Below are 72,089 nucleotides of genomic sequence, written 5' to 3' on the forward strand. Positions count from 1 at the left end.
TGCATGGGGTCACAAAGAGTTGGACATGACTAAGGGACTGAATTCAAATGACGTCATGACAGAAAGTGAGTCGGACACGACTGAAGCGACTTAGCAGCAGCATGACAGAAAAGAACATGCTGGCTGTCATATACAGAGCCATGTATCTGAACTCAAACTCTCCCTGATGCTCATAGCTCACAGTAACCAGGCAGTTTACCATAATACTCTTGGTGGATCTTTACTGACATGGCAATTGATCCAGATATTTCAGAGAATCCTTGCAAGGAATGATGAATGATCATTTTCATGCTCCATTTTATTCTACTGCATTGGCTGTTGAGTTCCATTTCAGTATGACTTCTAGCATTTAACAGGTAATAATTAAAGCCTTTTGACAGGTTGAAAATCTAGAGTTTGGATATAAATCCCTGATTTCCTTTTTTTTCTTTTTCTTTTTTTTTTAAATTTTATTTTATTTTTAAACTTTACATAATTGTATTAGTTTTGCCAAATATCAAAATGAATCTGCCACAGGTATACATGTGTTCCCCACCCTGAACCCTCCTCCCTCCTCCCTCCCCATACCATCCCTCTGGGTCGTCCCAGTGCACTAGCCCCAAGCATCCAGTATTGTGCATCGAACCTGGACTGGCGACTTGTTTCATACATGATATTTTACATGTTTCAATGCCATTCTCCCAAATCTTCCCACCCTCTCCCTCTCCCACAGAGACCATAAGACTGTTCTATACATCAGTGTCTCTTTTGCTGCCTCGTACACAGGGTTATTGTTACCATCTTTCTAAATTCCATATATATGCGTTAGTATACTATATTGGTGTTTTTCTTTCTGGCTTACTTCACTCTGTATAATAGGCTGCAGTTTCATCCACCTCATTAGAACTGATTCAAATGTATTCTTTTTAATGGCTGAGTAATACTCCATTGTGTATATGTACCACAGCTTTCTTATCCATTCATCTGCTGATAGACATCTAGGTTGCTTCCATGTCCTGGCTAGTATAAACTGTGCTGCGATGAACATTGGGGTACATGTGTCTCTTTCCCTTCTGGTTTCCTCAGTGTGTATGCCCAGCAGTGGGATTGCTGGATCATAAGGCAGTTCTATTTCCAGTTTTTTAAGGAATCTCCACACTGTTCTCCATAGTGGCTGTACTAGTTTGCATTCTCACCAACAGTGTAAGAGGGTTCCCTTTTCTCTACACCCTCTCCAGCATTTATTACTTGCAGAGGAAGGTAAACTTCCTGATTTCCTTTTATTGCTAGCTAACCTGCTCATTTTTTTTTTTTTTTTTTTTTTTTGGCTCAGCATGACTATATTCTTACAAGCATGTAGACGTTAAAGCCGTTTCTGTTCTGAATGGTTCAGTCAGTTCAGTTCAGTTCAGTCACTCAGTCATGTCCGACTCTTTGCCATCCTGTGAATTGCAGCATGCCAGGCTGTCCTGTCCATCAAAACTCCTGGAGTTTACTCAACTCATGTACATCAAGTCGGTGATGCCATCCAACTATCTCATCCTCTGTCGTCTCCTTCTGCTCCTGCCCCTAATCCCTCCCAGCATCAGAGTCTTTTCCAATGAGTCAACTCTTCACATGAGGTGGCCAAAGTACTAGAGTTTCAGCTTTAGCATCATTCCTTCCAAAGAACATGCGGGACTGATCTCCTTCAGAATGGACTAGTTGGATCTCCTTGAAGTCCAGATCAGATCAGATCAGATCAGTCGCTCAGTCGTGTCCAACTCTTTGCGACCCCATGAATCGCAGCATGCCAGGCCTCCCTGTCCATCACCGACTCCCGGAGTTCACTGAGACTCAAGACCATCGAGTCAGCGATGCCATCCAGCCATCTCATCCTCTGTTGTCCCCTTCTCCTCCTGCCCCCAATCCTTCCCAGCATCAGAGTCTTTTCCAATGAGTCAACTCTTCGCATGAGGTGGCCAAAGTACTGGAGTTTCAGCTTTAGCATCATTCCTTCCAAAGAAATCCCAGGGCTGATCGCCTTCAGAATGGACTGCTTGGATCTCCTTGCAGTCCAAGGGACTCTCAAGAGTCTTCTCCAACACCACAGTTCAAAAGCATCAATTCTTCGGTGCTCGGCCTTCTTCACAGTCCAACTCTCACACCCATACATGACCACAGGAAAAACCATAGCCTTGACTAGATGAAACTTTGTTGGCAAAGTAATGTCTCTGCTTTTGAATATTCTATCTAGGTTGGTCATAACTTTCTTTCCAAGGAGTAAGCATCTTTTAATTTCATGGCTGCAGTCACCATCTGCAGTGATTTTGGAGCCCAGAAAAATAAAGTCTGACACTGTTTCCCCATCTATTTCCCATGAAGTGGTGGGACCGGATGCCATGATCTTCGTTTTCTGAATGTTGAGCTTTAAGCCAACTTTTTCACTCTCCACTTTCACTTTCATCAAGAGGCTTTTGAGTTCTTCTTCACTTTCTGCCATAAGGGTGGTGTCATCTCCATATCTGAGGTTATTGATATTTCTCCCGGCAATCTTGATTCCAGTTTTTGTTTCTTCCAGTCCAGCATTTCTCATGATGTACTCTGCATATAAGTTAAATAAACAGGGTGACAATATACAGCCTTGATGAACTCCTTTTCCTATTTGGAACCAGTCTGTTGTTCCATATCCAGTTCTAACTGTTGCTTCCTGACCTACATACAAATTTCTCAAGAGGCAGATCAGGTGGTCTGGTATTCCCATCTCTTTCAGAATTTTCCACAGTTTATTGTGATCCACACAGTCAAAGGCTTTGGCATAGTCAATAAAGCAGACATAGATGTTTTTCTGGAACTCTCTTGCTTTTTTGATGATCCAGCGGATGTTGGCAATTTGATCTCTGGTTCCTCTGCCTTTTCTAAAACCAGCTTGAACATCAGGAAGTTCACAGTTCACATATTGCTGAAGCCTGGCTTGGAGAATTTTGAGCATTACTTTACTAGCGTGTGAGACGAGTGCAATTGTGCAGTAGTTTGAGCATTCTTTAGAATTGGCTTTCCTTGGGATTGGAATGAAAACTGAGCTTTTCCAGTCCTGTGGCCACTGCTGAGTTTTCCAAATTTGCTGGCATATTAAGTGCAGCACTTTCACAGCATCATCTTTCAGGATCTGAAATAGCTCAGCTGGAATTCCATCACCTCGACTAGCTTTGTTCGTAGTGATGCTTTCTAAGGCCCACTTGCAAGGGACTCTCAAGAGTCTTCTCCAAGACCACAGTTCAAAAGCATCAATTCTTCGGCACTCAGCTTTCTTCACAGTCCAACTCTCACATCCATACATGACCACTGGAAAAACCAAAGCCTTGACTAGATGGACATTTGTTGGCAAAGTAATGTCTCTGCTTTTTAATACACTATCTAGTTTGGTCATAACTTTACTTCCACGGAGTAAGTGTCTTTTGATTTCATGGCTGCAATCACCATCTGCAGTGATTTTGGAGCCCCCCAAAAATAAAGTCTGGCACTGTTTCCACTGTTTCCCCATATATTTCACATAAAGTGATGGGACCAGATGCCATGATCTTAGTTTTGTAAATGTTGAGCTTTAAGCCAACTTTTTCACTCTCCTCTTTCACTTTCATCAAGAGGCTTTTGAGTTCCTCTTCACTTTCTGCCATAAGGGTGGTGTCATCCGCATATCTGAGGTTATTGCTATTTCTCCCAGCAATCTTGATTCCAGCTTGTGCTTCTTCCAGCCCAGCGTTTCTCATGATGTACTCTGAATAGAAGTTAAATAAGCAGGGTGACAATATACAGCCTTGACCTATTCCTTTTCCTATTTGGAACCAGTCTGTTGTTCCATATCCAGTTCTAACTGTTGCTTCCTGACCTGCATATAGGTTCTCAAGAGGCAGATCAGGTGGTCTGGTATTCCCATCTCTTTCAGAATTTTCCAGTTTATTATGATCCACACAGTCAAAGGCTTTGGCATAGTCAATAAAGCAGAAATAGATATTTTTCTGGAACTCTCTTGCTTTTTCGATGATCCAGCGGATGTTGGCAATTTGATCTCTGGTTCCTCTGCCTTTTCTATAACCATCTTGAACATCTGGAAGTTCCCAGTTCATGTATCGTTGAAGCCTGGCTTGGAGAATTTTGAGCATTACTTTACTAGCATGTGAGATGAGTGCAATTGTGCGGTAGTTTGAGCATTCTTTGGCATTGCCTTTCTTTGGGATTGGAATGAAAACTGACCTTTTCCAGTCCTGTGGCCACTGCTGAGTTTTCCAAATTTGCTGGCATATTGAGTGCAGCACTCACAGCATCATCTTTCAGGATTTGAAATAGCTCCACTGGAATTCCATCACCTCCACTAGCTTTGTTCGTAGTGATGCTTTCTAAGGCCCACTTGATTTCACATTCCAGTATGTCTGGCTCTAGGTGAATGATCACACCATCATGATTATCTTGGTTGTCAAGATCTTTTCTGAGTGGTTGCTGCTAAGTCACTTCAGTCATGTCCGACTCTGTGTGACTCCATAGACGGCAGCCCACCAGGCTCCCTCCTCCCTGGGATTCTCCAGGCAAGAATGATGGAGTGGGTTGCCATTTCCTTCTGAATGGTTGAAAGTGAAGTGAGGTCACTCAGTCGTGTCTGACTCTTCACGACCCCATGGACTGCAGCCCACCAGGCTCCTCCATCCATGGGATTTTCCGGGAAAGAGTACTGGAGTGGGTTGCCATTGCCTTCTCCAGGGTAGACAGCTAGTCACCAGCAAAGTGGGCTTCAAACCCAGGCCTCAGATCTATCTGCCTTTGGAAACACTAGAGTGATTTTTAGAATTTATACTAACCCCATGTGCTCGTTTTACGGGTCACTCCCCACATACATATGCTGAGGGCCCCCCAGGATGAGAAATGCAGGCCAGCATTAGACCCTTTGGTGGCTTATAAGCATTTGTTTATAAGGAAGCAAAAAAGTTTGCTACTTACAATTCCAAAACAATATAATAATCTTCAGCATCAAAAAAGTCTTTAATCTTGATGATACAAAGATGATTTAGTTTCTCATATCTTGAAGTACTAAACCCCAAACTAATGTTATCAGGTGACAGACCTTTTGGGATATGCTTAGGGTGTGGGGATGGAGACCTCACAAAAGGAAATAATGCCCTTATAAAAGAGGTGGATATAAACTAGTCCCTCTCCTGCCCTGTGATGATACAAGGAGAACTCTGCAGTGTGAGACCTGAAGCAGGCTCTCACCACAACTGGACCATGCTGACTTCCAGTTCTCGGATATCCAGACTCGAGAACTAACTTGCAGCAATACATTTCTGGTGTTTGCAAACTACCCAGTCTGTGCTATTTTGTTGAAGAAGCTTGAACAATAAGATATAATATGTCCTGTTTTATCCTAAGAATACCTCCAGGAGTCTGTAAAATACCTGAAAGGAGAAATCAATTTCCTCAACCCCATTTCCTAGACATTTCGTCTGGGCTGAAACATTACTTGAGCTCAATCATATTCATGTAACATCAATTCACAAGGATGGTAATGATAGGAGAAATAATAATACCAACATCTGTTAATAGATATTATGTGATAACACGATAATTTAAATATTCTTCACAGTTCTACAAGGGAGGATATGATGAGCTAATGTGTGAGAAAATTTTTAAAGATCATTTGCAGAAATATTTTCTTCAAGTTTGCATTTTCAATATTTGGAAGGTGTGGTGAGTGGAAGACCCACTGTCCACTTTTAGTTCAGTGATTCTCAAGTACTTGCAAGGAGCTGCCTGATCACTCTTTTGTTGTCTCCCTCAGGTAATAAGGAAACACTTTGTCTACACTTGTAGATGTTTTCCTCATTGGCCTATGCCTTTGGGACTCAACCTGAATGCTTCCTTCAAATAGTCTATGATGCTCTGAACTCTGACTGACGTCTCTGTCATCTTCCCCAAGCTGAAACTATGATATCAGAGTTTGTCAGAGTGTGTGCAAGCAAGAACATTGGATTTCCCCTTGCACACCCACCCAGAGCTCCATTAAGACAAATAGTGCAAAAATGAAAAAATGGTCTTGTGCACTGAACTTATCTTCTCCTCTCTTAATCATCCAATTATTTCCCAAGTTCCTTGCCATGAGACTCCCATGAGGATAAATCCAGGCCGTGTAATGTGAGAAGTGCTATTACCCCATCTAGTCCTGATCCTTGGAAGCATCCCATGTGATCCACCAGACTTTTCTCTTTGCCTTCAAGGAGAATAGACTCAAGTGTGACAGACAAATTTGGAGTCACAGGTTGATGATGGAAAAAAATCTCAAAACAATGGCACCAATATTCTCAACTCACTCTTTGGAGGAGAGCAAACTAGAAGATTTACCTGATCAAGGCCTGCATTGTGCTCTTTGAAGACAGAAAGAAAAGTGTCCACTAGATTCAAATTCCTGAGACTTTGCTGTTTACATGTTAAAGAAGCTAAGCATTAGGTTAACTGACAAATACCTTTAACAACACACTCTCTTAAAAACTTTTCCATAAAAAAATAAATTTCATAGGTTGAAAATAGCAAATACACTCAAAACACATAAAAAATCTTTTAAATTATGTTATAAAATTATTTATTTAAGAAAAGAGATTGTGATTGGATGACTGAATACTGTTAGGGATGCCCTGTGGGTGAATCGGAGCGCGGTCCCCACCCAAGGACTGGGGTGCTATGCGCCCTTGGAGATGCTCTGGGACTTTCAGGGTATCGTTCAAGGAATTGGCCTTGAAGTAGGGGAGTAAGTATTGAACAGCTAAAAAGTAGGAATATTCAAAAACTTACAGCACTGTATTTTTATGCATTTCAATTTATATTTAATTACATTTGTCTCATTAAATATTTTAAATTTTTTATTTTTGAAATATTTTTAAAAATATTAAATATATATTAAAATATGTAAGTATTGAAATATTCATTTTATGAAAATATTTAAATGTTAGATAATATATTAAAATATGAGTATTAAAATGATTTAATATTTATTAGTATTTTATTAAATTCTTTTTAAGCTATGGTTTATTTATACTGAAACAAGAATTCATTTATTTATTAATTATTTTTTAATTAATTTATTTTTTTATTATACAATATTGTATTAGTTTTGCCATACATCAACATGAATCTGCCACGGGTGTACATGTGTTCCCAATCCTGAACCCCCCTCCCACCTCCCTCCCCATACCATCCCTCTGGGTCCTCCCAGTGCACCAGCCCCAAGCTTCCTGTATCCTGCATTGAACCTGGACTGGCGATTCGTTTCTTATATGATATTATGCATGTTTCAATGCCATTCTCCCAAATCATCCCCCCTCCCTCTCCCACAGAGACCAAAAGTCTGTTCTATACATCTATGTCTCTTTTGTTGTCTCGCATATGGGGTTATCGTTACCATCTTTCTAAATTCCATATATATGCCTTAGTATACAGTATTGGTGTTTTTCTTTCTGGCTTACTTCACTCTGTATAATTGGCTCCAGTTTCATCCACCTCATTAGAAATGATTCAAATGTATTCTTTTTAATGGCTGAGTAATACGCCATTGTGTATATGTACCACAGCTTTCTTATCCATTCATCTGCTGATGGACATCTAGGTTGCTTCCATGTCCTGGCTATTATCAACAGTGCTGTGATGAACATTGGGGTACACGTGTCTCTTTCAATTCTGGTTTCCTCAGTGTGTATGCCCAGCAGTGGGATTGCTGGGTTGTATGGCAGTTATATTTCCAGTTTTTTAAGGAATCTCCACACTGTTCTCCATAGTGGCTGTACTAGTTTGCATTCCCATCAACAGTGTAAGAGGGTTCCCTTTTCTTCACATCCTCTCCAGCATTTATTGCTTGTAGACTTTTGGATCACAGCCATTCTGACTGGCATGAAATGGTACCCATTTTGGTTTTGCATTTCTCTGATAATGAGTGATGTTGAGCATCTTTTCATGTGTTTGTTAGCCAGCCATCTGTATGTCTTCTTTGGAGAAAAGTCTATTTAGTTCTTTGGCCCATTTTTTGATTGGGTCGTTTATTTTTCTGGAATTGAGCTGCAGGAGTTGCTTGTATATTTTGAGATTAGTTGTTTGTCAGCTGCTTCATTTGCTATTATTTTCTCCCATTCTGAAGGCTGTCTTTTCACCTTGCTTATAGTTTATTTTGTTGTGCAGAAGCTTTTAATTTTAATTAGATCCCATTTGTTTATTTTTGCTTTTATTTCCAATATTCTGGGAGGTGGGTCATAGAGGATCCTGCTGTGATTCATGTCGGAGAGTGCTTTGCCTATGCTCTCCTCTAAGAGGTTTATAGTTTCTGGTCTGATGTTTAGATCTTTAATCCATTTTGAGGTTTTTTTTGTGTATGGTGTTAGAAAGTGTTCTAGTTTCATTCTTTTACAAGTGGTTGACCAGTTTTCCCAGCACCACTTGTTAAAGAGATTATCTTTTCTCCATTGTATATTCTTGCCTCCTTTGTCAAAGATAAGGTGTCCATAGGTGCGTGGGTTTATCTCTGGGCTTTCTATTTTGTTCCATTTAGCTATATTTCTGTCTTTGTACCAGTACCATACTGTCTTGATGACTGTGGCTTTGTAGTAGAGCCTGAAGTCAGGCAGGTTGATTCCTCCAGTTCCATTCTTCTTTCTCAAGATTGCTTTGGCTATTCAAGATTTTTTGTATTTCCATACAAACTGTGAAATTATTTGTTCTAGCTCTGTGAAAAATACCATTGGTAGCTTGATAGGGATTGCATTGAATCTATAGATTGCTTTGGGTAGTATACTCATTTTCACTATATTGATTCTTCTGATCCATGAACATGGTATATTTCTCCATCTATTAGTGTCCTCTTTGATTTCTTTCACCAGTGTTTTATGGTTTTCTATATATAGGTCTTTAGTTTCTTTAGGTAGATATATTCCTAAGTATTTTATTCTTTTCGTTGCAATGGTGAATGGAATCGTTTCCTTAATTTCTTTTTCTATTTTCTCATTATTAGTGTAAGGAATGCAAGGGATTTCTGTGTGTTGATTTTATATCTTGCAACTTTACTGTATTCATTGATTAGCTCTAGTAATTTTCTGGTGGAGTCTTTAGGGTCTTCTATGTAGAGGATCATGTCATCTGCAAACAGTGAGAGTTTTACTCCTTATTTTTCAATTGGGATTCCTTTTATTTCTTTTTCTGCTCTGATTGCTGTGGCCAAAACTTCCAAAACTATGTTGAATAGTAGTGGTGAGAGTGGGTACCCTTGTCTTGTTCATGACTTTAAGGGAGATGCTTTCAATTTTTCACCATTGAGGATAGTGTTTGCTGTGGGTTTGTCATATATAGCTTTTATTATGTTGAGGTATGTTCCTTCTATTCCTGCTTTCTGGAGAGTTTTTTTTATCATAAATGGATGTTGAATTTTGTCAAAGGCTTTCTCTGCATCTATTGAGATAATCATATGGCTTTTATTTTTCAGTTTGTTAATGTGACATATTACATTGATTGATTTGCAGATATTGAAGAATCCTTGCATCCCTGGGATAAAGCCCACTTGGTCATGGTGTATGATCTTTTTAATGTGTTGTTGGATTCTGATTGCTAGAATTTTGTTAAGGATTTTTGCATCTATGTTCATCAGTGATATTGGCCTGTAGTTTTCTTTTTTTGTGGCATCTTTGTCAGGTTTTGGTATTAGGGTGATGGTGGCCTCATAGAATGAGTTTGGAAGTTTACCTTCCTCTGCAATTTTCTGGAAGAGTTTGAGTAGGATAGGTGTCAGCTCTTGTCTAAAGTTTTGGTCGAATTCAGCTGTGAAGCCGTCTGGACCTGGGCTTTTGTTTGCTGGAAGATTTCTGATTACGATTTCAATTTGCATGCTTGTGATGCATCTGTTACGATTTTCTATTTCTTCCTGGTTCAGTTTTGGAAAGTTGTACTTTTCTAAGAATTTGTCCATTTCTTCCATGTTGTCCATTTTATTGGCATATAGTTGCTGATAGTAGTCTCTTCTGATCCTTTGTATTTGTGTGTTGTCTGTTGTGATCTCTCCATTTCCATTTCTAATTTTATTGATTTGATTTTTCTCCCTTTGTTTCTTGATAAGTCTGGCTAATGGTTTGTCAATTTTATTTATCCTTTCAAAGAACCAGCTTTTGCCTTTGTTGATTTTTGCTATGGTCTCTTTTGTTTCTTTTGCATTTATTTCTGCCCTAATTTTTAAGATTTCTTTCCTTCTACTAACCCTGGGGTTCTTCATTTCTTACTTTTCTAGTTGCTTTAGGTGTAGAGTTAGGTTATTTATTTGACTTTTTTCTTGTTTCTTGAGGTATGCCTGTATTGCTATGAACTTTCCCCTTAGCACTGCTTTTACAGTGTCCCACAGGTTTTGGGTTGTTGTGTTTTCATTTTCATTGTTTCTATGCCTGTTTTGATTTCTTTTTTGATTTCTTCTGTGATTTGTTGGTTATTCAGCAGCATGTTGTTCAGCCTCCATATGTTGGCATTTTTAACAGTTTTTCTCCTGTAATTGAGATCTAATCTTACTGCGTTGTGGTCAGAAAAGATACTTGGAATGATTTCAGTTTTTTTGAATTTACCAAGGCTAGATTTATGGCCCAGGATGTGATCTATCCTGGAGAAGGTTCCATGTGCGCTTGAGAAAAAGGTGAACTTCATTGTTTTGGGGTGAAATGTCCTATAGATATCAATTAGGTCTAACTGGTCTATTGTATCATTTAAAGTTTGTGTTTCTTTTTTAATTTTCTGTTTAGTTGATCTATCCATAGGTGTGAGTGGGGTATTAAAGTCTCCCACTATTATTGTGTCATTGTTAATTTCCCCTTTCATACTTGTTAGCATTTGTCTTACATATTGTGGTGCTCCAATGTTGGGTGCATATATATTTATAATTGTTATATCTTCTTCTTGGATTGATCCTTTGATCATTATGTTGTGTCCTTCTTTGTCTCTTTTTACAGCCTTTGTTTTAAAGTCAATTTTATCTGATATGAGTATTGCTACTCCTGCTTTCTTTCGGTCCCTATTTGCATGGAAAATCTTTTTCCAGCCCTTCACTTTCAGTCTGTATGTGTCCCCTGTTTTGAGGTGGGTCTCTTGTAGACAACGTATATAGGGGTCTTGTTGTTGTATCCATTCAGCCAGTCTTTGTCTTTTGGTTGGGCCATTCAACCCATTTACATTTAAGGTAATTACTGATAAGTATGATCCCATTGCCATTTACTTTATTGTTTTGGGTTCAAGTTTATACACTGTTTTTGTGTCTCCTGTCTAGAGAATATCCTTTAGTATTTGTTGGAGAGCTGGTTTGATGGTGCTAAATTCTCTCACCTTTTGCTTGTCTGTAAAGCTTTTGATTTCTCCTTCATATTTGAATGAGATCCTTGCTGGGTACAGTAATCTGGGCTGTAGGTTATTTTCTTTCATCACTTTAAGTATGTCTTGCCATTCCCTCCTGGCTTGAAGAGTTTCTATTGAAAGATCAGCTGTTATCCTTATTGGAATCCCCTTGTGTGTTATTTCTTGTTTTTCCCTTGCTGCTTTTAATATTTGTTCTTTGTGTTTGATCTTTGTTAATTTGATTAATATGTGTCTTGGGGTGTTTCGCCTTGGGTTTATCCTGTTTGGGACTCTCTGGGTTTCTTGGGCTTGGGTGATTATTTCCTTCCCCATTTTAGGGAAGTTTTCAACTATTATCTCCTTAAGTATTTTCTCATTGTCTTTCTTTTTGTCTTCTTCTTCTGGGACTCCTATGATTCAAATGCTGTGGCGTTTAATTTTGTCCTGGAGGTCTCTGAGCTTGTCCTCATTTCTTATAATTTGTTTTTCTCTTTTCCTTTCTGATTCATTTATTTCTACCATTCTATCTTCTATTTCACTAATCCTATCTTCTGCCTCCATTATTCTACTATTTGTTGCCTCCAGAGTGTTTTTGATCTCATTTATTGCATTATTCATTATATATTGACTCTTTTTTATTTCTTCTAGGTCCTTGTTAAACCTTTCTTGCATTTTCTCAGTCCTTGCCTCCAGGCTATTTATCTGTGATTCCATTTTTATTTCAAGATTTTGGATCATTTTCACTATCATTATTCAGAATTCTTTATCAGATAGACTCCCTATCTCTTCCTCTTTTGTTTGGTTTGGTGGGCATTTATCCTGTTCCTTTACCTGCTGGGTATTCCTCTGTCTCTTCATCTTGTTTATATTGCTGAGTTTGGGGTGGCCTTTCTGTATTCTGGCAGTTTGTAGAGTTCTCTTTATTATGGAGTTTCCTCACTGTGGGTGGGGTTGTATCGGTGACTTGTCAAGGTTTCTTGGTTAGGGAAGCTTGTGTCGGTGTTCTGGTGGGTGGAACTGGATTTCTTCTCTCTGGAGTGCAATGAAGTGTCTAGTAATGAGTTATGAGATGTCAATGGTTTTGGAGTAACTTTGGGCAGCCTGTATATTGAAGCTCAGGGCTGTGTTCCTGTGTTGCTAGAGAATTCGTGTGGTATGTCTTGCTCTGGAACTTATTGGCCCTTGGGTGGTGCTTGGTTTCAGTGTAGGTATGGAGGCGTTTGATGAGCTCCTATCGCTTAATGTTCCCTGGAGTCAGGTGTTCTATGATGTTCTCAGGATTTGGACTTAAGCCTCCTGTTTCTGGTTTTCAGTCTTATTTTTACAGTAGTCTCAATAATTTTTCTATACAGTACCATTGATAAAACATCTAGGTTAAAGATGAAAAGTTTCTCCACAGTGAGGGATACCCAGAGAGATTCACAGAGTTACATGGAGAAGAGAAGAGGGAGGAGGGAGTTAGAGGTGACCCGAATGAGATGAGGTGGAATCAAAAGAGGAGAGGGCAAGCTAGCCAGTAATCACTTCCTTATGTGCACTCCACAGTCTGGACCACTCAGAGATGTTTATGGAGTTATACAGAGAATAGAAGATGGAGGAAGGAGACAGAGGTGGCCAGGAGGATAAAAGAGGGGAATGAAAAGGAGAGAGACAGATCCAGCCAGTAATCAGTTCCCTAAGTGTCCTCCACCATCTGGAACACACAGAGATTCAGAGAGTTGGGTAGAGGAGAGAAGGGGGAGGGAGGAGACAGAGGCGACCTAGTGGAGAAAAAGGAGAGTCCAAAGCGGGAGAGAGCAGTCAAGCCAGTAATCTTGCTCCCAAGTAAAAATGAGTACTGAAGATTAGGTTCTTAAAGGTACAAAATTGATAACAAATACCAACAAGCAAAGATTAAAATTCTAGAGTAGAGATTGGATTTTCAAAAATACAATATTAAAGAAAAGAAGAAGAAGAAGAAAAACAAAGTCACAAAAGTTATTAAAATATACATATATATGAAGTTTGCTTTAAAAATAGTCTTTTTTTGAAAAGTAATAGTAGGTTATAAAAATGAAAATTAAAGGAGTAATAGAGGACTTACAAATTTTTTAAAAAGTTAAAAAAAGAAAGAAAAAAATAGAAAATAAAAAAGAAAAGAATGATCATAAAAATATATCTAGGACTTTCTCTGGTGGTGTTGTGGGCAGTGTGGGGTCAGTTCATTTTCGGATAGTTCTTTGGTCCTGCTTATATTTCTCAAGACCTATAGGCCCCTTCCTATGTAGTTGGTACTAACTACAGGGTTTTAATCTATTGCACCTGTCACTTCCAAGGCGGTTCCCTCGGTTTTAGCTTCTGTTTGCTGGTCTCTTCAGTGTCTGATTTCCACCGTGACACAAGGGGGCGGTCGGTGGTGGACACTTTTTTAGGCTCACTTGTCCAGTCGCGTTGTGGGGAAGGAGGGACGCTGCAAACAAATAACACTGGCGTGTGCTCACAGTGTCTCAGCCACACTGGGCCTGCCCCCGCTCACGGCACTTGCACCCTCCCTGCCCACACAGCTCAGGCTCTAGGTTGCTCCACCGGGAACCGTCTGAGGCTGGCCCTGGGCTGCATGCACCTCCCAGGTCTAAGCCACTCAAGTTCAGGCACTCGGGTAGTCCTCAGAGGTGCAGACTCTGTTGGGCCTGCGTTTTGTGCCCTTCCTAGCTCCGAGCATGGTATTTGGCGAGTGCGGTCGCTGCGACTTATCGCCTCTCCCGTCCCTGCCGCTCAGTTTTCTGGGTGTACAACTGGCGCACCTTCTCAGGCAGATGACTGTCCAGAACCCCAAGAAGTCTTAGTTAGCAAAGAAGCCTGCTTGCAGTTTGGTAGATAACGTCTCTCTGGGGCTACCATTGCCCACTTCTGGCTATGGCTGCCTGTCACTGGAGGGGGATGGTCTGCAGCCGGCTAGTTCTGTTCTGCCCTTTGTTCTGTGCGCAGGCCTGGCGGTATCTTAGGGCTTTTTGCGTGGTAGCTATCCCACAGTCTGGTTTGCTAGCCCTAATTAGTTCACTCTGATTACCCTCGGGGGCATTCAGCCCCGATCCCTACTCTAAGCAATGCAGCCCGCGTCTTCCTGCCCAGCCCCCGCTTGCTAGTGGCGGGTGCAGGTGTCTGCGCTGATTCTCCACTGGGGGAGTTACCGTTGGGCTACTAATCTGTGGGGTTTAATTATTTACTTACTTTTCTTCCCTATTATGTTGCCCTCTGTGCTTCCAAGGCTCGCCACAGACTCGGCAGTGAGAGTATTTCCTGGTGTTTGGAAACTTCTCTCTTTTTAAGACTCCCGTCCCTGGACAGAGCTCTGTCCCTACCTCTTTTGTCTCTTTTTTTGTCTTTTATATTTTTCCTACCTCCTTTCCAAGATAATGGGCTGCTTTTCTGGGTGCCTGATGTCCTCTGCCAGCATTCAGAAGTTGTTTTGTGGATTTTACTCAGCGTTTAAATGTTCTTTTGATTAATTTGTGGGGGAGAAAGTGGTCTCCAGTCCTATTCCTCTGCCATCTTAGGACCACCCTCCTGAAACAAGAATTTAATATGATTTTACTTTACTGGCTTTAATGGAAGCCCACTCATTAATATATTCAAGCTCACTTCTATATTTGTTTGACAATTTCTTGTGACTGTGACAGTTAAATAATTTTTATTTATCCTGAGTTTCTGAAACACCACTGCCAGCACCCCACCTTGAGTGTAGTGTAGAAAAAAGAATTAGTGCAGATGTCCCTGGCCCAATGATTAAGACTGCACTTTCAATGCAGGAGGTGCAAATTTGATGCCTGGTCTGGGAATTAAGGTCCGCATATGCAGTGCTGTGCAGTCAAAAAGAAAAGAAGAAGATGGAAGAGAGAGAGGGGGAGAGGAACCAAAGGAAGAAGAGGCAGTGTCCTGTACAAAGCATTGAGGGCATTTACCACGTCTGATCTTTTCATTTTCTTTGGGAAGAATTATATAGGTGAAATGAAAATTGCCCAGATTTCATTGGCAATGTGAAGCTTTTCTTTGTAAAACACATATGGTCTTGCAAATGAAAGGGCATTTCCTGTCTTTCTTGAAAATTTTGATGTTTTGTTCAGTGCGTGTATTTTGGTATTTTCATTTTTTTAATATTGAGTCACAGTGTTATTTATCTTGATGGCTTAGACTTGGTGCCTTTTAACATTTCATACTCAAGAGAAGTCCTCGTGTCAAATAGAATGGGAAACAGTGTCTGACTTTATTTTTCTGGGCTTCAAAATCACTGCTGATGGTGATTGCAGCCATGAAATTAAAAGACACTTGCTCCTTGGAAGGAAATTTTTGACCAACCTAGACAGCATATTAAAAAGCAGAGACATTACTTTACCAACAAATGACTGTCTAGTCAAGGCTATGGTTTTTCCAGTAGTCATGTATGGGTGTGAGATTTGGACTATAAAAAAAGCTGAGCACAGAAAAATTGATACCCTTGAACTGTGGTGTTGGAGAAGACTCTTGAGAGTCACTTGGACTACAAGGAGATCCAACCAGTCCATCCTAAAGGAGATCAGTCCTGGGTGTTCATTGGAAGGACTGATGTTGAAGCTGAAACTCCAAAACTTTGGCCTCCTGATGCGGAGAGCTGACTCATTGGAAAAGACCCTCATGCTGGCAAAAATTGAGGGCAGGAGGAGAAGGGGATGACCAGGATGAGATGGTTGGATGGCATCACCGACACAATGGACATGGGTTTGTGTGGACTCTGGGAGTTGGTGATGGACAGGGAGGCCTGCCGTGCTGGGGTTCATGGGGTCACAAAGAGTCGGACATGACAGAGCGACTGAACTGAACTGAACTGAATTGGTTATATTGATATGAAAGACTGTTATCATTAATTAAGTTTCACATTCTCAGCCTAATTTGCAAATTTTGTATTATTTGAAGTAAAGAATGTCCTCTGTGGCTACTAGAAGTCATCTTCATCTTTTAGAAGAGGAACTGAAAGTCTGGAATGGCTACACTCAGGAGCCCCGGATTGTGTGAGAATAGTGCTTCCTGCTGCTCCCAGGTCCTCCTCTTCATCAGCTCTGAGTACTGGCCCTCAGCTGCTCTGAGCACTTGCTGCCTCCTTCCTCCTCATCCTGACTCGATGTCCTCTTCCCTGCTCCCAGGAGGGCAGTCACCATTCGTGCCTGACTGTTCTGGAATGCACATCATCAAGCACATTGTCACATGCGTGTGCGGTCAGCACACTTTGGTGACAGAATAAAGAAACTCTGAATTAACCCATGTTCAGTATTATGCCACTGTTATCTGTAGACCATCAGAAAATGAGAACTATGGTCCAGAAAATCATTGTGGAAGAATTCAAACCTTATCTATCAGACCTTAAAGAGGAAATGCAGAGAGTTGTGGCTAGATTTATTTTGGTGCAATTTAAACTGTCAAAATAGACTATGTAGTCACACACCTCTGAGTTCTATTTTACTAAAGAAGAGAGTTAGATTGAGCTTCAGGTTTTTATTTCAAGCTGAGTTGACTCATATAGATGAATATCTCCTTTTGGATTGAGACTTTACCGTGAGTATATTTCATTTCCAGTGTAATAACACAAAAGAAGTATCGAAGCTGTGACATTGTCTGATGCCCAGGATAGAAGGGAAAAGTTTCTTCCATGAAAACAAAATTGAGAAAAGTGCAGAAAATGACAATTCTGGCTTAGCTTCTGGTTCAAGATGGCAGAGTAGTAGGACATGCACTCATCTCCTGCAAGAGCACTGAATTCTCAAGGAGCTGTTGAAAACCATACAGAGGTGTTTGCACGCGCGATTGCTGTGACTTATCGCCTCCCCGTGCCTTCAGATTGGGAGAAAATAATAGCAAATGAAGCAACTGACAAACAAATAATCTCAAAAATATACAGGCAACTCCTACAGCTCAACTCCAGAAAAATAAATGACCCAATCAAAAAATGGGCCAAAGAACTAAATAGACATTTCTCCAAAGAAGACATACAGATGGCTAACAAACACATGAAAAGATGCTCAACATCACTCATTATCAGAGAAATGCAAATCAAAACCACTATGAGGTACCATTTCACGCCAGTCAGAATGGCTGCGATCCAAAAGTCTACAAGCAATAAATGCTGGAGAGGGTGTGGAGAAAAGGGAACCCTCTTACACTGTTGGTGGGAATGCAAACTAGTACAGCCACTATGGAGAACAGTGTGGAGATTCCTTAAAAAACTGGAAATAGACCTGCCTTATGATCCAGCAATCCCACTGCTGGGCATACACACTGAGGAAACCAGAAGGGAAAGAGACACGAGTACCCCAATGTTCATCGCAGCACTGTTTATACTAGCCAGGACATGGAAGCAACCTAGATGCCCATCAGCAGATGAATGGATAAGAAAGCTGTGGTACATATACACAATGGAGTATTACTCAGCCATTAAAAAGAATACATTTGAATCAGTTCTAATGAGGTGGATGAAACTGCAGCCTATTATACAGAGTGAAGTAAGCCAGAAAGAAAAACACCAATACAGTATACTAATGCATATATATGGAATTTAGAAAGATGGTAACAATAACCCTGTGTACGAGACAGCAAAAGAGACACTGATGTATAGATCAGCCTTATGGACTCTGTGGGAGAGGGAGAGGGTGGGAGATTTGGGAGAATGGCATTGAAACATGTATAAAATCATGTATGAAACGAGTTGCCAGTCCAGGTTCGATGCACGATACTGGATGCTTGAGGCTGGTGCACTGGGACGACCCAGAGGGAGGGTATGGGGAGGGAGAAGGGAGAAGGGTTCAGGATGGGGAACACAGGTATACCTGTGGCAGATTCATTTCGATATTTGGCAAAACTAGTACAATTATGTAAAGTTTAAAAATAAAATAAAATTAAAAAAAAAACAACCATCCAGAGGAGGACTCTGGAGCCCACCCAGAAAAGATACCCCATGTCCAAAGACAAAAAAGGAATTATAATGAGATGGTAGGAGGTACTCAAGCACAATAAAAATAAACTCCATACCTGCCCATTGGGAAACCAACAAACTGGAAAACAATACAACCAAAAACGTTCTCTCACTGTTGTGAAGGATCTAAGACTCACGTCAGGCTTCCAGGTCTGTGAATCCAGCAAAGGGCCTGGGAATCCCCGGGATATCTGACTCTAAAGGCCAGAGATATTTGATTACAAGTCTTCCACAGGACTGTGTGGCAAAGAGACTCCATTCTCAAAGGGGACAAACAAAATCTTGTGAGCACAAAGACCCAGGGGAACTGAGCAGCAGTGACCCCATAGGAGACTGAACCAGACCTACCTGCTAAAGGTGGAGTCTCCCGTGGAGGTGGGTCAGCAGGGGCTTGCCATGGGGGCAAGGGCACTAGCTGCAGCAATCCTGGAAGGTGCCCCGTGGCGTGAGTCCCCTGGGGGTTTCAGAAAATCACACTTCATTCATTAATAATGTTTCTCACTTCTTTAGTATGAGAAAGGTAACAATTGGTTTTGGAACTCTTTGTTGGGTTTTGGTCTTTCAGTAGCAATGCAGAGGCTCCTGGAGGTGATCTTGCCAGCAAGTATGGACAAGGGACTTTACTGAAAAGAGAACTAGGATCCAACCTGGGACAGCGTAGGACTGGAGGGCAGAAGTCCATTTCACAGGGCCTGCTCTTTCCTTCCTGCCTCTACTTGTGTTTGACTTTCTGCATTGATATGAGATCTGTATTGTTTCCCTATTATTCGTCTTTTTTACATCAAAGCATTTTCTACAAATTCATCTTTCTCAAAGAGTTTTATACGAACTCATAGGAGTGCTTTTTAGAGATATGACACCCAGAAATTGGAATTCTTTTCAGTATATGGCAAAGGAAAGTTCTCACACTCAAAGCACTATGAAACCAGCACTGAAGTGGAAGAGAAAATACCTTTAATACACCGTGCAGCTAGAAACCAGCACAGAACAGAGCTCCTGTGTTGGAGGCAGTGAAGTTACTGTGTAAGGGAGTGAATTGCTCAGTAAGGCAGTACTGAGGAGAAGGTGGGAGGCAGAGAAATAGGAGTCAGGAGCAGCCAGTCAACAACGTATGGCATCAACTTTCCAGCAGGAGATGACTGCTTCCCTCAGATATGTCTATCAACCATTCTTTAATGAGTGGGTATAAATTACTTATGCCTAGACATCAAGACTAACCATTTTCTATAATTCATAATTTCCTTTCTACCTTTTTTTCTTTTTGGCACCCTCCACAGCTCATAGGATCTTAGTTCCTCAACCAAGCCTCCCTGGAGGGAAAACTCAGAGTCCTAGAAACTGCGCCACCAGAAAGCTTGAAGAATTCCACCTTTTGGCAGACATTTGCTAGAAAGTGATAGAACTGTTCCACAGTATAAAATGAACAATTACTGTTTTGTGATAGGTAAATATAGACAAAATAAGGATTTAGATTTTCAAAGTAAAAAATCCTCAAGAAGTTTACCTTGATAAGTATTTAATAAATAAAACAAATTACAATTTTAATCAAAGAGAAAAGGGAATATATTTTCTAAATTTTAATACAATGTAAGCATACATATCTTTTATATGAAAATATAAAATATTGAGATAAAATAATACATTAAATAAATAAAATATAAATAAATAACATCAAAGCAGTCATTGCTTATAGACTGATACCCTTGCAGCTGGGTACTTATATATCTACTTGCTTACTAATACTGTATTTCTATGCATTGGCCTAACTAATTCAACAACTTTCGTGGCTAAAGCAGAAATCAGAGTCTTCCGAAATGACTACACTTGAGTGTGCAAGGATGATGTGGCATCTTAGTCTGTGAGAGTCATGTCAAGGTGAGTTCTGGTCTCCATCCGTCATTCTTAACCTTTCTTGCAAGTTGGTTAATGAAGACAAAGATCTCATGATTTCCAGTCTGACTATTTCCCAGGCGCAGTCATTGTATTCCTTCTCTTTCAGGTAGACATGCATGCCCTGGAAGTACCTCTTCACAGCCAGTGTGGGGCCCATCCTTCCCAGAACAGAGTCTTCCTCTCCCATCACCTGCCCCAGGCAGGCGTCCAGGTCGTCCAGCTGCTGATGGAGTCCAGTGCGGAGCTGCTCCAGGAGGGTGGTGTCCCAGGCAGCAGAGGAGTGCTCTGTGTGGAAGAGGTTGAAGGTCTGCTGGAGCATCTCATGGAGCACAGAGATGGCCTGGGCCTCCTGGAGCTGGCCGCCCTCCACCATCTCCTGGGGGAAAGCAAAGTCTTTTCTGTCTTGCAGACAGAAGCGAGGGGAGAATCTCCTCATTTGGCCCAGGAGCCTGAGGTTCTTCCTGCCAACCAGCACGTGATTCTGAGACAGGTCACAGCCCAGGGATCCTCCCGGGCCGTAGCTGACCAGCACCAGGGCCATCAGTAGAGAGAGCACGAAGGCCATGGGGAAGATGAGGCTGCTGCTGGCCTGGCTGAAGCGGCGTCTGGTGGAACCTTGAGCTAGGTTCTCTGATGCCATGCTTTCTAAGCAAGGCCATTAAATAGGGAACACAGTAATTTTCATTTTCTAATCATTTCTATACACTTTTACTTCCTATTTTGGTTTTCTGTTATGTATTCTGAATATGGTCAAAGAAATTGTCATCAATTTAAACTATTAATTTTACCTTTTCCCAGTAACTTCAGACATGCTTATCCAAATGGATATTTATCATCAAATGAGAAGGTCTTTGTCTTATGTTAGAATTTAAGTACATTTGTAATTACACACATATTACTCCCTGTCTCTCATGCATAAATGTTCCTCTCCTCTTTTCCAGGAACACATTTGTAGCCCTCATGTTAGGCTCCATTTTCCCCTCTCACTTTACCTAGGAAGCCAGGCTCCCTCAGCCCTATGGTTTCTATATTTATTTAGGGATTTACCAGATCACTGTGGCAGTTGAGCTCTTTGAAACAAGATGGTTTTTCTTTAGAGTTTGATTTAGAGAAGAGGCTGATTATTATCAGTCCATGAGCTTACCCCACGATTTTCTTCCTTCTAGAACATGTTCCTGCAGGTCCATGTGGCTGTGTTTTAGGGAACCACAAGGTCATGGCCATTACAGACATCACCCTTTCTTTCCACCATTTTCTTGCTGGAGGTCTGTCATCCTCCACTGACTGGGCCAATACCCCCACCAGAATCCTGGTTCTTCTCAGGGAACATGGGTGAGGAGACTCTAAATCCAGGATAATTGTATTTTCCAGCAGCACCTCACTCAGAAGAAAGAGATCACATGGAGCCACCCCCTCTTCTCTGAGTGACAGAGTGCCTTCCTCACCTGCTGGACTCCCTCCCTGAGGACAGGCTCACCATATCCTGTGGCCTCAAAATCTCCTTTCTGTGGAGGGCTTGTTTATTTGTTGGGAAAATAAATTCTCTTCCTGAACCCCATCCTCTCCCCTGGAGTGTTTCTCTGAAGGACCCTAGTTCTCCATGGTGACCTCCGCTTGTCCTGACCCTTTTCCCCAGGTGTCCAAAACATCAGCAGTGCTCAGATGCTGAGAGCAAAAGTGTGTTTGTGTAAGTTGGTGAAGGAATTTCCAACTGCAGTCATTTTGCTTTTAGTAGATAAATAATATCTACTTTACCAAGTATAGTTTTTATTATTCAACTCTTTTACTTAAACTTGTTCAACTCTTGTTCTGCTCAGAGTTTCTGAGCTGGAGGAAGGAGATTCAGTGCTGGTGTTTTCTCTTGTTGGAAGCTTATATCACAGAATCTAGTGAGTTACAGTTATTTGTTCAGGCAGTTGATTCCACCTGGCATCTCTGTTCCTCTGTCTCTGTCTCCTCTGAGAAAGCAGGTCAGTGAGACCCAGCATGCTAGATCAGGAGAAATAGCCTTCTTTCCTTGAGTGTAATTTTTCATTTAAACTTTTTATATTCACTTAGTGACTTATTGGACAAGATTGGTGTCACTGCTCCTTGTCTGGCTGTAATTCATGATGAGGTGAGAACAAGAAACGGAAGAAAAGAAAGCCTGAGGAGCTGCATCACTTTCAAGAGGTTAGATTTTTTTTTCTCTTTGAAATTTCGCTAGAAAGTAAAATTCCACAGTTGTTTTGTGGGCAAGTAGAAAACAAGGGTAAGTCTCAATGTCATGAATATGAAAGAAAGGAAGTGGCTTCCCTGACACAGTGATGTATTCTGGGTTAGCAAACTTCAGTGCAGCATAGCTGGGGCCTAGGCTGTGGCAGAGGGGAAGGATCAGATAGATCAATATGAACAACAGAAAGGCTGGGACATGGCTGTTTCAGACAGAAGCTCAACGAAGGCCAGGTCCTGAGACCGTGGACTGCCCTCAGCTTTGTAAGACCAGCCACCTGATTTTTCTTTCCTTTAATCCATCTGTGGTGTGTGTAAGGGGAGAAGGAAGAAGTCACACACACCAGCTCATCGGAGACAGGTAATCAGAACTCCAGTTGCTAGAACACTAACCCTCTCTCACAGGGTCAAGGAGACCAGCCTTGCTGTGCATCTGTGAAAAATGCACCTGGGCAATGAGAAGTTGCTTTGAAAAAACTAGAATGAAAGGGAATGAAATGATTCCAGTGATTCTGATCTTCATCTGGGTAATAATAATTATGATATTAAAAGTGATAACTGAATTTTATTGATTGTAACCCTAATTTCCCTAATATCCCACCTTGTGATATGATCACATTGATGGGTTGGGTTTCTTTGGTTTTTTAAATAATTTTAAATGCATTTATTTTATGCATTTATTTGGCTGTGCCAGGTCTTGGTTGTGGCATGCTGGCTTTTCCATATTCCTTGCCTCAGATAGGATCTTTACTTGTGGCATGGGAAATCTTGGTTGTGGCCTGTAGGATCTAGTTCCCTGACCAGGAACAAAACATCAAAATTCTAGGAGAGTGGACAATTTTCCAAGAATCTCTTCCTCAGCAAAGAACTTCAAGTGCTGTAGGATTTCTCTCCATTATTTACAAGGCCCTGCTCAAAAGGGAGGAAAGTTGGGCTCCTGGGCTCTTCACAGTCCTGTGGGCATTCCCTCTCCTAGAATGAACACTTAGGGATTCAACAAGCAGACCCTTGCCTGTGTTAAGGAACTTGCACTCAAAGCTTCTCTTGGTTGGACTGAGGGTGGAGTAAAGAGGTTACTACTGGTTATATTGATATGAAAGACTGCTATCATTCACTAAGTTCCACATTCTCAGCCTAATTTGCAAACTTTGAATTGTCTTGATGTTTTAGAAGATGAAATGAACATCTGGTGTTGGCTACACTCAGGAGCCCCTGATTGTGTGAGAGTAGCTTCCTGCTGCTCCCAGTCCCTTCTCTTCATCAGCTCTGAGTACCAGCCCTCAGCTGCTCTGAGCACGTGCTGCCTCCTTCCTCCTCGTCCTTCCTCCAAAGTCTTCTCCCCTGCTCCCAGGAGAGCAGCCATCATCCCCTCCTGACATTCCTGGAATCCAAATCACCAAGCACATTGTCACATATGTGTATGTGGTCAGCACACTTTAATGAGAGAATGAAGAGAATGCTACAAATTAACCCATGTTAGTTAATATGCCACTATTATCTCTAGACCACCAGAAAACAGGAGCTATAGTCCTGTAAATAACTGAAGAATTCAAACCTTATGTATTAGACCATTAAAAAGGAAATGCAGAGAGATGTGGCAATTTAAAAATTGGTGCAGTTTAAAAACTGTCACAAGAGACTATGGAGTCACACCTCTAAATTCTCTTTTAGACTAAAGAAGAGAGATTGAAGAATGCTGTTGGTAGCTTGATAGGGATTGCATTGAATCTATAGATTGCTTTGGGTAGTATACTCATTTTCACTCTATTGATTCTTCCAATCCATGAACATGGTATATTTCTCCATCTGTTAGTGTCCTCTTTGATTTCTTTCACCAGTGTTTTATAGTTTTCTATATATAGGTCTTTATTTTTTTTTAATTTTATTTTTAAACTTAACATAACTGTATTAGATTTGCCAAATATCAAAATGAATCTGCCACAGGTACACATGTGTTCCCCATAGGTCTTTAGATTCTTTAGGTAGATATATTCCTAAGTATTTTATTCTTTCCGTTGCAATGGTGAATGGAATTGTTTCCTTAATTTCTCTTTCTGTTTTCTCATTATTAGTGTATAGGAATGCAAGGGATTTCTGTGTGTTGATTTTATATCCTGCAACTTTACTATAGTCATTGATTAGTTCTAGTAATTTTCTGGTGGAGTCTTTAGGGTTTTCTATGTAGAGGATCATGTCATCTGCAAACAGTGAGAGCTTTACTTCTTCTTTTCCAATTTGGATTCCTTTTATTTCTTTTTCTGTTCTGATTGCTGTGGCCAAAACTTCCAAAACTATGTTGAATAGTAATGGTGAAAGTGGGCACCCTTGTCTTGTTCATGACTTTAGAGGAAATGCTTTCAATTTTTCACCATTGAGGATAATGTTTGCTGTGAGTTTGTCATATATAGCTTTTATTACGTTGAGGTATGTTCCTTCTATTCCTGCTTTCTGGAGAGTTTTGATCATAAATGGATGTTGAATTTTGTCAAAGGCTTTCTCTGCATCTACTGAGATAATCATATGGTTTTTATTTTTCAATTTGTTAATGTGGTGTATTACATTGATTGATTTGCGGATATTGAAGAATCCTTGCATCCCTGGGATAAAGCCCACTTGGTCATGGTGTATGATCTTTTTAATGTGTTGTTGGATTCTGATTGCTAGAATTTTGTTAAGGATTTTTGCATCTATGTTCATCAGTGATATTGGCCTGTAGTTTTCTTTTTTTGTGGGATCTTTGTCAGGTTTTGGTATTAGGGTGATGGTGGCCTCATAGAATGAGTTTGGAAGTTTACCATCCTCTGCAATTTTCTGGAAGAGTTTGAGCAGGATAGGTGTTAGCTCTTCTCTAAATTTTTGGTCGAATTCAGCTGTGAAGCCGTCTGGACCTGGGCTTTTGTTTGCTGGAAGATTTTTGATTACAGTTTCAATTTCCGTGCTTGTGATGGGTCCGTTAAGATTTTCTATTTCTTCCTGGTCGAGTTTTGGAAAGTTGTACTTTTCTAAGAATTTGTCCATTTCTTCCTCATTGTCCATTTTATTGGCATATAATTGTTGATAGTAGTCTCTTATGATCCTTTGTATTTCTGTGTTGTCTGTTGTGATCTCTCCATTTTCATTTCTAATTTTATTGATTTGATTTTTCTCCCTTTGTTTCTTGATGAGTCTGGCTAATGGTTTGTCAATTTTATTTATCCTTTCAAAGAACCAGCTTTTGGTTTTGTTGATTTTTGCTATGGTCTCTTTTGTTTCTTTTGCATAATTTCACAATTTGTATGGAAAAACAAAAAACCTCGAATAGCCAAAGCGATCTTGAGAAAGAAGAATGGAACTGGAGGAATCAACCTACCTGACTTCAGGCTCTACTACAAAGCCACAGTCATCAAGACAGTATGGTACTGGCACAAAGACAGAAATATAGATCAATGGAACAAAATAGAAAGCCCAGAGATAAATCCACGCACATATGGACACCTTATCTTTGACAAAGGAGGCAAGAATATACAATGGATTAAAGACAATCTCTTTAACAAGTGGTGCTGGGAACTCTGGTCAACCACTTGTAAAAGAATGAAAGTAGAACACTTTCTAACACCATACACAAAAATAAACTCAAAATGGATTAAAGATCTAAACGTAAGACCAGAAACTATAAAACTCCTAGAAGAGAACATAGGCAAAACACTCTCTGACATACATCACAGCAGGATCCTCTATGACCCACCTCCCAGAATATTGGAAATAAAAGCAAAAATAAACAAATGGGACCTAATTAAAATTAAAAGCTTCTGCACATCAAAGGAAACTATTAGCAAGGTGAAAAGACAGCCTTCAGAATGGGATAATAGATAATAGCAATAATAGCAAATGAAGCAACTGACAAACAACTAATCTCGAGAATATACAAGCGACTCCTACAGCTCAACTCCAGAAAAATAAATGACCCAATCAAAAAATGGGCCAAAGAACTAAATAGACATTTCTCCAAAGAAGACATACAGATGGCTAACAAACACATGAAAAGATGCTCAACATCACTCATTATCAGAGAAATGCAAATCAAAACCACTATGAGGTATCATTTCACACCAGTAAGAATGGCTGCGATCCAAAAGTCTACAAGTAATAAATGCTGGAGAGGGTGTGGAGAAAAGGGAACCCTCTTACACTGTTGGTGGGAATGCAAACTAGTACAGCCACTATGGAGAACAGTGTGGAGATTCCTTAAAAAACTGGAAATAGACCTGCCTTATGATCCAGCAATCCCACTGCTGGGCATACACACTGAGGAAACCAGAAGGGAAAGAGACACGAGTACCCCAATGTTCATCGCAGCACTGTTTATACTAGCCAGGACATGGAAGCAACCTAGATGCCCATCAGCAGATGAATGGATAAGAAAGCTGTGGTACATATACACAATGGAGTATTATTCAGCCATTAAAAAGAATACATTTGAATCAGTTCTAATGAGGTGGATGAAACTGGAGCCTATTATACAGAGTGAAGTAAGCCAGAAAGAAAACACCAATACAGTATACTAATGCATATATATGGAATTTAGAAAGATGGTAACAATAACCCTGTGTACGAGACAGCAAAAGAGACACTGATGTATAGAACAGTCTTATGGACTCTGTGGGAGAGGGAGAGGGTGGGAAGATTTGGGAGAATGGCATTGAAACATGTAAAATATCATGTATGAAATGAGTTGCCAGTCCAGGTTCGATGCACAATACTGGATGCTTGGGGCTGGTGCACTGGGACGACCCAGAGGGATGGAATGGGGAGGGAGGAGGGATGAGGGTTCAGGATGGGGAACACATGTATACATGTGGTGGATTCATTTTGATATTTGGCAAAACTAATACAGTTATGTAAAGTTTAAAAATAAAATAAAATTAAAATTAAAAAAAAAAAAAAGAAGAGAGATTGAGCCTCAGGTTTTTCTTTCAAGCTGAGTTGACTCATATAGATGAATATCTCCTTTTGGATTGGGACTTTTCCTTGAGCATATTTCATTTCAGTGTAATAACACAAAGGAAGCATCGAAGCTGTGACATTCTCTGATGCTCAGAATAGAAGGGAAAAGTTTTTCAGTGGAGACAAAATTGAGAAAAGTGCAGAAAGTGACAATTCTGACCTATTTAAAGATCTTATTTGTGGGAAGGGGCTGGGAACAGTTTGATAAAGGCTGGTACAGCCCAACATCTGCAGCATCACCAAGCTCACCAGATGCCAACCCCTTTGCTGATGACACAGAGCGTGATGTTTTCCAGCCCTGGAGAATGGTGATCATCACCATTGACACCCTCTGAGAGACCAGGAATCCCCCCAAATCAGCACTTCAGTGAAATTGAGTGCCACGGCTCCAGCTCAACAAGATGCTCAAATCTGCCTTTCCTGCACCCCAGTGACTGAGAGGCCACCACAGAACTCCCTGTAACAGAGCAACTGGCCTTGCTCACCCAGCAGACCTGTCCAGGTCCAGAGCCTTGAACTCCAGTGCCACATCTACTGGGAGAACTGGGGAGTCCCTGTAGGCAGGAGCCTCCAGGTGAGCTAGGTGCTTCTGGGGCCCAGGAAGCATGTGGGGTCCCAGGAGCAGTGAGGAACCTTTGTTTTGGGGCCAGACTGCCCAGGGGAGCTTTGCAGTGGTTTCACTGAGAACTTAATTTGTGCACCTGCCCCTGCTTCCATCCTCCTCTTCCTGGGAAGAGATTTTAGCCAGAGCGGTTTACACTGGTGCCCGTTTATGCTGCAACTGATGGCTGGAAATCTGAGCATGTTGTGCTATGTTTTCAGATTCCGGGTTGTTTCTGGGGAGAAAGACTAATTTGGGGAAAGGGGAAAGGCATCTACATTCTGGACAGTAATCTAGATATTGGGACCATCCAGTGGGAAGACTTGAGGACAAGACTGACTTACAGGAGCCCCTGGGGAAAGGGAAAATGATTTTACTTAATATAAATGGTTAATTTCTCCTGCAACGTTCTAGTAGTTGGAAATATTTTAAAATGTACAAAGAAGTCTAAAACTCACACCAAGTCTAAATATTCCTTATGCCAAAACAAAACTTTAAGTTCCTGGCTTCATTGGAAGCAAAATCATCTGTAAAGTTTTAAAAATTACTTCTTTGTTCATCTCAGTTCAATTGAGGGAAAGCCATATTTGAGAAACAATGACCCAGTAGCTACCTTAAATAATTAGTATCAATTTTCAAAGTCTTTTTTTCTTCTCATTTCCTTTATCTAAGGATCTTACTTTAAGCTTTCAAAATTATACATAGTTTTGCATTGGAGAGTTTTATTAACTTTTTTAAAAGGTCATTTCGTATAGATAAGTTACTTTAAAATTCATAATCAAGATGTTTTTTATTTCAGCATTATGTAGATTTTCACATAATATACCATTTCCTACCTAATAAGCATCTTATATGCCAAATGCACTGATTACATGTTGATTTGATGGCCACTAAATATCTCGGTGTGCTTGGTACAGTCATGTGATTATTTTATTTGCTAGTAAAATTTCAAAATGTGTAGATATGCTTTGTACAATCATAGAACAGATTAACATTCTAATTTGCAGAGGTAGAATTTTTGCATTAAAAATTGAGTTGAGACAGTCACAGATACGGCCTAATCATCTTTAGGGTAGACATGAAATAACGGCGAAAGCTTAATACACACCTGTCACAGTAACAACTCTCACAGCTGTTTACTGTGTCCCGGATGCTTTATATAATCTACTCATTTAAGATAATTTTGTAAGTTGTTATATTAATATCATATAGAGTACAGAACATAAGATGGTATATTGAATGGAATACAGTAGTCTCATTATCCCTATTTTGATTTTAATTGGAGAATAATTGCTTTACAATGTTGTGCTGGTTTCTGCTGTACAACAACGTAAACCAGCTATAAGTACACATATATCCACTCTCATATCCTTATTTTTAAGCTGAGAAAACTGTAGCATAGGACAGAAAAATCAACTGGACGAAATGATTCAGGAACTTGAGGGAAAACTAAAGAGATGCCCAGATAACAAAGATACTGGTCACCTGAGAAGACAAGAGTAACCCACAAAAAATAAAAACAAAAAAATGTAGCAAGATTGTCATTTTCAAACAGTTTAACTGGTAAAACTCTTTTAAGCTTATCATTATTATTATTATCATTGTTACATTTACACTTTTATTGACAACTCTGAGGACCAGTAGTATCCTACCATTGTGCAGGATGCTGGGTGGGAATAAGAAATGGAGACTTGCTCCTGCTCTGGGGAGTCAATTCCTCCCCATTTAAAGGACTCTCAGTTAGAAGGTTCTGATGGAGGATGTGTGTGGGGGAGGGGTGTTTAAAATGAAAAGAAGGACTTTGATCTTGAAAAGTACAGATTATAGAAAATTCTTAAAATAATAAAAGTTGAAATATGCTGAATGAAATGTATAAATTGGTGGGATCTTTGTTGATCAATTTTTATAAATGATCCCACGTGTTACTGTGGGAAACTGGATATACCTCAATAACAATGTTTTCTGTGCAGCAGATTGACATATTGATTTTTAAAATCTTTCTTAGAAAATCATACTATTTGAAGACAGACAACATACCTATTTCCAGCAATTAACCCCCTGTTCAAATCTCAGCCACACGTACGTCCATGGTGGTGAATAAAAGATATGGTGGGTGTGCATGAGATAGTTCAGCATATTTCAACTGGTGAAATATCAAAGTTTTGGCTTAGCTTCTGGTTCAAGACGGCAGAGTAAAAGGACATGCACTTATCTCCTCACGAAAGAGCAACGAAATCGCAACTAGCTGTTGAACAGCCATCCAGAGGAGGACTCTGGAGCCCACCAAAAAGGGATGTCACATGTCCAAACACAAAGAAGAAACTACAACGAGATGCAGGAGGCTCTCAAACACAATAAAAATAAATCCCATCCCTGCCAGATGGGAAACCAACAAACTGGAAAACAATAATACCAGAAAAGTTCTCCCACTGGTGTGAAGGTTCTGAGCCTCATGTCATGCTTGCAAGCCTGCAAAGGGACTGGGAATCCCCAGGCAATCTGACTCTGAAGGCCAGTGGGATTTGATTACAGGACTTCCACAGGACTGTGGGAGAGACTCTTCTTGCAGGAGACAAACAAAATCTTGCATGCACCAAGACCCAGGGGATGGGAGCAGTGACCCCACAGGAGACTGAACCAGACCTGCCTCCTAAGGTTGGAGTCTCCTATGGAAGTGTGGGTCAGCAGTGGCTTCCCGTGGGGACAAGGGTACTAGCAGCAGCAATACTGGAAGGTGGCCCATGGTGTGAGTCTCCTTGGAGGTTGCCGAAAATCAAGCACTTCATTCATTAATCATGTTTCTCACTTCTTTAGTATGAGAAGAGGTAAAACTGGCTTCTGAACCATTTCTTGGGTTTTGTTCTTTCAGTAGCAAAACAGAGGCTCTGGGAGGTGACATTGCCAGCAAGTATGGACAAGGGATTTTATGGAAAGGAGAACTAGGATCCAACCTGGGACAGCCCAGAACTGGAGATCAGAACCACACACTTCACAGCCCCCGCTCTTTCCTTCCTGCCTCTGCTTGTGTTTGATTATCTGTACTGATATGCGATCTCTATTCTTTCCCTAGTATCATATTTATGCTAGATCAAGCATTTTCTACCAATTCATCTTACTCAAAGAGTTTTTTATGAGCTCATAGGAATGCTTTTAGAAGTATGAAACCCAGAAATTGGAATGCTCTTCACCATACAGCAAAGGAACGTTCTCACACTGACAGCACTATGGAACTAGCACCCAAGTGGAAAAGGAAATACCTTTGTCAGGGGCCAGCACCTTTCCATGCTGCCCTCCAGTCGCTGTCTCAGGGCAGCTGTCCTGTCTCCTCCCTGAGGGCAGACACTCCGTGATTCTCACTGTCCTGATGATTTCTGCCAGGAGCTCTTGATACCTCTTGTGTGATATAGATTCATTGAATCCAAACAGTAATTGTATGAAAACCACTCTTATTGTCCCCATATTAAAAATGAGGAAACTGACCTGTTGTGTTTGTGAACTTCTTCAGGGTCATACTGTTGGTAAATAGCAGAATTGGGAATCAGAGGTTTTGCAATTTCTAGAACTCTCCTTTCACTTAGACTCTCTTCCTGTGGCTTCTACTCTGACTACACCATGCAGCTAGAAGAAATCAGCACAGAACAGAGCTCCTGTGTTGGAGGCAGTGAAGGTATTGTGGAAGGGACTGAATTGCTCAGTAAGGCAGTGCTGAGGAGAAGGTGGGAGGCAGAGTAATAGGAGTCAGGAGCAGCCAGACAACACCATATGGTATCATCTTTCCTGCAGGAGGTGACTGCTTCCCTCAGATATGTATATCAACCATTCTTTAATGAGTGGGTATAAATTAGTTATGCCTATGACATCAAGACTAACCATTTTCTACAATTTCATAATTTCCTTTCTACCTTTTTTCTTTTTGGCACCCTCCACAGCTTATAGGTTCTTAGTTCCTCAACTAAGGCTCCCTGGAGGAAAAACTCAGAGTCCTAACAACTGCACCCACAGACGTTTCTCAGAATTCCACCTTTTGAAAGACACTTGTTAGAAAGTGATAGAACTGTTTCAAAGTAAAGTGAACAAATACTATTTTGTCATAGGTATTTGTAGACAAAATAAGGATTTAGGTTTTCAAAATAAAAACTCAAGAAATTTATCTTGATAACTATTTAATAAATAAACCACATAACAATTTTAATTGAATAGGGAAATATATTTTCTAAATTTTAATACAATGTAAACATACACATCTCAATATGAAAATATAAATATGATGAGATAAAATATTCCATTAACTAAATAAATAAAGAATAAATAAATAACATCAGGGCAGTCATTGCTTATGGACTGATACCCCTGCACTTGATTACTTTTATATCTACTTGCTTATTACTATGGACATGTATCGGCTGAGTTAATTCAACAAATTTGGGGGCTAAAGCAGAATTCAGAGTCTTCTGAAATGACCCCAGGTGAGTATACAAGGATGATGTGGCATCTTAGTCAGTGAGGGTCATATCAAGGTGAGTTCAGGTCTCCATCCATCATTCTTAACCTTTCTTGCAAGTTGGTTGATGAAAAGAAGGATCTCATGATTTCCACTCTGATGATTTCCCAGGCACAGTCGCTGTATTCCTTCTCTTTCAGGTAGACATGGATGCCCTGGAAGTACCTCTTCACGGCCAGTGTGGGTCCTGTCCTTCCCAGGGCAGAGTCTTCCTCTCCTGTCACTGGGCCCAGGCAGGCATCCAGGTCGTCCAACTGCTGATGGAGTCCAGTGTGGAGCTGCTCCAGGAGGGTGGTGTCCCAGGCAGCAGAGGAGTGCTCTGTGTGGAAGAGGTTGAAGGTCTGCTGGAGCATCTCGTGGAGCACAGAGATGGCCTGGGCCTCCTGGAGCTGGCCACCCTCCACCATCTCCTGGGGGAAAGCAAAGTCTTTTCTGTCCTGCACACAGAAGTGAGGGGAGAGCCTGCTCATTTGGCCCAGAAGCCTGAGGTTCTTTCTTCCAACCAGCATGTGGTTCTGAGACAGGTCACAGCCCAGGGATCCTCCCGGGCCGTAGCTGACCAGCACCAGGGCCATCAGTAGAGAGAGCACGAAGGCCATGGGGAAGATGAGGCTGCTGCTGGCCTGGCTGAGACAGCGTCTGGTGGAACCTTGAGGTAGGTTCTCTGATGCCATGCTTTCTAAGCAAGGCCATTAAATAGGGAACATGATAGTTTTCATTTTCTAGTCATTTCTCTACACTTTTACTTCCTTTTTTGGTTTTCTGTTACGTATTCTCAACACAGTCAAAGAAATTTTCTTCCTTCTAGACTATTAATTTTGCCTTTTCCTAGTGATTTCAGATGTGCCCATCCAAATGGATATTTTTCAATCAAATGACAAAGGTCTTTGTCTTAAGTCAGACTTGATGCACATGTGTAATCACACATGTTATCGCCCTTTATCTCTCATGCATAAGTGTTGCTCTCCTCTCATCCATGAACACATTTTTGGCTTGCTCTTAGGCTCCATTTTTCCCTCTTTGATTCCATAGGAAGCCAGGCTCTGTCTGCTCTATGGTTTCCATATTTATAAAGGATTTACCAGATCACCCTGGGAGTTAAGCTCTTGGAAACAAATGATGAGTTTTCTTTAGTGTTTGATTCATAGAAGAGGCTGATTATTATCAGTCCTTGAACTCCTCCCACATTTCTCTTCCTTTTAGAAACATTCCTGAAGATCCCTGCCCATCAGGGAACCATGAGGGCAGGACCATTACAGAACTCAGCCTTTCTTTCCACCATTTTCTTACTGGAGACCTGTCATCCTCCACAGACTGGGCCAATACCCCCACCAGAATCATGTTTTTTCTTAGAGAACATCGGTGAGGAGACTCTACATCCAGGATAATTGTATTTTCCCAGCAGCACTTCACTCACAAGGGAGAGATCAGATGGAGCCACCCCCTGTCCTCTGGAGTGACTGAGTCCCCTTGTTCACCTGCTGGACTCCCTCCCTGAGGACAGGCTCACCACATCCTGTGGACTCGAAAATCTCCTTTCTGTGGAGGGCTTATTGATTTGTTGGGAAAATAAATTGTCTCCCCGAAACCCCAACCTCTCCCCTGGAGTTTTTGTGTGAAGGACCCTAGTTCTCAGTGGTGACCTCTTCTTCTCCTGACCCGTTTCCCCAGGTGTCTAAAGTGTCAGCAGTGCTCAGATGCTGAGAGCAAAAGTGTGTTTGTGCAAGTTGTTGTTGGAGTTTCCAACTGCAATTATTTTACTTTCAGTAGATAAATAATATTTACTTTGCCAAGTATAGGTTTTATTATTCAACTCTTTTACTTAAACTCTTCAACACTTGTTCTGCTCAGAGTTTCTGAGCTGGAGGAAGGAGATTCAGTGATGGTATTGTCTCTTACTGGAAGCTTATGTCACAGAATCTAAGGAGTTTCAGTCATTGATTCAGGCAGTTGATTCTACTGGGCATCTCTGTTCCTCTGTTTCTGTCTCCTCTGAGATTGCAGGGCAGTGAGACCTGGGTACTAGACCAGGAGAAATAGCCTTCTTTCCTTTACTTGAGTGTAATTTTTCATTTAAACTTTTATATATACTTAGTGACTTTTTTGGAGAAGGCAATGGCACCCCACTCCAGTACTCTTGCCTGGAAAATCCCATGGACGGAGGAGCCTGGTAGGCTGCAGTCCATGGGGTCGCTAAGAGTCGGACACCACTGAGCGACTTCACTTTCACTTTTCACTTTCATGCATTGGAGAAGGAAATGGCAACCCACTCCAGTGTTCTTGCCTGGAGAATCCCAGGGACAGGGGAGCCTGGTAGGCTGTCATCTCTGGGGTCGCACAGAGTCAGACATGACTGAAGCGACTTAGCAGCAGCAGTGACTTATTTATTGGACAATGTTGGTATTCCTGCCTCTCCTCTGGTTCTATTTCATGATGAGGTGAGAACAAGAAAGGGAAGTAAAGAGAGCCAGAGAGGCTGCATCTCTTTCAGTTTCAAGATGTTAGATTTGTTTTTTGTTTCTCTTTGCAACTTTCCTAGAAAGTAAAATTCCACAGTTGTTTTGTGGGCAAGAAGAAAACAAGGGTAAGTCTCAATGTCCTGAGTATGAAAGAAGGGAAGTGGTTTTCCCCTGACGTAATGATGTATTATTCTGAGTTAGCAAACTGCAGTGCAGCACAGCTGGGGAGTGGCTGTGGCCGAGGGGAAGGATGAGGCCAGTATGAACAACACAAAGACTGGGACAGGGCTGCTTCTTACAGAAGCTCAATGAAGGCCAAGTCCTGGGTCCGTTGACTGCCTTCAGCTTTGTAAGACCAGCTAGCTGATTTTCCTTTCCTTTAATCCACATGTGATCAGTATAAGCAGAGACGGAAGAGAGACGGGCAATGAGAACCCCAGTTGCTAGAACACAAACCCTTTCTGGCAGGGTTTAGGAGACCAGCATTGCCTAGCATCTGTGTAGTTGATAAATCCACTTGGGTAATGAGAAGATGCTTTGAAAAAACTAGAATGACAGGAATGAAATGATTCCAAAAGATCCTGATCTTAATCTGGGTAATAGTAAAATTATGATATTAAAAGTAATAGCTGAATTTTATTGATTGCTAACCCTAATGATCTCCCTAATATTCCAGTTTATGATATGATCACATTGATGGGTTGGGTTTCTACAGGTTTTTTAAGAATTTTAAAAATATTTAAATTTTTTTTATTTAAATACTTAAATATTTAAATACTCTGTGGAATATGTCTGGTGAAAGTGTTAGTCACTCAGTTGAGTCCGACTCTCTGACCGCATGAACTGTAGCCTGTCAGGCTCCTCTGCCCATGGAATTCTCCAAGCAAGAATACTGGAGTAGGTTACCATTTCCTTCTCCAGGGGATCTTCCCGACTCACAGTTTGAACCTTGGTCTCCTGCACCCATCAATGTGATCATATCATAAACTGGAGTATTAGGGACATCATTAGGGTTAGCAATCAATAAAATTCAGCTATTACTTTTAATATCATAATTTTACTGTTACCCAGATTAAGATCAGGATCTTTTGGAATCATTTCATTCCCTGTCATAAATAAATAAAAAATATTTATTTATTTTATGTGCTTATTTAACCTTAGCTGAAGCATACTGGATCTTGGATCTTCCTTGCTTCATGCAGGATCTTTACTTGGGCCATGGGAAATCTTGCTTGCCACATGCAGGATCTAGTTCCCTGACCAGAGATCCAACTCAGGCTCCCTGCTATGGGAGCATGGAGTCCTGGCCACTGGACCATCAGGGAGTCTCGAGGGGTAGGGTTTCAATATATGAATTTGGGGAACACACACACATTCAGTCTGTAACATGGTAATAAGAAGATAACAAGGTATTGTGTTTATGGCAAGGATTCATTAGGATCTATTTCATTCTTGGTATTTATTTGAGGAAAAAGAACACATTCCCTGATGCTACCCTCACTTTTTATGGCACATCCATCCTGAATTGTTTACTTATTAAATGTTATAAATGTTATACTGTGAACCTAATTACCAAGGACCTACCAGGCTTCCCTGGTGGCTCAGATGGTAAAGAATCCACCTGCAATGCAGGAGACCAAGGTTCAAACCATGAGTCGGGAAGATCCCCTGGAGAAGGAAGTGGTAACCCACTCCAGTATTCTTGCTTGGAGAATTCCATGGGCAGAGGAGCCTGACAGGCTACAGTTCATGGGGTCACAAAGAGTCGGACTCGACTGAGCGACTAACACTTTCACCAGACAAATTCCACAGACTATCAGTGTTCATCAAATGACAGTGACAACAGCGACAAATTCCTTAGCCTCTGAAGGGACTCACGTAATCCTTCCAACATAGTGAAACTGAGTTAATGTTCTCCTTTCCAAGAGCCCCCTGCTAAGACTTTATTTGAATGAAATAATCTAATAATGAATTTGTAAATCCAGATTTCAAAACCTAATATGTCAGATTCCAAACTCCCTGTCCACAGCATAAACACCTGAGCACACTGCATGTACTGAACTCCCGCTTATTTCCCTCTTTTACTTCTAACACAAGATGTCCCTTTGTTGTTTCATACCTCGATGTTACAAATCTCTTATTTCCATTAACGTCTGCCTCCAAATTCTCGAGAAGCTGAGCGATTTACAAAGTATCCTGATTATTTTGTATAAGAAGCAAAATGAAATTATCAAGTGGTAGTTATTACTGAGAGTCTAACTGTGCTTGACAAAATTAATAATTCTAATAATTACAAAATAATCGTATTTAACTGTCCAAGATGATTCATAGATTATAAAGTGATGTTTACCATAAAATTGAGATACATGATGGACAAGATCCTTGAGAGTTATGACCCCTGCTCAGATTGGTTTAGAAACATTTCAGTGAATCCTCTGTAGAAAACCCCAAGCTGATGGTAATTGTGGATATAGGTAAAGCATACTTAATGCTACCAAATTACATGAATATGGGAAATGACTGGAAGAATAGAAGAAGACTTATGCTAACGGGTGAATTGTGAGGGATGGAGCAGAATATCCCCATGGCCATCAGCAGGGAAACAAGAGTCCAGAAATTCAGCCCTTCCCCTGGGCCTCAGTGAAACAGCTCAGGTCCTGCACTAAGCTAAGCAGCCCTCCAAGCTCCTTTCGCTGCATCCTGGAAGAAGCACAAGCTGGAATCAAGATTGTGGGGAGAAATATCAATAACCTCAGATATGCAGATGACACCATCCTTATGGCAGAAAGTGAAGATGAACTAGAAAGCCTCTTGATGAAAGTGAAAGAGCAGAGTGGAAAAGTTGGCTTAAAGCTCAACATTCAGAAAACTAAGATCACAGCATCTGGTCCCATCACTTCATGGCAAATAGATGAAACAGTGTCAGACTTTATTTTTGGGGGCTCCAAATCACTGCAGATGGTGACTGCAGCCATGAAGTTAAAAGATGCTTGATCCTTGGAAGAAAAGCTATGACCAACCTACATATCATATTGAAAAGCAGAGACATCACTTGGCCAACAAAGGTCCATCTAGTCAAGGCTATGGTTTTTCCAGTGGTCATATATGGATGTGAGAGTTGGACTGTCAAGAAAGCTGAGCGCCGAAGAATTGATGCTTTTGAACTGTGGTGCTGGAGAAGACTCCTGAGAGTCCCTTGGACTGCAAGGAGATCCAACCAGTCCATTCTAAAGGAGATCAGCCCTGGGTGTTCTTTGGAAGGAATGATGCTAAAGCTGAAACTCCAGTACTTTGGCCACCTCATGCGTAGAGTTAACTCATTGAAAAAGACTCTGATGCTGGGAGGGATTGGGAGCAGGAGGAAAAGGGGACGACAGAGGATGAGATGGCTGGATGGCATCACCGACTCGATGGACGTGAGTTTAAGTGAACTCCGGGAGTTGGTGATGGACAGGGAGGCCTAGTGTGCTGTGATTCATGGGGTCCCAAAGAGTAGGACACGACTGAGCCACTGAACTGAACTGAACGGCCGGGAGGGGGCGCCCGATCTCTCAGTAACTGACAAACCGGCGCCGCAAACCCAGCTGGACCCTCCTCCAGGTACAGAGCGGCCAACTCGGGCTGCGGATCCACGAGGAGAACTCGGGGGTCGCCCTCTGCAGGAGCCGCAACCCGGGCGAGGCGCCGCTGGGGCCCACGGAGCGCGTGGGGCCGCGCGAGCGGAAAGGAAACTTCATTTTCGGGCCGGACTGCCCAGGGGAGCTTTGCCGCCGCTTCTCTCAGAGCCTTTGATTTCTGCACCAGCCCTTGTATCCACCCTCCCCTTCCTGGGAGATTTTACCCAGAGCTTTTTTCCCCGGTGCCCATTTATGCTGCGATTGATGGCTGGAAATCCAATGGCAACCCACTCCAGTACTCTTGCCTGGAAAATCCCATGGACGGAGGGGCCTGGTAGGCTGCAGTCCATGGGGTTGATAAGAGTCAGACACAGCTGAGCGACTTCACTTTCACTTTCCACTTTCATGCATTGGAGAAGGAAATGGCAACCCACTCCAGTGTTCTTGCCTGGAGAATCCCATGGATGGAGAAGCCTGGTAGGCTGCAGTCCATGGGGTGGCACAGAGTCGGACACGACTGAAGCGACTTAGCAGCAGCAGCAACAGCACACACTTGTAGCAGTCTCTCCTCAAAGGCACTGATTTCTGAGAAGGACCGACCCTAGGAGGTGACACTGCCGGCACTTAGGGACTGAAGTCTCCACGGAAAACACCTGGGAGCAAACCCAGGACGGCCCAGGGCTGGAGAGCAGAGCCTCACCCTGCATGGCCCTTGCTCTTTTCTTCCTGCCTCTGCTTTGCTGCTGAAAGACTGAAACCCAACAGTTTGTGGAGAAGGTAAGTTTAGAAATGTCTTCTATAAGTAGTAGAGTTGTACTCATACTAAAGTAGCAAGAAACATTATTAATGAGTAATGTGTGTGATTTTCTGCATTCAAATGAGATCTCTATGATTTCCCTATTATTCATTTTTATAGTAGATCAAAGCATTTTCTACTAATTCTTCTGTCTCAAAGAATTTCTGTGACTTCCTAAGAATACTTCTAGAAGTCTGAAACACAGAAACTGGAATTGTCTTCAGCATTGAGCACAGGAGAGTTCACACACTGAATATACTGTGAAACTAGCATCCTAGTTAAATATTTTTACCAAAGACCTAGCATCTTTCCAGTGTTACCTTCCAGTCACTGCCTCAGGCCAGCTGTCCTGCCTGCTCCCCATGCTACTCTGGGACTCTCACTGTCCTGATTATTTGACCAAGCACACTTTTATGCTTCTTGTAATATGGACTCATTGATCTAAATGGCATTCCTATGAAAAACTACTGTTATTTTCCCCAGATTTGAGAAGAAGATCAAGATAGAATGTGTGCCTGCATGCATGCTAAGTTGGTTCACTCATGTCCAACTCCTATGACCCATGGACTGTAGCCCACCAGGCTCCTCTGTCCATGGGATTTTCAAGAAAGACCACTGGAGTGGGTTGCCATTTCCTTCTCCTTAGTGTTTGTGATATTTTTCAGGGTCACACTGCTGTTAAATAGCAGAGCAGCAATTCAAAGGTATTGAAGCTTCTAGAACTCTCCTTTCACTAGTGTCCTCTTCCAGTGATTTCCACTCAGAGAAACTTTGAAGCTAGAAACCATCACAGAACAGAGCTCCTGTGTTAGAGGCAGTGAAGATATAGTGTAAGGGAGTGAATTGTGCAGTAAAGCAGGACTGAGGAGAAGGTGGGAGGAAGAGTAACAGGTGTCAGGATCAGCCACTCAGCACCACATGTTCACAGCTTCCCTGGAGGAGGAGAGTCCTCCCCCCACATACTGACACCAACCATTCTTTGCTGATTGGGTATAAACTAGTTTTACTTGTGAATTGGTTATAAACTAGTTATATTTGTGAATTGAGGGCTAATCATTTACCACCGTTTCAGAGACTCCTTTCTACCTTTTTTGCTGGGGGTGGGGGGGTGGAGAGGGCTGCACTCCACAGCTTGCAGGATCTTAGTTCCCTGACCAGGTATCCACTGAGCTTCTCATACTGGAAGCATGGAGTCCTATCCACTGGACTGCCAGGGAATTCCAGGAATTCTACCTTTCGACAATCATTTCTGATTGTCAAAAATCACGTGATATGACTATTCTGTAGTATTAATGGACAAATACTATTCCACGATAGGTTTATGTAGATAAAATAAGTATTTAGTTCTTCATAATGAAAAAACAAATTTACTTTCATAAAAATTTAATAAAACAAATTAGAAGATTAAGGAAATGAACATATTTTCTAAAATTTATTACAATACAGAAAAATATTTTTACATGAAAATATGAATATGAGATAAAAGAAAATAAATACATAAATAAACATAAATAACATCACGGCAGTCATCCCTTATGGACTGATCCCCGTGCAGTTGAATACTTTTTATATCTACTTGCTTATTGCTACTGAGAAAGTCCTATTGATTGAATTCAGGAAACATTGTGGCTAAAGCAGAAATCAGAGTCCTCTGAAATGACCTCAGGGGAGTGTGCAAGGGTGATGTGGTGTCTTAGTCAGTGAGAGTCATGTCAAGGTGAGTTCAAGTCTGCGTCCATCATTCTTAACCTTTCTTGCAAGCTGGTTGATGAAGAGAAGGATCTCATGATTTCCACTATGACGATTTCCCAGGCACAGTCGCTGTATCCCTTCTCTTTCAGGTAGACATGGATGCCCTGGAAGTACCTCTTCATGGCCAGTGTGGGGCCCGTCCTTCCCAGGGCAGAGTCTTCCTCTCCTGTCACCTGCCCCAGGCAGGCGTCCAGGTCGTTGAGCTGCTGATGGAGTCCAATGCGGAGCTGCTCCAGGAGGGTGGTGTCCCAGGCAGCAGAGGAGCGCTCTGTGTGGAAGAGGTTGAAGGTCTGCTGGAGCATCTCGTGGAGCACAGAGGTGGCCTGGGCCTCCTGGAGCTGGCCGCCCTCTACCATCTCCTGGGGGAAAGCGAAGTCTTTTCTGTCCTGTAGACAGAAGCGAGGGGAGAGTCTCCTCATTTGGCCCAGGAGCCTGAGGTTCTGCCTGCCAACCAGCACGTGGTTCTGAGACAGGTCACAGCCCAGGGATCCTCCCGGGCCGTAGCTGACCAGCACCAGGGCCATTAGTAGAGAGAGCATGAAGGCCATGGGGAAGATAAGGCTGCTGCTGGCCTGGCTGAAGCAGCGTCTGATGGAACCTTGAGGTAGATTCTCTGATGCCACTCTTTCTAAGCAAGGCCATTAAATAGGGAACATGGTAATTTTCATTTTCTAATTGTTTTAATACACTTTCACTTCCTTTTTTGATTTTCATTTATGTATTCACAATATGATCAAAGAAAATGTCATCAGTTTAAAGTATTAATTTTACTAAATTTACTTAAGTATGTCCCAATAACTTCAAATGTACCCATCCAATTGGATATTTGTCACTCAAATGAGAACGTTCTTATTATTCAAGACTTTTACTTAAACTGTTAAACACTTTTCTGCTCAGAGTTTCTGAGCTGGAGGGAGGCGATTCAGTGATGGTGTTGTCTCTCATTGGAAGTTTATATCACAGATTCTAGTGAGTTTCAGTCATTCATTCAGGCCGTTGATTCCACTGGGTATGTCTGTTCCTCTATCTCTTTCTCCCTCTGAGAACGAAGGACTGTGAGAACCAGGCTACTCGTTCAGGGAGAAATAGGCTTCTTTCCTTCACTTGAGTATAATTTTTCACTTAGTTTCTACATTCTTTTAGTGACTTGTTGACCAGAATTGGTCTTGCTGCTCCTGCTCTAGTTCTAATTCACCTTGAAGTAAGAACAATAAAGCGAAGTGAAGAAAGGCAGAGGGGCTGTAGCTCTATCATATTTAAGACTTTAGATTTTTGTTGTTGTTGTTGTTTCCCTTTGCCACTTTCCTAGAAAGTAAAACTCCACAGTTGTTTTGTGGGCAAAAAGAAAACTAATCTAAGTCTGAATGTCTGAATATGAATGAAGGGAAGTTGTTTTCCCCGACACAATGATGTCTTCTGAGTTAGCAAACCTCAGTGCAGCACAGCTGGGGATGAGGCTGTGGCAGAGGAGAAGCATGAGGCCAGTATGAAAAACAGAAAGGCTGGGCCATGGCTTCTTCTGACAGAAGCTCACGAAAGTCAAGTCCTGGGTCAAGTGATTGTCCTTTGCTTTGCAAGATCAACTACCTCATTTTTCCTTCAATTAATGCATGTAGGATTAGTTTCAGGAGAGAAGGAAGAAGTCAAACCCATCACCTAACAAGAGATGGACAACTAGAATGCCAATTGCTGGAATACTAACCCTCTCTGGAATACTAACCAGCCTTGCTGAACATCTGTCTAGGTAATAAATCCACTCAGGCAAAGAGAAGATGCTTTGAAAAAAACTAGAATGAAATAGATTTAAATGATTGCAAAACATCCTGAACTTAGTCTGGATAATAGTAATTATGATATTAAAAATAATAGCTGAATTTTATTGCCTGCTACTAATGGAGCGTTCAAGCTGGTTTTAGAAAAGGCAGAGGAACCAGAGATCAAATTCACAACATCTGCTGGATCATCGAAAAAGCAAGAGTTCCAGAAAAACATCTATTTCTGCTTTATTGACTATGCCAAAGCCTTTGACTGTGTGGATCAGGATAAACTGTGGAAAATTCTGAAAGAGATGGGAATACCAGACCACCTGACCTGCCTCTTGAGAAACCTATATGCAGGTCAGCAAGCAACAGTTAGAACTGGACATGGAACAACAGACTGGTTCCAAATAGGAAAAGGAGTCCATCAAGGCTGTATATTGTCACCCTGCTTATTTAACTTCTATGCAGAGTACATCATGAGAAACACTGGGCTGGAAGAAGCACAAACTGGAATCAAGATTGCCAGGAGAAATATCAATAACCTCAGATATGCAGATGACACCACACTTATGGCAGAAAGTGAAGAGGAACTAAAAAGCCTCTTAATGAAAGTGAAAGAGCAGAGTGAAAAAGTTGGCTTAAAGCTCAATATTCAGAAAACGAAGATCATGGCATCTGGTCCCATCACTTCATGGGAAATAGATGTGGAAACAGTGGAAACAGTGTCAGACTTTATTTTTCTGGGCTCCAAAATCACTAAAGATGGTGACTGCAGCCATGAAATTAAAAGATGCTTACTCCTTGGAAGGAAAGTTATGACAACCTAGACAGCATATTCAAAAGCAGAGACATTACTTTGCCAACAAAGATCCATCTAGTCAAGGCTATGGTTTTTCCAGTGGTCATGTATGGATGTGAGAGTTGGACTGTGAAGAAAGCTGAGCACCAAAGAATTGATGCTTTTGAACTGTGGTGTTGGAGAAGACTCTTGAGAATCCCATGGACTGCAAGGAGATCCAACCAGTCCATTCTAAAGGAGATCAGCCCTGGGTGTTCATTGGAAGGAATGATGCTAAAGCTGAAACTCCAGTACTTTGGCCACCTCATTCGAAGAGTTGACTCATTGGAAAAGACCCTGATGCTGGGAGGGATTGGGGGCAAGAGGAGAAGGGGACAACAGAGGATGAGATGGCTAAATGGCATCACGGAGTCGATGGACGTGGGTTTGGGTGAACTCCGGGAGTTGGTGATGGACAGGGAGGCCTGGGATGCTGCAGTTCATGGGGTCAGAAGGAGTCGGACACAACTGATGACTGAACTGAGCTGAACTGAATGGACTAGTCATTTTCAAGCTGTTTATAATTTTAACTGAATCCTCTCATTAACTCTTAGGTTCCTACTTACTTATACTCCTGGAGATATAAATTTAGACAAATGAACTATTCCAATCATAGCAAAGATTCAGGAGCAAACCTTGGGGGCTTTGATTTGTCTGAATGATCCAATTAAAAAAAAAAAGGAAGGCTGCAAATGGACATGACATTAAGGAACCAATGAAATAAGTGAGGAGGAGAATGAGTTGACAAAGACCCCTTAATCCATTTCAGATGCCAAAGGGTCACTATCTATTTTTTTGTAGGGCCGCAGTGTGTGATCTGCAGTCTGCAAAATTGAGATCTAATCATAAATAGTCAAAATCACTATTAAGTAGTTAGAAGGGAGTAGATTGTTCTGCCAGCTAAAAGAAAAGCAGGAGTTTGCTCATTGTCTAGTGGTTAGGATCCAGAACTTTCACTGCTGTGACCTAATTTCAATCCCTGGTTGGGAAGTCCGATCACACAAGCCTCGCAGAAGTCTAAGCTTTTATGAGTGGTTTCTTCATGAAATATAGTAAAATGATTTTATTGACCCTATGAGAGGTAAGCCCTAGTTTCTATGTATTTTAATCTTTTGCCCTTTCTTGTGAGCTTAAGAACAAAAAAAAGCATCCAACAGTTTCTTGCCACATGAGTTCTGATGTTTCTCCTTCAGGATGACAATGAAAACATCTTTCCACATCAGGTTCTGCAGAATGAAGTCTCTACCCACTGCAGTCCCTGACCTCCAACACGTCCTGATAGGAGTTCAGGGTTAAGATCAGGAACGAAGCACTCTGTGCTCTGGGAAAACTGACACAACAGGCCTTCGGATAGTTAAATAATTTCCATAGAAAATGGATAAACCCAATTTTACAACTTTTCATGGGTAGAAAAGATCTAAAATCTTTCAGAGAGACATCTGTTCCTCCTGATTCTCAGCCACTTTCTCCCAAGATGTGAGTTTATCTGCACGTCACCCCTTCACCACAATCGCATGCATTCTGACCTCCTCTACATCCATGGAGCAGTTCCGCAGAGCTGAGGGGAGGCTGTCCTCTGGCCTGTAGTCTTCAGCAAGTTCTCCCAATAAAATGAATTCTCAGGAGTCATGTTTTGGGTTTTGGTTTTTTTTTTTTTGGTTGACAAGGACCCCTTCCAGGAGACCTCCTCAGGTAACCTGCTGTTCTCATTCTCAAGGAAGACACCTGTGTTTCTCACCTCCAGTCCAGCTAGGTCATCCTGGTGTCTACTGACAGAGTCCAGTGAAGAACCACTACTCTATTTCCCAACTTCTGGTCAAGATGTGGGTGTTGAGGAGGCCTGTGTGTGACCAAGATGGAAGCACACGTGTGCTTCCTAGACAGAAGCAGTGAACATTTTTCTCCTTGGCAGGGTGAAGCTGGCTTGAATTGTGAAGTAAACCTCAAAGCCTTGTATAGTTATCTTTATAAAAAATTTCTTGCTCAACCTATTAAACATCATTGAGTAATACTATAGAATTGACATGAAAAGGTTATTTAGAAATTAATTTGTTAATGAAATGATATTTCTAGCAGTAATATCAGAATGTTTTTTACTTTTTTAGGACCCTTATCCTCAGGAAGGTTTCCAAACCTCTCAGTGTACTTTACATGTTCCCTGAGGGGCCTCCATGGTGGCTCAGTGGTGAGGAGCCCACCTGCCAATAGGACCACATGTAGTCCTAGAGGATGCACATGCTGCGGAACAGCTGAGCCGTGTGCGGCAACTATTGCCCTGTGCGCTAGACCCCGGGACCCCCACTACCAAAGCCAAGCGCACCGAAGCCTGTGCTCCCCAACAAGAGAAGCTCCCACAGTGAGAAGCCTGTGTACCACAAGTAAAGAGGACCCACCTTTGCCACAACTAGAGAAAAGTCTGTGCGGCAATGAAGAAACAGCACAGTGAAAAATGAATAAATAAATAAAATTATTTCAAAAGTCCCTCCAACTTTACATATAGTTACTGAGTGCTGTATGTCCCAACTGGAAAGAAGAGAAAGATGACTGATCCATCAATGTCCTGAAGATTGCCTACATTAAATACATGAATTTCCACAAAGATCTTTGTTACTTTGAGAAATTGTATTCTTCCAATGTCCACGTTTCTAACATATGTCCTACAAGGAAAGCTCTGTCTCACTGTTGCTAAATGTATTAAAATCCCTGCCTGTGCCCCTTCTATTCAATCTTGTTTGATCTTTTTTGTCTCTCAAAGATGCAAACACACCATGATGGAATTTAAGAACTTCCTTGGATTGCATTGTCCCCAGGCACGTCTTGCCCTGCTGTGTGATAACTTGCTGGGTCCTAAGGAAGAAACAAGTCTGCAGCTGTGACGGGAGTGACCATCGCCCCTTCCAGGACTCCGCAGGCTGCTGTGGTATGAACGTCACCTGTGCTGGGGACAGAGCTGGTGGCCAGGCATTCGTGCTCTGTCTCTGTGCTCTCAGCATTCGCTTCAGTCTTCTCAGTCTCTGAACAGGAATGTTGTGGAGAAGCACTTGCCTCAGTGTAGTTCATCTGTGTTGTTCTGTGTCCTGAGAACCTGCTGCTGCTCCACAAACACTTTAAATATCTCTGTTCTCCTTCCAAGTTCTCAAGCTGCTGCTGACTTTCAACTCCAAGTTTCCAGTGCTTTGGGGTTTTCTCAAATGAGATTCCTGAACCAGGTGAGTTCCTCCTAGTGCAACCATCACGTGGAATAGCCTAGGTAGACATTCAGAGGAGAAGGCAATGGCCACCCACTCCAGTACTCTTGCCTGGAAAATCCCACGGACAGAGGAGCCTGGTAGGCTGCAGTCCATGGGGTCACAAAGAGCCGGACACGGTGGAGCAACTTCACTTTCACTTTTCACTTTCATGCATTGGAGAAGGAAATGGCAACCCACTCCAGTGTTCTTGCCTGGAGAACCCCGGGATGGCAGAGCCTGGGGGGCTGCCATCTATGGGGTTGCACACAGTTGGACACGACTGAAGTGACTTCGCAGCACCAGACACTCAGAGGAACCCCTGATGTCTCCACCATTGTTCACTGTGGGGCGGGGTTCCCTCTATTTACTGTGTTTCTCTGGGAGGCTGGACAGTCTGGACCTGCAGTGTTTGGCAGGCAGAGCAGGTGAAGTCTTAGGAGAGTATCTGACAGATCTAGAACTTTCACTCAGGTTCTGCTTTTAGTTGGTGGTTTGCAGGCGTAAGGGGAATTGACAACCAGAAACCGTAATGGAGAAGGACACAGCTGTATGAATGGAGAGGACACTTTCATGCATAGTGAATGAGGAGCAAAATGAGGATTTCTACACTGGGAGGAAGTGAATGACTGTGATATTTGAGTGTAAGGATAAGATATTCACCTGACCTCTCGCCACCTGAATACCACATCTTCAAGCATACCTACAATTTTTTCTAGGGAAAAAAATTCCACAACCAACAAGAGGCAGAAAATCCTTCCCAGGAATACATCAAATCCTGAAGCATGGATTTTTTTTTTTTTTTGATCGTTTTTAGGTTACTTTTTTTGAAAAAAAATCAGAGTTACAAAAAGCATTGGAGTGGTTATGACTTCAAGGTCCTCAGAGCGACAAACAACATAGCTAGAGCTAGAGTATTTTTACTCTAAAGAGGGCTCAAGGAATTGTAAAACGCATTTTTTAATCAAGCTGCCATTCAGGCTTGGTGTTTCTGTTTTAATGAAAAACAAAGTAAGTCTTTTACAGTAAGAATTTAATAGAGGAAGAAAAATCATAAACTGACTAAATACAAAATACACATTTTCCCATAAGTACACATACATAATATTTTATCAACAGAATAATTTAAATATTTATAAATAGTTAAATAAATACTAAATTAAATAAATAAATGTCCAGGTAGTTAAATATGTAGATAGAAGAGCTTCGGTATCTGTGAGGAACCAGTGCCTATACAGTAGAACGTGATGTTGCTTAATATTCCAGAAAACATTTTACAAATTGATTCAGTTCAGTGCAGGATGACAGCAGAAATGACATGGCAGCGCAGGAGGAAGTGTGGTCTGTTGGTCCATGAGAATCATTTCCGTGTTGAACCAGGTGTGTGTCAGTCCTTTCTCCTGAATCTCTCCTCCAAGTTTGTTGAGGCAGAGAAGGCTCTCATGACTTCTGCTCTGACAACCTCCCAGGCACAAGAGCTGTGTCTCTTCTCTTGCAGATAGACAGTGAGTCTGTGGAAGTATTTCCTCACAGCCAGGCTGGAGTCCTCCTTGAGCAGGGGAGCCCCTCGCAGCCCCTCCTCCTGCCTCAGACAGGCTTGCAGGTCAGTGAGCTGCTGATCCAGTGCAGCGCGAAGCTTGTCCAGGAGGCTCTGGTCCCACGTGGCGGCCGAGCCCTCTGTGCTGAAAAGCTGGAAGGTGTGCTGGGTCACCTCGTGGAGCACAGAGATGGCCTGAGCCTTCTGCAACTGGCTGCCACCCAGCGCCTCCTGGGGGAATGCGAAGTCATTTCTGTCCTGCAGGCAGGAGGAAGGGGAGACCCTCCTCAGTTGTCGCAGGAGCGTCAGGACCCTCCTGTTGGCCAGGCTGTGGGTGTGAGGCAGGTGGCAGCCCAGAGAGCAGATGGCGTTGCAGCTGAGCAGCAGCAGGGCCAGGAGGAAGGACCAGGCTAGGGCCATCGGGGACCTTGCAGATGCTTGTGGCCTGGGGCGGTGGGTGACTCTGAACCTGCTTTCTGGGTTCTCTGAAGACCTTCTGTCAGGCCTGTGTCTTAAATAAGAGCCCATGGTTTCCATTTTCTGAAAGTTCCCTCTTACTTTCTACTTTTGTTTTTGCTTTTTGATTTGCACTCTCCAGTGGGTTAGGGCAGCACTTCTCAATCATTTTTTTTTTCATGTTGCCCTTCTTTCTTCTGCCCACAGAGCCTTTTTAGATATTTTTTCTTAATTGCCCTGCACTGTGAAATTTTGACAACACAGATACACTGTGTATGTATTTATGTACTCTATGAATATCTTTTCTCTGTTCATAAAAAAAGGAGGTGTAAATCTTACTCTGTATTCAGTGTAGTTTAGAATTACATAAAATTTTAATCTATAATTTAAATGTAAAGCTGCTGAATTTTATTTTTTCTTTATAAACTCAGTTTTCAGAGTGACTTTTAATGTCGTATGTTTACTTTTATAAGTAGGTATGTACAATTTCAATTACTTATTGAAATAAAATTTACATAAATACTTTTAATAATACCAAGATATAGACATACTTAAATGTCATCAAAGCTGCTCAAATCATTGAATAACTTTAAAATAGTTCTTTATTATCATTGAATTTTCTTCATGTCAGAAAATAATTTTTAGTTTTACTGCCTGCTAGATATTCATCTGGATATTATCAACATTTTTTCTCTTTAATACTTTGACATGTTGAACCACCTTTGTAGAATTTTGTAAGAAAAGATAATATTTTTTGTATTTTATTTACAAATAAATTTTCCATTTTTATTTAATTTCTGGAGCCCAAATCACACTGACCTTCAAACGTAAGCAACATGCATGAGACAGACAATGGTTTCTCAGAAGTACAGAAAGGGCAACTCTCACAATATGACTTTGAGATCAAGCAAATGATGGAAAGTCCTCCAGTTACCTTAGGTTGTACCATCTAGTCACCTTAGGTTGTACCACTGATCTTGTATACAATTTGATTATATTCCATAAACTCAATCTCAATGCTTCTCTTATGTACGATACACAAGAAAGGCCAAAGACAGAAATAAATACTAAGGGGTTAGATTTTCTTGTATCAGGTTGAGCTTTGACGTGTAATAACTAATCATTGTAATGACAAGATTTGTTCATATTCCAGAAAACTAATGTCTGCATGCGTGAAAGTAGCATTATCCCCAGTGAGAAAGCATGATTTAGGAATCACCATCCATGTGAATCTTTCTCTCTGTTCCTTTGCATTAAATTTCAGATTTCCCAAATGACTTTCAAGTTCCAATCCAAGTCTATTGTTTTCAAATAAAAGGAAACCATCTTTGTAATTAATTCAGAATGGGATAAATATTGATTATTCCATGGGAAGATTTAACTTTTGGCTCTGCTCCGGAATTCTTTTGATTTTGCAGTGGATTTTATGTTGTCTTGTCCCCTTATGTTCCAAACTTCAAATAAGAGATATGTGACCATCTTTGGCAAATCAGCTCTGTAGTGACTGAACTCTGTTTTCTTCTCTGTGGTATCCTCTGTACCAGGCCCAGTGTAATCGCTCAACAAGTTGTTTTGTGGTTATTTGTTTACTTATTCACTTCTGGATGCACTGGGTCTTCACTGCTTGCCTGGACTTTCGTCAGTTGTGGCCAGTGGGGATCGCTCTTCCTCGCAGTACCCGGTTTACTTGCTGTGCGGTCCTCCTCAGGCTCTAGCGTGCAGGCTTCAGGAGTTGCAGCGTGTGGGCTCTAGAGCAGGGTCTCAGTAACAGGGGAACACTGTCTTAGTTGTTCCGTGGCAGGTGGACACTTCCTGGACCAGGGATTGAATCTGTCTCTCCTGAAGAAAGATTCTTCTTCACTGCACCTCAGGGAAGTCCTCAACAAGTAATTGTAGCTAAAGCAATTTCTCAGATTTCCTCCTACTACTGGAAGGCATTTACAAGTGACCCAGCTATTTTTCTTCATCTGGGCCCTATTTCCTGGAACTATAATAGAAGCGTCTGGTATTTCCACTCTATTCCTGCTGGTACCAGTCATACTGAGCTTGTTGCTAAAACCACTAGGAGTCTCCTTCCTTAAAGGCACATGTGGTCTGGGGATTCAAGTAGCAAGTGCAACACGCTTTTCAGCCTTTGCCCAGCACTATGTTAAACTCAGGAGGATGCCTCACCCCTAATTGTCCTCAACTAGGTCATGATTCCAGAAAACATCTACTTCTACTGCATTGACTGCGCTAAAGCCTTTGACCTTGTGAATCACAACAAACTGTGGAATACGCTTCAAGAGAGAAGAATACCAGACCACCTTACCTGCCTCCTGAGAAATCTGTATGCAGGTCAAGAAGCAACAGTTAGAACTGGACATGTAACAATGGACTGGTTCCAAAGTGGGAAAAGAGTACACTAAGACTGTATACTGTCACCCTGCTTATTTAACTTATATCCAGAGTACATCATGTGAGATGCCACGCTGGATGAAGCAGAAACTGGAATCAAGATTGCCAGGAGAAATACCAATAACCTCAGATATGCAGATGACACCACCCTTAAGGCAAAAAGGGAAGAGGAGCTAAAGAGCCTCTTGATGAAAGTGAAAGAGGAGAGTGAAAAAGCTGGCTGAAAACTTAAAACATTCAAAAAATTAAGAACATGGCTTCCTGTACCATTGCTTCATGGCAAATAGATGGGGAAACAAAGGAGAGAGTGACAGACTTTATTTTCTTGGGCTCCAAAATCACTGCAGATGGTAACTGCAGACATGAAATTAAAAGACACTTGCTCTTTGGAGGAAAAGCTATGGCCAATCTAGACAGCATATTAAAAAGCAGAGCTGTTACTTGGACCTAAAGGTCTGTATGGTCAAAGCTATGGTTTTTCTAGTAGTCATGTATGGATGTGAGAGCTGGACCAGAAAGCTGAGTGCCAAAGAATTGAGGCTTTTGAACTGTGGCATTGGAGAAGACTCTTGAGAGTCCCTTGGATTGCAAGGAGAACAAACCACTCCATCCTGAAGGAAATTAGTTCTGAATATGCACTGGAAGGACTGATGCTAAAATTCCAATTCTTTGGCCACCTGATGCGAAGAACTGATTCATTGGAAAAGACCCTGATGCTGGAAATGATTGCAGGCAGGAGCAGAAGGGGACAACAGAGGATAAGATGGTTGGATGGCATCACTGACTCGATGGACATGAGTTTAAGCAAGCTCCAGGAGTTGGTCATGGACAGGGAAGCCTGGTGTGCTGCAGTTCAGGAGTCATAAAGAGTCACCAGTGACTGAACGACTGAACTGAACTGAGGTCATGACAGAAAAGAACATGCTGGATGTCATACACAAAGCCATGTATCTGAACTCAAACTCTCCCTGATGCTCATAGCTCACAGCAATGAGCAGGCAGTTTACCACAATACTCTTTGGTGGATCTTTACCGACATGGCAATTACTACTACATTGACCTGAGATACTTCAGAGACTCCTCACAAGGAATGATGAATGATCATTTCCATTTTATTCCATTGCATGGCTGGTGAGCTTCATTTTAGTTTGGTTTCCAGTTTTTGACATGTAATAATTAAAGCCTTACAACAGGTTGGAAATCTAGAGTTTGGATCTGAATCCCTGGTCTCCTTATTTTGCCTACTAACCTGCTCATTCTTTTTTGCTCAGTATGTGCGACTCTTTTCTTCCTTCTACATGCCAAGCATGTAGACTTTAAAGACCTTTATGTTCTGAATGGTTAGGACCCCACCAAAGTCATATCATGAGGTCATAAACCCCAAAGTAATGATATCAGGTGACAGACCTTTTGGGAAGTGATTAGGGTGTGAGGATGGAGGCCTCACAGAAGGAAATAGTGCCCTTATAAAAGAGGTGGATAAAAACTAGTCCCTCTCCTGCCCTGTGATGATATGAGAGAACTCTGCAGTGTAAGACCTGAAGCAGGCTCTGACCACGACTGGACCAAGCTGACACACAGTTCTTGGATATCCAGACTCGAGAACTAACTTTGAGTAATACATTTCTGGTCTTTGCAAACTACCCAGTCTATGCTATTCTGTTGAAGAAGCTTGAATCATAAGATATTACATGCCCTGTTTTATCCTCAGAATACCTCCAGAGTCTGTAAAATTTCTGAAGGGAGAGAAATTATCTTACTGAACACCATTTCCTAGACGTCTAGTCTGGGCTGTAACATTTCTTGAGCTCAATCAATATTCAAGTAACATCAGTTCACAAGGATGGTAATGATAGGAGAAACAATAAACCCAATATCTATGAGATATATATGATGTGAGAACACAATGATTTAGAGATTCTTCATGTTTCTACAAGGGAAGATATGATGAAATATTGTGTGAGATACTTTTTAAAGATCATTTGCAGAAATATTTTCTTCAAGTTTGCATTTTCAATATTTGGAAGGTATGGTGAGTGGAGGACTCAGTGTCCACTTTTCGTTCAGTGATTCTCAAGTATTTGCAAGGGGCTGCCTGATCACTCTTTCCTTGTCTCCCTCAGGCAGTAAGGAAACACTTTGTCTACACTTGTAGATGTTTTCCTCATTGGCCTATGCCTTTGAGAGTCAACCTGAATGCTTCTTTCAAATAGTCTATGATGCTGTGAACTCTGAGTGACAGCTCTGTCGTCTTCCCCAAGCTGAAACTGTGAAATAAGAGTTTAAATCAGAGTGTGTGCAAGCAAGAACATTGGTTTTCCCCTTGCACACCCACCCAGAGCTCCATTAGGACAAATAGTGCAAAAATGAAAAAATGGTCTTGTGCACTGAACTTGTCTCCTTCTGTCTTAATCATCCAGTTATTTCCAAATTTCCTTGCAATGAGACTCCCATGAGGATAAGTCCGGGCCGGGTAATGTGAGCAGAAGTGCTATTACCCCAGTGTAGCCCTGGCCCTTGGAAACACCCCATGTGATCCACTAATCTTTTCCCTTTGCCTTCAAGGAGAATAGACTCAAGTACTACAGACAAAATTGAAGTCATGTGTTAATGATGGAAAAATTCAAAACAAAGGGACCCATTTCCCTGACTCACTTTTTGGAGAAGAGCAAACTATAAGATTCACTTGATCAAGAAGGCCTGTATTGTGCTCTTCAAAGAAGGAAAGAACGGTTTCCATTAGAATCAAATTCCTGACACTTTTCTGTTTACCTCTTACAGAGGCTAAACATTAGGTTAACTGACAAATACCTTTAACAACATACTCTCCTAAAAACTTCCATAAAAAAGTAAACTTCAGATGTTGAAAATAGTAAATACCCCCAAATACATAAAGATCTTTTACATTATGTTATAAAATTGTTTATTTTAGAAAAGAGACTTTGTTTTTCTGTCTAAATGTTTTTTGTAAAACTACGATTTTTATTTCAGATATTTTTCAGCTTGTAAGCAAATGGAAGTCCAGATCACTTTGGAGAATTAAGAAAACAACAATCTGATTGAGTAGAAAGTTGTCACATGTATAATTTTCATTGTATCTGTTGACTTTTCTTGAGGATTCTTACATGAGGGAAAGGCACTTTTCAGTTTCCACTCTGACAACCTCCCAGACAAAGGGGCCATATTCCTTTTCCTTCAGGTAGAGATGGATTCTTTGGAAATACTTCCGGACAGCAATTCCCAAATCGGGAAAATCCAGAGTCACTGCTTCCAGCTGTTCCAGGCTCTGACCCAAGCTGGAGTAGTTTGTCGAGGAGGGTGCTGTTCCAAGTAGCACAGCTACTCCCCGTGGTGAAGAGGTCGAAGATCTGCTGGAGCGCCTGTTGGTGATAACAGGTGCCTTGAGTCATCTGGATTGGGCTGATATTCTCTCTTCTCCAAGGAAACTTGAAGTCGTGTCTGTGGTCTAGGCATGACTGAGAGGGGATTGTTTTCATCTGTCTCAAATGTATGAAGATTTCTTTGTTGTCAAGAGGACAAACAGGGATGGAGCAGAGCATCACTCCTGCCACTAGCAAATAGATCTTGGCCATAGGGAGTTTCCACAATTTATTGGAAAACTGTTTATTTATAAACTATGGAAAATTCTGAAAGAGATGGGAATACCAGACCATCTGACCTGCCTCTTGAGAAACCTATATGCAGGTCAGGAAGCAACAGTTAGAACTAGACATGGAACAACAGATTGGTTCCATACAGGAAAAGGAGTACATCAAGGCTGTATATTGTCACCCTGCTTATTTAACTTATATGCAGAGTACATCAGGAGAAATGCTGTGCTGGAGGAAGCACAAGCTGGAATCAAGGTTGCTGGGAGAAATATCAGTAACCTCAGATATGCAGATGACACTGCCCTTATGGCAGAAAGTGAAGAACTAAGAGCCTCTTGATGAAAGTGAAAGAGGAGAGTGGAAAAGTTGGCTTAAAGCTCAACATTCAGAAAACTAAGATTATGGCATCCGGTCCCATCACTTTATGGCAAATAGATGGGGAAACAGTAGAAACAGTGTCAGACTTTGTTTTTTGGGGCTCCAAAATCACTGCAGATGGTGATTGCAGCCGTGAAATTAAAAGATGCTTACTCCTTGGAAGGAAAGTTATGACCAACCTAGACAGCATATTAAAAAGCAGAGACATTTCTTTGCCAACAAAGGTCTGTCTAGTCAAGGCTATCGTTTTCCCGGTAGTCATGTAAGGATGTGAGAACTGGACTATAAAGTTGAGCACCGAAGAATCGATACTTTTGAACTATGGTGTTGGAGAAGACTATTGAGAGTCCCTGGACAGCAAGGAGATCCAACCAGTTCATCCTAAAGGAGGTCATTCCTGGGTATTCATTGGAAGGACTGATTTTGAAGCGAAACTCCAATAGTTTGGCCACCTGATGGGAAAAGCTGACTCATTTGAAAAAAACCCTTGTGCTGGGAAAGATTGAGGGCAGGAAGAGAAGGGGATGACAGAGGATGAGATGATTGTATGGCATTACTGACTCAATGGACATGAGTTTGGGTAGCCTCCGGGAGTTGGTGATGGACAGGGAGGCCTGGCATGCTGCGTGCGGTTCATGGGGTCGCAAAGAGTGGGACAGAACTGATACAGAGTTTCCGTGATTCACTGGTAGGCCAACAGGGCGCGCGCGGACACCACTAATCAATGAGCAAAAGGTTTCTTCTCCCGGTCCTGGGAGAGCGCTTCTCTATGAGGCCGCAAGAGGGCGGAGGATGTCTTCTTATCGATTTTATTAGGGAGTTTGTCAGTTCTGAGAGGTCGTTTCAGCGGGTTTGGCAGCCAGAGAAGAAAGGCGTCGCTGCTCAGAGACCAAGTTGGTGCTCCTTTAATAGTGCACTAAGAAATCGCTAAGAGTCGGAGACGACTGAGCGACTTCACTTTCACTTTTCACTTTCATGCATTGGAGAAGGAAATGGCAACCCACTCCAGTGTTCTTGCCTGGAGAATCCCAGGGACGGGGAGCCTGGTGGGCTGTCGTCTATGGGGTCGCACAGAGTCGGATACGACTGAAGCGACTTAGCAGCAGCAACAGCAGCAAGAAATCTTCAATCCGAGCCCTCGCCAGAGACATTTTGTGTAATGGCAAGCCTGGAACCTTGCATTTCTGGGCGTAATGAATGTTGTGCATTCTTTTCGCACAGAAACTAGAGTGAGGCCATTTTTACAAAGAAAGGCGTTTACTGAGGCGTTTGAAGCGGAGAATTAGAGCGTGTTGGGGCCGATTTTACAGATTCGGGCTCTTTTCTGGCGCGATGAAGGGACAGGTCAGGGAATGGGGAGCTTGGCGGAGGCGATGGGACGACTGGACAGTGTTGGGGACGCCCTGGGGGCGAGTCCAAATGCGGTCCCCACCGGGGCCGAGGACGGGGGAGCTGTGCGCCCCTGGAGATGCTCTGGGACTTTTAGGGTGTCATTCAAGAAACTGGCCTTGAAGTGGGGGAGTAAGTATTGAAAACCTGAACAGTAGGAATATTCAAAACGAACAGGAATGTATACCTTTAAATTTATACTTAATTATATTTGTCTCATTAAATATTTTAAAACTTTTATTTTTGCAATATTTTTATGAAAACATTTTAAATATTAGATATATGATGTTAAATGTATGAGTATTAAAACATTTATTTTAATTAAAATATTTTAAATATTAGGTATATGTTATTAGGTATGAATATTAAAATATGTATTAATATTTATTCGTATTTTATTAAATTCTTTTTAAGCTATGGTTTATTCATACTGAAACAAGAATTTACTATGATTTTACTTTCCTGGCTTTAATGGAAGCAAACTCAATATATTCAAGATCACTTCTATATTTGACAATTTCTTGTGACTCTGTGACAGTCTTAAATAATTTTTATTTAACCCGAGTTTCTGAAACACCACTGCCAGCACCCCACCTTGAGTGTAGTGTAGAAAAAAGAATTAGTGCAGATGTCCCTGGTCCAATGAGCAAGACTGAGCTTTCGAGGTAAGAGGTGCAAATCTGACGCCTGGTCTGGGAACTAAGATCCCACATGCAGTGCTGTGCAGTCAAAAAGAAAGGAAAGAAGGATGGAAGAGAGAGAGGAAGAGAGGAACCAAAGGAAGAAGAGGTAGTGTCCTGTACAAAGCATTGAGGGCATTTACAGGTCTGATCTTTTCATTTCCTTTGGGAAGAATTTTATAGGTGAAATGAAAATCGCCCAGATTTCATTGACAATGTGAAGCCTTTCTTTGTAAAACACATATGGTCTTGCAAATGAAAGGGCATTTCTTATCTTTCTTGAAAATTTTGATGTTTTGTTCAGCATGTATATTTTGGCACTTTCGTTTTTTAATACTGAATTACAATATTATTTATCTTGCTGTCTTAGACTTGGTGCCTTTTTACATATCACACTTAAGAGGAGTCCTTTCTTACTTTGCCCCAATACTAACCCAAGAAATAGCTTTAGAAGTACTGTTGCCATCTTCCCTGGATGAAAGTATAGGAATGTCCCATTTCCTGTCATTCTTTCCTGTTTCATTGTATAACCAATTTCCGGGTCTCTGTAACCATTGAAAAAGTCTTTGTCTTAAAATAATATCACCAAAGGTGTTCTGAGACTAACTGAGCATGATGTAAGGAACTGTTTCAGTTCAATTCAGTCAGTCGCTCAGTCGTGTCCGACTCTTATCGACCCCATGAACGGAGCACGCCAGGCCGCCCTGTTCGTCACCAACTCACAGAGTTTACCCAAACTCATGTCCATTGAGTCGGTGATGCCATCCAACCAAGGGACTGTTTACCTCATTTATACTCTTCACAGAGCAGCCATTATTTTGTCAGACAATTTTTCAAAACGCTGGTTCTCTGCAAAAGGATTCAAGGGCTGTAAGATTTCTTTCCATAATGTTCCAGGACTGCCGTAAGCCTGGAATCTTGGAATCTGCTCCTTCAGAGACTTGTTGGCTGCCCCCTATCCTAGACTTTGCTTTTGGGGGACCTCAAAACACAGAATTTTAACCATTTTCATTCTCTCCATATCTTTTTTTTTAATATGTCTCTTTTTTTTTTCTATTAAGAAAAAATATTCCCTTTAGACTGCCTTCATCTGATTTCCTCTTCAGCTACCCCTCACCTTTTGGTAACTACAAATCTGGTTTCTTTTTCTCCCAGTGTGATTTTGAAGTATAACATAATCTGTGTCTTAAAAAGTAGCATCAGAGGTGGTCTAACTGAAACTAACTGAGGTTGAGGAATGGGATGACTTATCTCATTTATTAACAGAGTTGCTACTGCTGCTAAGTCACTTCAGTCGTGTCCAACTCTGTGCGACCCCATAGATAGCAGCCCACCAGGCTCCCCTGGGGATTCTCCAGGCAAGAACACTGGAGTGGATTGCCATTTCCTTCTCCAATGCATGAAAGGGAAAAGTCAAAGTGAAGTTGCTCAGTTGTATTGGACTCTTAGCGACCCCATGGACTGCAGCCCACCAGGCTCCTCCACCCAAGAGATTTTCCAGGTAAGAGTACTGGAGTGGGGTGCCACTGCCTTCTCCATATTAACAGAGCAGTTGTGCTTCATTAGACAACTTTCCTAGAATCTTTCTCTGCAAAGAACTTCAAATGCTGTGGGATTTCTCTCCACAATGTACCAGGCACTGATCAAAAGGGAGGAAACTCTGGCTCCTGGGCTCCTTCAGAGTCCTGCAGGCAGTCCCTCTCCTAGAATTAACACTTGGGGCCTCAAAATGCAGACCCTTGACAGTGTTAAGGGACTTTCAGGCAAAGCTTCTCTTCATTAGACTGAGGGTGGAGTAAACAGGTGACTCTTGGTTATATTGATATAAAGACTGCTATCATTCACTAATTTCCGCGTGCTCAGCCTGTAATTTGCAAATTTTATATTATTTGGACTATACGATGTCCTCTGTGATGGTACTAAAGTTGTCTTCATCTTTTAGGAGAGGAAGTGAAAGTCTGGTGTCGGCTACGCTCAGGACCTCAGATAGTGTGAGAGCAGAGCTTCCTGATGCTCCCAGTCCCTCCACCGTCAGCTCTGAGTACTGGCCCTCAGCTGCTCTGAGCTCCTGCTGCCTCCTTCCTCCTCATCCTCCCTCCAGTGTCCTCTCTGCTGCTCCCAGGAGGCAGACACCATCCCCTCGTGACTCTCCTGGAATCCACATCTCCAGGCACACTGTCCCATGTGTGTGTGGTCAGCACACTTTGGTACAGAATGAAGAGAATTGTATGAATTAACCCATGTTTGGTATTATGCCACTATTATCGTAGACCATCAGAAAATGAGAGCTATGGTCCTGTAAATAATTGTGGAAGAAAAAAAAACCTTATGTATTAGACCTTAAAAAGAAAATGCAGAGAGTTGTGGCTAGATTTATTTTGGTTCAATTTAAAAACTGTCAAAATAGACTATGGAGTCACACCTCTAAATTCGCTTTTAGACTAAAGAAGAGAGTTAGACTGAGCTTCAGGTTTTTATTTCAAGCTGAGTTGACTCATATAGATGAATATCTCCTTTTGGATTGAGACTTTTCCATGAACAAAATTTCATTTCCAGTGTAATAACACAAAAGAAGCATCGAAGCTGTGACATTCTCTGATGCCCAGAATAGATGGGAAGTTTTTCAGTGGAGACAAAATTGAGAAAAGTGCAGAAAGTGACAATTCTGACCTATTTAAAGATCTTATTTGTGGGAAGGGGCTGGGAACAGCTTGATAAAGGCTGGCACAGCCTGACATCTGCAGCATCACCAAGCCCACCAGATGCCAACCCCTTCCCTGATGACATGGAGGGTGGTGTTCTCCAGCCCTGGAGAATGGTGATCATCACCATTGCCACCCTCTGAGAGACCAGGAATCCCCCAAACTCAGCACTTCAGTGAAACTGAAGGCTACAGCTCAACAAGGTGCTCTAAGCTGCCTTCCCTGAGCCCCAGCGACCAGGAGGGCACCACAGAATCCGTGTAACAGAGCAACTGGCCTTGCTCGCCCAGCACACCTGTCTCCAGGTCCAGCGCCTTGAACTCCAGCTCCAAGTCCACGGGGAGAACCGGGGAGTCCCTGTAGGCAGGAGCCTCCAGCTGAGCTAGGTGCTGCTGGGGCCCAGGGAGTGTATGGGGCCCCAGGAGCAGTGACAAACCTTCCTTTTCAGGCCAGACTGCCCAGGGGAGCCTTTCATTGGCTTTGCTCAGAGGCTTTGATTTCTGCACCTGCCCTTGCATACATCCTCACCTTCCTGGGTGGAGATTTTAGCCAGAGCAGTTTACACTGGTGCTTGTTTATGCTGTGATTGATGGCTGGAAATCTGAGCATATTGTGGTATGTTTTCAGATTCCAGGTTGTTTTTGGGGAAAAAGACTAATTCGGAGAAAGGGGAAAGGCATCTACATTCTGGACAGTAATCTAGATATTGGGACCATGCATTGGAAAGACTTGAGGACAAGACAGTCTTACAGGAGCCCCTGGGGAAAGGGGAAATGATTTTATTTAATATAAGTGGTAATTTCTCCTGCAACGTTCAAGTAGTTGAAAAATATTTTTAAATGTATAGATAAATCTTAAACTCACACCAAGTTTAAATCTTTTTCTTACGCCAAAACAAGACTTTAAGTTCCTGGCTTCAGTGGAAGCAAAATGATCTGTAATGTTTTCAAAATTACTTCTTTGTTCATCTCAGTTCAATTGAGCGAAAGCCATATTTGACAAACGTATGACCCAGTAACTACCTTAAGTAATTAATCTCAATTTTAAAAATCTTTTTTTCTTCTCTTTTCTTTTAACTAAAGATCTTATGTCAAGCTTTCAAATTTGTACATAGTTTTGCATTGGAGAGTTTTATTAACTTTTTTAAAATATGGTTTCATATAGGTAAGTTGCTTTAAAATTCATAATCAAGATGTCTTTTATTTCAGCATAATGTAGGTTTACACTTAATATACCATTTGCTACTTAATAAGCATCTTATATGCCAAATGAACTGATTGCCTGTTGATCTGCTGCCTGCTAAATATCTCAGTGTGCTTGGTACAGTTATGAGATTATTTTATTTGTCAGTAAAATTTCAAGATGTGTAGATATGCTTTATATAATACTAGAAAAGATTAACCTATTCTAATTTGCAGATGTAGAATTTTTGCATTAAAAATTAGAGTTGAGTAAGGCGCAGATACGGCATAATCATCTTTAGGATAGACATGAAATAATGGCGAAACCTTTGTATACACCTGTCACAGTAACAACTCTCACAGCTGTTTAATGTGTCCCTGATGCTTTATATAATCTACTCAATTAAGATAATTTTCTAAGCTGTTGTATTAACATCATATAGTGTACATAACATGAGATGGTATATTGAATGGACTACAGTATTCCTGTTATCCCTATTTTGTTTTTAATTGGAGAAAAATTGCTTTACAGTGTTGTGCTGGTTTCTGCTGTACAACAATGTAAATCAACTATAAATACACGTATATCCACTCCCATTTCCCTCTTTTAAAGCCGAGAAAACTGTAGCATAGGACAGAAAAATTGACTGGACTAAATGATGCAGGAAATTGAGGGAGAACTAAAGAGATGCCCAGATAACAAATATACTGGTCACCTGAGAAGACAAGAGAAACTCACAAAGAATGTAACAAGATTGTCATTTTCAAACAGTTTAACTGGTAAAACTCTTTTAAGCTTATCATTATTATTATCATTATTACACTTACACTTTTATTGACAACTCTGAGGACCAGTAGTATCCTACCATTGTGCAGGATTCTGGGTAGGAATAAGAAATGGAGACTTGCTCCTGCTCTGGGGAGTCACTTCCTCCCCATTTAAGGGACTCTCAGTTAGAAGGTCCTGATGGAGGATGTGTGTAGGGGAAGGGTGTTTAAAATGAAAAGAAAGACTTTGATCTTGGAAACTACAGACTATAAGAAATTCTTAAAATAATAAAGGTTGAAATATGGTAAATGTATAAATTGGTGGGATCTTTGTTGATCAATTTTTATAAATGAACCCTGACTTGTTACTGCAGGAACTTGGATATGCCTCAATAACATTATTTTCTGTAAGGCACATTGACATTTGATTTTTAAGATCTTTCTTAGAAAATCATACTATTTGAAGACAGGCAACATACCTATTTCCAGTAATTAACCCTCTGTTCAAATCTCAGCCAAAGTACATCCATGGCAGTGAATAAAAGATATGGTGAGTGTGCATGAGATACTTCAGCCTATTTCAGATGGTTAAATATCAAAGTTTTGGCTTAGCTTCTGGTTCAAAACGGCAGAATAGAAGGGCATGCACTCATCTTGTCCTGCGAAAGCACCGAAATCACAACTAGCTGTTGAAAACCATCCACAGGAGGACTCTGGAACCCACCCAAAAAAGATACCCCACGTCTAAAGCTAAAGAAGAAACTGCAACGAGGCGAAGGAGGCGCTCAATCACAATAAAAATAAACCCCATACCTGCCAGATGGGAAACCGAGAAACTGAAAAACAGTAATACCAAAAAATTTCTCCCACTGTTGTGAATGTTCTGAGCCTTATGTCAGGCTTCCAAGCCTACAGATCTGGCAAAGGGACTGGGTATCCCCAAGGAATCTGACTCTGAAGGCCAGTGGGATTTAATTACAGGACTTCCACAGGACTGTTGGAAAAAGACTCCATTCTCAAAGGGGACAAACAAAATCTTGAGTGCACCATGACCCAGTGGAAAGGAGCAGTGACCCCACAGGGTACCAAACCAGACCTACCTACTAAAGGTGGAGTCTCCTGTGGAGGTGGGTCAGCAGGGACTTGCCGTGGGGACAAGGGCACTAGCAGCTGCAATCCTGGAAGGTGGCCCTTGGCGTGAGTCCCCTTGGAGGTTGCAGAAAATCAAACACTTCATTCATTAATAATGTTTCTTACTTTTAGAGTACAAGAAGGGCAAAAATTGGCTTCTGAACTCTTTTTGGGTTTTGGTCTTTCAGTAGCAATGCAGAGGCTCCATGAGGTGACATTACCAGCAAGGATGGACAAGGGACTTTATGGAAAAGAGAACTAGGATCCAACCCGGGACAGCCCAGGACTGGAGGGCAGAACCACACACTTCATAGCCCCTGCTCTTAGCTTCCTGCCTCTGAGTGTATTTGATTATCTGCACTGATATGAGATGTCTATTCTTTCCCTATTATTCATGTTTGTCTTAGATCAAAGCATTTTCTACTAATCTTGTTTTCTCAAAGAGTTTCTTCCGAACTCATAGGAATGCTTTTAGAAGTATGAAATCCAGAAATTGGAATGCTTTTCAGCATACAGAAGGGAACATTCTCACACTGAGAGCACTATGGAACTAGCACCCAAGTTGAAAAGAAAATACCTTTGTTAGGGGCCAGCACCTTTCCATGATGCCCTCCAGTCACTGTCTCAGGGCAGCTGTCCTGTCTCCTCCCTGAGGGCAGCCACTCTGATTCTCACTGTCCTGATGATTTCTGCCAGGAGCGCTTGATGCCTCTTATGTGATATGGACTCATTGAATCCAAACAGTAATTGTATGAAAACTACACTTATGTCCCCATATTAAAGATGAGGAAACTGCCCTGCAGAGCCATTCTCCTGAGTTCCCTTATCCTCCTGCCCTCCTGTGCTGTTAACACATGGCCGTTCCATCTCTGCTTCCTTTGTGCCATTCCCTCCCTTTTAAGACTGAGGTCATAACTCAATTTTAGGTCCTTTTCTCATTCTATACTCTCATCCTATTTGATGAGTTCTTCTGTTACGCCTTACACTTTATGAAATTGCCATCTCCAATATCCATTGAACATTTGCACTGAAATGTCTACTATAAGTAGTTACCTTTTATTTTCACATCCTCTCACAGCTTCATCCACCTTCTACTGGGGGAATTCCATTTTCTCCCTTTCATTGTAGCATTCAAGCTAACTGATAGTCATTTCTATTTTAAAAATAGTTAACATTTTATTATAAATTAACTCATTATTGTTTTTTAGGTTCAGTTCAGTTGCTCAGTTGTGTCCGACTCTTTGCACCTTATGAGCTGCAGAATTCCAGTCCTCCCTGTCTATCACCAACTCCTGGAGTGGACTCAAACTCACATCCATTGAGTTGGTGATGCCATCCAGCCATCTCATCCTCTGTGATCCCCTTCTCCTCCTGCCCCCAATCCCTTCCAGCATCAGAGTCTTTTCCAATGAGTCAACTCTTCACATGAAGTGGCCTAAGTACTGGAGTTTCAGCTTTAGCATCATTCCTTCCAAAGAACACCCAGGACCAATCTCCTTTAGAATGGACTGGCTGGATCGCCTTGCAGTCTAAGGGACTCTCAAGAGTCTTCTGCAACACCACAGTTCAAAAGCATCAATTATTCGGTGCTCAGCTTTCTTCACAGTCCAACTCGCACATCCATACATGACCACTGGAAATACCATAGCCTTGACTAGACGGGCCTTTGTTGGCAAAGTAATATCTCTTCCTTTGAATATGCTATCTAGGTTGGTCATAACTTTCCTTCCAAGGAGTAAGCTTCTTTTAATTTCATGGCTGAAATCACCATCTGCAGTGATTTTGGAGCCCCAAAAAATAAAGTCTGACACTGTTTCTCATCTATTTCCCATGAAGTGATGGGAACAGATCTTAGTTTTCTGAATGTTGAGCTTTGAGCCAACTTTTTCACTCTCCTCTTTCACTTTCATCAAGAGGCTCTTTAGTTCCTCTTCACTTTCTGCCATAAGGCTGGTGTCATCTGCATATCTGAGGTTATTGATATTTCTCCCAACAGTCTTGATTCCAGCTTGTGTTTCTTCCAGCCCAGCTTTCTCATGATGTACTCTGCATATAAGTTAAATAAGCAGGGTGACAATATACAGCCTTGATGGACTCCTTTTCCTATTTGGAACCAGTCTGTTGTTCCATGTCCAGTTCTAACTGTTGCTTCCTGACCTGCATACAGGTTTCTCAAGAGGCAGATCAGGTATTCTGGTATTCCCATCTCTCTCAGAATTTTCCACAGTTTATTGTGATCCACACAGTCAAGGTTTTGGCATAGTCAATAAAGCAGAAATATACGTTTTTCTGGAACTCTCTTGCTTTTTCGATGATCCAGCAGATGTTGGCAATTTGATCTCTGGTTCCTCTGCCTTTTCTAAAACCAGCTTGAACATCTGGAAGTTCACAGTCCATGTATTGCTGAAGCATGGCTTGGAGAATTTTGAGCATTACTTTACTAGTGTGTGAGATGAGTGCAATTGTGCAGTAGTTTCAGCATTCTTTGGCATTGCCTTTCTTTGGGATTGGAATGAAAACTGACCTTTTCCAGTCCTGTGGCCACTGCTGAGCTTTCCAAATTTGCTGGCATATTGAGTGCAGCACTTTCACAGCATCATCTTTCAGGATTTGAAATAGCTCAACTGGAATTCCATCACCTCCACTAGCTTTGTTCGTAGTGATGCTTTCTAAGGCCCACTTGACTTCACATTCCATTAAATGTGAATGTTACTTTCCATTCAAAAAATCAAAGTTACAAAAATGATTGGATTAATTATCTTCACATCTACGTCCTGAGAGCAACACACCATTGGGCTAGAGAAAGTATATTTTTACTTGTAATGTGTAAATCATATAGATGGGGGAAGGAATTGTAAAATGCACTCTTTAATCAAGTTGCGTATTCAGTCTTAATGTGTCTTTTTTAAAGAAAAACAAAGGAAGTTTTTTATAGTAACAGTTAATGATATATATATAAACATATACAAAATATATTTTTCCCTTAAGTATGCATACATAATTTTATGAACAAAATAATTTAATTCTTTATATATAAATAAATAAATATTAATTAGATAAATGTCCAAATAGATAAATAAGTAGATGGATCAGCTTGATTATCTGTGATGGAGTAGTGCCTGTAGAGTAGATCATGATGTCGCTTAATATACCTGAAATCATTTTACAAATTGATTCAGTTCAGTGCAGGATGACAGCAGAAATGAGCCTTCCACATGACAGCGCAGGAAGAAGTGTGGTCTGTTGGTCCATGAGAATCATTTCCGTGTTGAACCAGGTGTGTGTCAGTCCTTTCTCCTGAATCTCTCCTGCAAGTTTGTTGAGGAAGAGAAGGCTCTCATGACTTCTGCTCTGACAACCTCCCAGGCACAAGAGCTGTGTCTCTTCTCTTGCATATAGAGAGTGAGTCTGTGGAAGTATTTCCTCACAGCCAGGCTGGAGTCCTCCTTGAGCAGGGGAGCCCCTCGCAGCCCCTCCTCCTGCCTCAGACAGGCTTGCAGGTCAGTAAGCTGCTGATCCAGTGCCGCGCGGAGCTTGTCCAGGAGGCTCTGGTCCCACGTGGCGGCCGAGCCCTCTGTGCTGAAGAGCTGGAAGGTGTGCTGGGTCACCTCGTGGAGCACAGAGATGGCTTGAGCCTTCTGCAACTGGCTGCCACCCAGCGCCTCCTAGGGGAATGCAAAGTCATTTCTGTCCTGCAGGCAGGAGGAAGGGGAGACCGTCTTCAGTTGTCGCAGGAGCATCAGGACCGTCCTGTTGGCCAGGCTGTGGGTGTGAGGCAGGTGGCAGCCCAGAGAGCAGATGGCGTTGCAGCTGAGCAGCAGCAGGGCCAGAAGTAAGGACCAGGCTGGGGCCATCAGATTTTGCGGATGCTTCTGGCCTGGTGAGGTGGGTGACTCTGTGAACCTGCTCTCTTTGTTCTCTGAAGACCTTCCTTCAGGCCTGTGTCTTAAATGAGAGCCCTTGGTTTCCATTTTCTGAAAGTTCCGTCTTTTGTTTTTGCTTTCAATTTGCACTCTCCAAATGGGTTACCACAGTATTTTGCAAACATTTTTTTCATTATTGCCTTCCCTCCCCTATTGACAAAGTCTTCTGAGATTTTTTTTTTCCAATTACTCCCACCATGAAATTTTGACAATACTTTTATGCTGTGGCTCCATCTTTGTACTCCATGCATATCTTTTTACATAGAAAAAGAAAGTACAAAGCTTCCTTGTTGTATTCACCCTAGGGTTAACAATGCCATAAAATGAAGGGTGTACAGTAAATGTAAAAGCTGCTAAGTTTTATTTAACTTTATGAATAAATTTGAAGGATGACTTTTGATGGAGGATATTTACTTATATAAATAGTAATTTACCAAATTACATATTCATATGAAATTCATATAAACATATATAATACCACAGTATGCTGCTGCTGCTGCTAAGTCACTTCAGTCATGTCTGACTCTGTGCGACCCCGGAGATAGCAGCCCACCAGGCTCCCCGTCCCTGGGATTCTCCAGGCAAGAACACTGGAGTGGGTTGCCATTTCCTTCTCCAATAATACCACAGTATAGATAGACTTAAAAATCTTTCAAAACTCAAAATCATTGAAAAACTTAGGCTATTTTCTTCATATTTATTTTGAAGTGCTTTTAACTTTGTTTCATTTCAGAAATCAATTTTTAATTCCCTGTCTGCTGAATATTCATCTCAATTTTATAACATTTCTTTCTGTTTAGCTCTTGACATACTTATGGATATACTTAACAACTTTGATAGGAATAAATAAAATAAAATAATAATAAATAAATAATAATAAAATAATAAATAAAATGTAAATAAATAAAATAATAAATAAAAATAAAAAAATAATAAAATACCATGATACCAATCCAATGGAAGAGAGCAAAGAGGAACTAAAGAGTCTCTTGATGAGGGTGAAAGAGGAGACTGAAAAAGCTTGCATAACACTCAACATTTAAAAACCTAAGCTTCTGACATCTATGGCAAATAGATGGGGAAAGAGTGGAAACAGTGACAGATTTTCTTTTCTTGGTCTCCAAAATCACTGTGGACATTGACTGCAGCTACAAAATTAAAAGACACTTGCTCCTTGGGAAAAAAGCTATGACAGAACTAGACAGCATGTTAAGAAGTATAAACATCACTTTGACATCATATGTCTGTATAGTCAAAGCTATGGTGTTTCCAATAGTCTTGTTTGGATGTGAGAGGTGGACCATAAAGAAGGCTGAGTGCAGGAGAATCAATGCTTTCAAATTATGGTGCTGGAGAAGACTCTTGAGAGTCCCTTGGATAGCAAGGAGATCAAACCAGTCAAGAAATCAACCCTGAAAATCATTGGAAGGATTGCTAATGAAGCTGAAGCTCCAATAAATAAGTAAACGTTAGTTGCTCAGTCGTATCTCATCTTTGTGACCCCATGGACCGTAGCCAGCCAGTTGCTCTTCTGTCCATGGAATTCTCTAGGCAAGAATACCGGAGTAGGTTGACATTCCCTTTTCCAACGATCTTCCTGACCCAGGGATCAAACCTGAGTCTCCCACACTTGCAGGTACATTCTTTACCATCTGAGCTACCAGGGAAGTGCTGTACTTTGGCCATCTGATGTACAGGGCCAACTCATTGGAAAAGACCCTGATGCTGGGAAGATTGAGGGCAGGAGGAGAAGGTGGCAATAGAGGAGGAAATGGTTGGATGGCATTACCAACTCAGTGGTTATGAATTTGAGCAAACTCCAGCAGATAGTGAAGGACAGGGAATTCTGGCATGCTGCTGTCCATGGGGTCGCAAAGAGTCAGACAGGATTGAGCACAGGATTTAGCAACTCAAAAATAGCAATAAAATATCTTTCCCTTGAGCCCTGGACAGTGCGCTTCTCCAGGCAGCTGTAGGAGGGCCAAAGAGTTCTTTGTCTCAGGTTCCTTTGGGATGCCCACTTTGGAGAGTTTGCAGTTCTGGGCTCTACAGACCATCAAGGCACAGCATCCTCAGTGAGTCTTTTGATACTGATTTACTATTGGGGGAAAAACCTTTTTGTTTTCACAGTGCTGAGAGCTGAAGAGGGAGCCTTGTAGCCCTGCCAGCGATGGTGTTCTCTGGTTGGGAGCTCGGAACCTTTTATTTTCCAAGCCTTCCCTAGAGTTTTGTGCTTTATTTTCCAGGAAGCATTCCATTTACTGAGGGGCGAGATGTCAGCGAATTGGGGGCGAATTTTAGATTCGGGTCCCTTCTGGTGCCATCCAGCAACAGCTCAGAGACAGGGAACCTGGTGGTGGTGATGGGACCTCTGGAAGGTGTCCAGGATGTCCTGGGGGTGAGTCAGAGCACGGCCACCACCAGGGCCAAGGACCAGGGAGCTGTTATTTCCTGCCTTAAGAATATTTATCCCTGTACAGATTCAATTAAAAAGAATATTTCCTGGCCTATTCATGGATAATAAGAAAAAAAAACTGGAACATGAAACCAACAGATTTCTTATTGAACAAGTTGGCGGGAAAACTCAGGAATTAAGAGGAAATATTTTAATTCTCAAGATACTGAAATTTACTGACTTTCACCAAAACATGAAGTTAAGCAAATTGGTTAATTTAACTGCCCCCTTTCTGACTGGTTATTGATTAAAGGAATGGTTCATGCAAATATTAGGATCAAGCCATGGATAGGGAACAATTGGCTAAACGGTTAAATGATTTTTTAAATATCCAAGTGTTTTTCAAAATATATTAAAATAAAAATTCTTTTAGGTATATTTTTCCCATTGTCCCTTGGGAAGAACCAGAAGGCAGAGCATTCTTCCCTGTTGCCTCATTTATCTTGCTGTTTCCTTTCTTTCATCAGTACTCTTAATGTCCTTTAGATGGGCCAGCATTCCTCTCTCTGATTCAGACTCTACGGTTTTTACTTGTGAGTGCAGATTATCAGTTTTCTTTCTGAAGAAGGGGGTTGAGAACAATTACATGCAACAATTTCTTCTCTGTCATGTATGCTTTGAACATGAAATATTTACATACAACCTCAACTAGTGGACTGCAGGCGCTAAATGTACCATGCCCTGGGCCTTGGTTCAGGCTGTTCTAACAAGGTCCCAGAGACTGGTGGATCATCAGTGATAGTTTATTTGTCACAGTCCTGGGGGCTGCAAGTGTGAGATCAGGGTGCCAGCAGGGTAGAGTTCTGGTGAGAACCCTCTTCGGGGTTGCAGACCACCAGCGTCTCTCTATGTCCTCACATGGTGGAGAGCAGAGACGAAGCAAAGTGTCTTGTGAGCCTCATGAAGACAGTAATGCTGTGCATGAGAAATCCCCCCTCAAACCTCCTCTAACCTTAATGATTTCTCTAATATCCCACCTCCTGATATGATTACATGGTGGGGGTAGATTTCAATATATGAATTTTGGGAACACACACACATTTAACCTGTTAACATGGAAACAAGAAGATACCGAGGCATTGTGTTTATTGCAGATTCATTAGACTATATTTCATTGTTGATATTTATTTGAGGATAACACATTCCTTGATGCTGTCATCCCTTATTATGGCTCATTCATCCTGAATTGATTACTAACTAAATGTTACAATGCTACTGTGAACATGATTACCAAGAACTTGCCGAATTCCATAGACTTTCAGTCTTTATAAAAAATGATGTTGACACCAATTACAAATTCCCTAACCCTTAAAGGGACACTTAATCTTTCCAACATAGTTAAATCTGAGTTGTAAATATTCTCATTTCCAGGAGCCACCTGCTAAGACTTCATTTGAATAAAACAATCTAATAAGAAAATGGCAAGTCCAGGTTTCAAAACCTATTATGTCAAATTCCAAACTCCACCTCCCTATCCATACCATAAACACTGTGCAAATTGTATGTATTGAACCATCTCTTATTTTTCTATTTCACTAACACACATTGTGCCTTTGTTTTCCATACCTTGCTGTTACAGTACTCTATATTTTCATTATTCATCTACCTCCAAATTTCTAGATGAACTGAGCAATTTACAAAGTATCCTGATTATTTTCTGTAATAAGCAAAATGAAATTATCAACTGGTAATTCTTTCTGAGAGTCTAAATGTGACTGACAAAATTAGTATTTCTAATAATTAGAAAATAATCATATTTAACTGTCCAAGATGATTCATATAGATTTCTCAGTTAACCGTCACCATAAACTTGAGTTGCATGATAGATAAGACCCTTGAGAATTATAGCCATTGCAAGAGATTGGATTACAAACATTTCAGTGAGCCTCTGTAGGAAACAGGCTTCCCTGGTGGGAGAGAATCTTTCAGTGGGTTAAAAAATCCACTTGTCCATGCAGGAGAGGGGTGTTAGATCCCTGGATTGGGAAGGTCCTCTGGGTGAGGAAATGGCAAGGCACTCCACTATAGTCTGGGAAATCCCGCTCAGAATCCTGGCAGTTACAGTCCATGGGGGCACAAAGAGTGGAATAAGACTTAGCAACTATACAATGAGAACTGTAGAAAACACCAAGCTGACAGGGCTCTTGTGGATTTAGGTTAAAAATACTTAATGCTACCAAATTACATGCATATGGGAAATGACTGGAAGAACAGAAGACGACGTATGCTAACGGTTGAAATGTTAGGAATGGAGCAGAGCATCCCCGTTGCCATCAGCAGGGAGACCAGAGTTTCAGAAATTCAGCACTTCATCTGGGTCTCAGTGAAACAGCTCAGGTCCTGCACTAAGCTAAGTCCTCCAAGCTCCCCTCGCTGTGCCCCAGCGGCCGGGATGTGCACCTGAACTCTCAGTAATGGACAGGACACGCCTCCAGGTCCAGCGCAGCGAACTCCCGCGCAGGATCCGGGGGGGAACCGAGGAGTCCCCGTGGGCAAGAGCCTTGACCCGGAGAGGCGC

At 41.6% G+C, this 72,089-nt stretch overlaps 4 protein-coding genes and 1 pseudogene across 4 annotated transcripts; all 5 read right to left on the minus strand.

The window, feature by feature from the left end:
• Positions 1 to 20,195: 20,195 nt before the first annotated feature.
• Positions 20,196 to 20,851, minus strand: LOC102391609 (interferon omega-1-like). Its single transcript, XM_006071472.4, has one exon. It carries the CDS (start codon positions 20,781 to 20,783, stop codon positions 20,196 to 20,198), a length of 588 nt encoding a protein of 195 aa, XP_006071534.4. The 5' UTR covers positions 20,784 to 20,851.
• An 11,674-nt stretch (positions 20,852 to 32,525) lies between these two features.
• LOC102391865 (interferon omega-1-like) lies at positions 32,526 to 33,223 on the minus strand. The gene has a single exon (XM_006055520.4). It carries the CDS (start codon positions 33,186 to 33,188, stop codon positions 32,526 to 32,528), a length of 663 nt encoding a protein of 220 aa, XP_006055582.4. The 5' UTR covers positions 33,189 to 33,223.
• Positions 33,224 to 41,048: 7,825 nt separating this feature from the next.
• On the minus strand, positions 41,049 to 41,791 carry LOC102391532 (interferon omega-1-like). Its single transcript, XM_006055519.4, has one exon. It carries the CDS (start codon positions 41,684 to 41,686, stop codon positions 41,099 to 41,101), a length of 588 nt encoding a protein of 195 aa, XP_006055581.3. The 5' UTR covers positions 41,687 to 41,791; the 3' UTR covers positions 41,049 to 41,098.
• Positions 41,792 to 48,335: 6,544 nt separating this feature from the next.
• LOC112583867 (interferon alpha-H-like) lies at positions 48,336 to 49,352 on the minus strand. The gene has a single exon (XM_025281438.3). The coding sequence runs from the start codon at positions 49,035 to 49,037 to the stop codon at positions 48,351 to 48,353; it is 687 nt and encodes a 228-aa protein (XP_025137223.3). The 5' UTR covers positions 49,038 to 49,352; the 3' UTR covers positions 48,336 to 48,350.
• A 17,062-nt stretch (positions 49,353 to 66,414) lies between these two features.
• Positions 66,415 to 67,047, minus strand: LOC102392513 (annotated as a pseudogene).
• Positions 67,048 to 72,089: the final 5,042 nt, after the last annotated feature.

Source organism: Bubalus bubalis, chromosome 3 (assembly GCF_019923935.1).
Source record: "Bubalus bubalis isolate 160015118507 breed Murrah chromosome 3, NDDB_SH_1, whole genome shotgun sequence".
In the NCBI taxonomy this organism is placed as follows: Eukaryota; Metazoa; Chordata; class Mammalia; order Artiodactyla; family Bovidae; genus Bubalus; species Bubalus bubalis.

Coding starts and splice junctions, on each gene's coding strand:
- LOC102391865 (XM_006055520.4), bottom strand. CDS start 33,188: ATGGCATCAGAGAACCTACCTCAAGGTTCCACCAGACGCTGTCTCAGC.
- LOC102391609 (XM_006071472.4), bottom strand. CDS start 20,783: ATGGCCTTCGTGCTCTCTCTACTGATGGCCCTGGTGCTGGTCAGCTAC.
- LOC112583867 (XM_025281438.3), bottom strand. CDS start 49,037: ATGGAAACCATGGGCTCTTATTTAAGACACAGGCCTGACAGAAGGTCT.
- LOC102391532 (XM_006055519.4), bottom strand. CDS start 41,686: ATGGCCTTCATGCTCTCTCTACTAATGGCCCTGGTGCTGGTCAGCTAC.